The sequence below is a fragment of the Perna viridis genome, chromosome 11 (assembly GCF_037379345.1).
Source record: "Perna viridis isolate PV_CMFRI_1.1 ecotype Kerala chromosome 11, ASM3737934v1, whole genome shotgun sequence".
NCBI classification, from domain to species: Eukaryota; Metazoa; Mollusca; class Bivalvia; order Mytilida; family Mytilidae; genus Perna; species Perna viridis.
The window spans coordinates 17,318,203-17,390,291 of record NC_142455.1 but is presented as its reverse complement, the minus strand read 5'-3'; the positions used below and the strand labels follow the sequence as shown (position 1 = coordinate 17,390,291).

The 72,089-nt window shown below is 32.4% G+C and overlaps 2 protein-coding genes, 2 long non-coding RNA genes and 1 pseudogene across 7 annotated transcripts in view; 3 read left to right on the top strand and 2 right to left on the bottom strand.

Moving 5' to 3' along the window:
• LOC148603163 (uncharacterized) overlaps positions 1-3,613 on the top strand; it is a 7,736-nt gene extending 4,123 nt beyond the window's left edge. Inside the window, exon 3 of the long non-coding RNA XR_015916554.1 lies at positions 1-3,613. This exon is cut by the window's left edge and continues 2,125 nt beyond it. This is a non-coding gene — a long non-coding RNA (uncharacterized LOC148603163).
• A 14,512-nt stretch (positions 3,614-18,125) lies between these two features.
• Positions 18,126-21,686, top strand: LOC148603162 (uncharacterized; annotated as a pseudogene).
• A 411-nt stretch (positions 21,687-22,097) lies between these two features.
• LOC148603161 (uncharacterized) lies at positions 22,098-29,884 on the bottom strand. Of its 2 annotated transcripts, XR_015916755.1 has the most exons (5): positions 29,698-29,884; positions 28,856-28,890; positions 25,143-25,322; positions 23,768-24,013; positions 22,098-22,544 (listed from the first exon to the last, which is right to left on the bottom strand). It is a non-coding gene; the product is annotated as an uncharacterized LOC148603161 (long non-coding RNA). The 2 variants fall into 2 exon arrangements; XR_015916756.1 differs by lacking the exon at positions 28,856-28,890.
• An 11,022-nt stretch (positions 29,885-40,906) lies between these two features.
• On the top strand, positions 40,907-50,647 carry LOC148603160 (uncharacterized). Of its 3 annotated transcripts, XR_015916791.1 has the most exons (5): positions 40,907-41,369; positions 42,775-43,006; positions 43,446-43,494; positions 46,770-46,929; positions 50,348-50,647. XR_015916791.1 is itself a non-coding variant. In XM_088553353.1 (4 exons), exons 2-4 carry the CDS (start codon positions 42,781-42,783, stop codon positions 50,376-50,378), a joined length of 306 nt encoding a protein of 101 aa, XP_088409479.1. In that variant the 5' UTR covers positions 41,222-41,369; positions 42,775-42,780; the 3' UTR covers positions 50,379-50,647. The 3 variants fall into 3 exon arrangements, 2 of the variants coding, with proteins under 2 accessions (XP_088409479.1, XP_088409478.1); XM_088553353.1 differs by lacking the exon at positions 46,770-46,929 and having other exon boundaries at positions 41,222-41,369; XM_088553352.1 differs by lacking the exons at positions 46,770-46,929; positions 50,348-50,647 and having other exon boundaries at positions 41,227-41,369; positions 43,446-44,865.
• A 16,038-nt stretch (positions 50,648-66,685) lies between these two features.
• Positions 66,686-72,089, bottom strand: part of LOC148603159 (sodium-dependent glucose transporter 1A-like) — a 7,579-nt gene continuing 2,175 nt past the window's right edge. The window contains exon 3 of the mRNA XM_088553271.1: positions 66,686-69,539. Coding sequence (XP_088409397.1) covers positions 68,431-69,539 — 1,109 coding nt within the window. The 3' untranslated portion in view covers positions 66,686-68,430. The remainder of the gene's footprint in view (positions 69,540-72,089) is intronic.

Sequence of the window (72,089 nt, the reverse complement as noted above, 5' to 3'; positions counted from 1 at the left end):
CCTAAATACCAATTGTTTTTTGTACGTAGCAAACAAAAGGCAGGCTGCCAGCATTGATTAGTGAATCAAATAACTGTACAATTTGGGGGATAACCCCTTGATGTTGAGAAAAGAAGTGTGTTTTGGAAGATTTCTTCTGGGTAATAATATCAAATTTCACCTTTTTAACCATTAGATATTTATTATTCAGACACGATCAAATAATATTTTCAAAAATTGATTCAAAATAAATATTTCAAAATTCATCCAAGCTTCCTAGTTCCTCTAAATCAAATGGTCATCCCCTTATGTATGTTTATAATTTGGGAAAAAGTTAATTTAGATGGTCACAATGTCAATAGTTTTTTTAACAATGGCACCTGTGATGTCAGGGGTTCATCAGTTAGGACTACATTTTTGGGTCAATTTTTGTTATTTCTGGGGTTGTGAAAAGATATTTTTTTAGGAATGGGGGGAAAAAAGGTATTTTTGGGGGAACCTCCATATTGTAGTATTTTTAGGAAAGAATGTTTTTTCAAATTGGTATTTTTTTAGGGTATTTGATATGGATACAGATTTTGAGTACCTCCTTGGGTCAGAAACTATGTGTGGAAAGATAATTAGATAATTAAAAAAAATGGAGGTAAATTTTGATGTGTGTTGATGTTTGACAACAACTGGTTTCCTCGAAAGAATTGGGGCTTTTTGGTTCAAATTTAGTGAAGTAATACAGAGTTAGGTAGTAAGGTTCACCTAGAGGTCTGCCACAACTCATATTTTACCCTGGGATTACTAATAGCGGTTACGTAGTCACAGGGTCTGATGTGGGTCCGGTGTGGAAGATTCATTACTATCCTTTAACACTGTTTTACTTCACTATTTTAGAACCAAATTTTTCTTTTATCTTTTTTAAGTTTATTTTTGGTTTAATTTTGATATATTGTTTTAGTCTTCATGAAAATTTCTGCCAGCCAATCACATTTCAAACATCTCTTACATTTTCGAGTTATAAAGGTGATTACTTAGCATTGTTTCTTTAAGATTCTGCATGAAAATTCCTGCCAGCATTTTCAATCACATTTCAGATATCTTGCCATTTTAGTTATAAAGGAGCAAATATCACATTGAAAGTTGCTTAGCATCAGGCAGGGTCACAAGGAAGTGGTGTTGAAGGAAGACAGAAATCCAAAAACACTAGTCTTACTGCTGAGAATCCTTGGGGTACCAGAAAATCAGTGATAGTTTAGGTGTATGATCACCTGGTACACCAAGGCTTCTAGACTAGTGTTTTTAGATTTCTGTCTACCTTTGAAAGCATCTCCTTCTATCTTGCCTCGAGCAGACCCACTTTTAAGCCTTAACCAATAATATCCACCTACCAGAGTTTGAAAATAAAATTACTCCCCTTATCTTGAATTTTGAAAATAAATTAACACCTTCTTTAAAAAAAAAGAAGAAAAAAAAAAACAAATTCTACGCCCCCCCATTTATATATCATACTTTTGTTTATACCCGTTTTTGTTGGCAGGTATTTTTAATGAAAAAAATTGTTCAACAGTCCTTCATGTGAAAAAAAAACCAACCCTCCTTCTGAACTTGAATAAACTTTCATCCCCTCTTGCAATCTTATAATTGGAAAAAGTTTAAAAACCAGAATATATAATTAAAAGCCTGCCTTTTTGTGCCTGATTTATTTAGACCACTTCTGTCTTTTTGTTACCCAAAGTATCAAGACCCCACTTCCCCCTGAAAATAACTTGTCCCTAATGACAAGATTTCAACCTAAATGTACTGCAGGAAATCTTTCCATTGTTTTCTAATCCACTACTTTTTATAATTGATGACTGGAATTTGATGACATTTTCACAATTTTTAATCACATGGTGCCATTGTACACTTCCTGTTTACTTTTTCCATCTAAATTCTTGTGTTTTCTGTGACCTCTTTAGGGGGGAATTAGGGTATCACTAACTCAAAAGTTTTTTCACGTTTATATCTGGTTTAATTTTGATATTTTGTTTTAGTCTTCATGAAAATTTCTGCCAGCCAATCACATTTCAAACATCTCTTACATTTCGAGTTATAAAGGAGCAAATATCACTTTAAAGATTACTTAGCATTGTTTCTTTAAGATTCTGCATGAAAATTCCTGCCAGCATTTTCAATCACATTTCAGATATCTTGCCATTTTAGTTATAAAGGAGCAAATATCACATTAAAAGTTGCTTAGCATCAGGCAGGGTCACAAGGAAGTGGTGTTGAAGGAAGACGGAAATCAAAAAACACTAGTCTTACTGCTGAGAATCCTTGGGGTACCAGAAAATCAGTGATAGTTTAGGTGAATGATCACCTGGTACACCAAGGCTTCTAGACTAGTGTTTTTAGATTTCTGTTTACCTTTGAAAGCATCTCCTTCTATCTTGCCTCGAGCAGACCCACTTTTAAGCCTTAACCAATAATATCCACTCCCAGAGTTTGAAAATAAAATTACTCCCCTTATCTTGAATTTTGAAAAAAAATTAACACCTTCTTTAAAAAAAAAAGAAAACAAATTCTACGCCCCCTTTTATATATCATACTTTTATTTATACCCGTTTTTGTTGGCAGGTATTTTTAATGAAAAAAATTGTTCAACAGTCCTTCATGTGAAAAAAAAAAAACCAACCCTCCTTCTGAACTTGAATAAACTTTCATCCCCTCTTGCAATCTTATAATTGGAAAAAGTTTAAAAACCAGAATATATAATTAAAAGCCTGCCTTTTTGTGCCTGATTTATTTAGACCACTTCTGTCTTTTTGTTACCCAAAGTATCAAGACCCCACTTCCCCCTGAAAATAACTTGTCCCTAATGACAAGATTTCAACCTAAATGTACTGCAGGAAATCTTTCCATTGTTTTCTAATCCACTACTTTTTATAATTGATGACTGGAATTTGATGACATTTTCACAATTTTTAATCACATGGTGCCATTGTACACTTCCTGTTTACTTTTTCCATCTAAATTCTTGTGTTTTCTGTGACCTCTTTAGGGGGGAATTAGGGTATCACTAACTCAAAAGTTTTTTCACGTTTATATCTGGTTTAATTTTGATATTTTGTTTTAGTCTTCATGAAAATTTCTGCCAGCCAATCACATTTCAAACATCTCTTACATTTCGAGTTATAAAGGAGCAAATATCACTTTAAAGATTACTTAGCATTGTTTCTTTAAGATTCTGCATGAAAATTCCTGCCAGCATTTTCAATCACATTTCAGATATCTTGCCATTTTAGTTATAAAGGAGCAAATATCACATTAAAAGTTGCTTAGCATCAGGCAGGGTCACAAGGAAGTGGTGTTGAAGGAAGACAGAAATCAAAAAACACTAGTCTTACTGCTGAGAATCCTTGGGGTACCAGAAAATCAGTGATAGTTTAGGTGAATGATCACCTGGTACACCAAGGCTTCTAGACTAGTGTTTTTAGATTTCTGTTTACCTTTGAAAGCATCTCCTTCTATCTTGCCTCGAGCAGACCCACTTTTAAGCCTTAACCAATAATATCCACTCCCAGAGTTTGAAAATAAAATTACTCCCCTTATCTTGAATTTTGAAAAAAAATTAACACCTTCTTTAAAAAAAAAAGAAAACAAATTCTACGCCCCCTTTTATATATCATACTTTTATTTATACCCGTTTTTGTTGGCAGGTATTTTTAATGAAAAAAATTGTTCAACAGTCCTTCATGTGAAAAAAAAAACCAACCCTCCTTCTGAACTTGAATAAACTTTCATCCCCTCTTGCAATCTTATAATTGGAAAAAGTTTAAAAACCAGAATATATAATTAAAAGCCTGCCTTTTTGTGCCTGATTTTTTTAGACCACTTCAGTCTTTTTGTTACCCAAAGTATCAAGACCCCACTTCCCCCTGAAAATAACTTGTCCCTAATGACAAGATTTCAACCTAAATGTACTGCAGGAAATCTTTCCATTGTTTTCTAATCCACTACTTTTTATAACTGATGACTGGAATTTGATGACATTTTCACAATTTTTAATCACATGGTGCCATTGTACACTTCCTGTTTACTTTTTCCATCTAAATTCTTGTGTTTTCTGTGACCTCTTTAGGGGGGAATTAGGGTATCACTAACTCAAAAGTTTTTGCACGTTTATATTTGGTTTAATTTTGATATTTTGTTTTAGTCTTCATGAAAATTTCTGCCAGCCAATCACATTTCAAACATCTCTTACATTTTCGAGTTATAAAGGAGCAAATATCACCTTAAAGATTACTTAGCATTGTTTCTTTAAGATTCTGCATGAAAATTCCTGCCAGCATTTTCAATCACATTTCAGATATCTTGCCATTTTAGTTATAAAGGAGCAAATATCACATTAAAAGTTGCTTAGCATCAGGCAGGGTCACAAGGAAGTGGTGTTGAAGGAAGACAGAAATAAAAAAACACTAGTCTTACTGCTGAGAATCCTTGGGGTACCAGAAAATCAGTGATAGTTTAGGTTTATGATCACCTGGTACACCAAGTCTTCTAGACTAGTGTTTTTAGATTTCTGTCTACCTTTGAAAGCATCTCCTTCTATCTTGCCTCGAGCAGACCCACTTTTAAGCCTTAACCAATAATATCCACCTACCAGAGTTTGAAAATAAAATTACTCCCCTTATCTTGAATTTTGAAAAAAAATTAACACCTTCTTTAAAAAAAAAAAGAAAACAAATTCTACGCCCCCCTTTTGTATATCATACTTCTGTTTATACCCTTTTTTTGTTGGCAGGTATTTTTAATGAAAAAAAAATTGTTCAACAGTCCTCCATGTAAAAAAACAAACCCTCCTTCTGAACTTGAATAAACTTTCATCCCCTCTTGCAATCTTATAATTGGAAAAAGTTTAAAAACCAGAATATATAATTAAAAGCCTGCCTTTTTGTGCCTGATTTTTTTAGACCACTTCAGTCTTTTTGTTACCCAAAGTATCAAGACCCCACTTCCCCCTGAAAATAACTTGTCCCTAATGACAAGATTTCAACCTAAATGTACTGCAGGAAATCTTTCCATTGTTTTCTAATCCACTACTTTTTATAATTGATGACTGGAATTTGATGACATTTTCACAATTTTTAATCACATGGTGCCATTGTACACTTCCTGTTTACTTTTTCCATCTAAATTATTGTGTTTTCTGTGACCTCTTTAGACGGGAACTAGGGTATCACTAACTATTTGGTTTAATTTTGATATTTTGTTTTAGTCTTCATGAAAATTTCTGTCAGCCAATCACATTTCAAACATCTCTTACATTTTCGAGTTATAAAGGAGCAAATATCACCTTAAAGATTACTTAGCATTGTTTCTTTAAGATTCTGCATGAAAATTCCTGCCAGCATTTCAGATATCTAGCAATTTTAGTTAGAAAGGAGCAAATATCACATTAAAAGTTACTTAGCATCAGGCAAGGTCACAAGGAAGTGGTCTTGAAGGAAGACAGAAATCCAAAAACACTAGTCTTACTGCTGAGAATCCTTGGGGTACCAGAAAATCAGTGATAGTTTAGGTTTATGATCACCTGGTACACCAAGGCTTCTAGACTAGTGTTTTTAGATTTCTGTCTACCTTTAAAAGCATCTCCTTCTATCTTGCCTCGTGCAGATCCACTTCTAAGGATTAACCAATAAGACTCTCTTTCTAGAATTTGAAAAAAATACCCCCCTTGTACTCCTTGAAACATTTTAATACATTCTATAAAAATTAGAAAACGAAATTTTCTAAGCCCCTCTTTATATATATTTATACTTTTATTTTATAACCCCCTTTTAAGTTGGCAGGTTACTTTGATGTTTATTATTTTTTTCAATACCCCTCCATGTAAAAAGAAAATCAATGATGCCTTCCTTATATATGAACAAATTTGATATTTTATTTTTGTAACATGTCATCAGTGTCTTTTATGTTTGTACAAAGGATCTTTTTGTGCTGATGTTAAGGTGTGTTTAGTCTTATTTTATTTTTTTTCAGAGGGGTCAGATTTAAAAGGGGGAGGGTTGTAATCACATGAAAGAACTTAAACTGTAAGTCAGGAATTTTTTGCCTCTATGTATTGTTTCATTTTCTACATCAGTTTACTTATATGTTTCTTGAATACATGTATACATGTATAGGGAATGTATTTTTTCTCCTTATACTAATTTGGAATACTCATAGAATTTGCATAAACAGAAGACCAGATTGTTTTAAAAAGAAAATATTGTTATGTATATGCAAAGACATACGTAGGTTCATGATTTAAATGTAAAAAAAAATAAGTTGTAGTATACGAATAGGCATGCTGATAATATTGACTTTGTATAAGACAAAAAGAAGTATTTGGAATTGAAAATCAGTTTGAAAATCTAATTTGCCCCCACCCCCTAATGTGTAACCCAACCATGTCTTTACAATAACCTTGTTAGGTAGGATGGTTTGGTATCATATGTAGAAGGAGGACTCCAAAGAAGATATTATCCAATTTAGGGATTTTTCATAGTAAAACCTTGTAAGCACAACTTCCACTAAACCACTCAGTGATGTTGAAACTTTATAGGAGGAAATGTTTGGAATCATATGTAGATGTGCATAAAGGAAGAGGACTTCAAAGGGATTTTACATAGTAAACCCTTTAAAGCACAACTTCTACTCAACTACTGAAGGAATTTTAATGAAACTTTATAGGAAGGAAAGTTTGATATCATATGTAGATGAAGGAATGTAACTAGTGTCGGATAATCCTTCAGGTGTTTTACATTATTGTCCGTTTGAAGCAAGGGGTATTAATTTTGTTAACTTCCTCACAGTATTTCTATTTATTCATGAAATATTTTGCTTTAAAGTCTGGATTAATTTTACACTTGTTGCCTTTATGGCCTTTCTATTGTTTGTTGTTTTTTGTTTTTTGTATATACCTTTAAAATGAAACATTTTGATTTAGGGGTTCCATTCTTTAAATTCAGCATAACATGATATAATATGTAGAACAACAGGATGCAACCCCCTGGCTGTGAAAAGCCTTGAGATTGTAAGTCCCTGGCGTGGATGGAATAAGCCCGTAAACTCAGCCTGCTGTAACATATCAAGTCTTGCTTATGCTTTTTCTAGTTTGGCTTTGTCTTTGGGAAGGGATTGGGAAAAAAAATCAGGTTAAAATTTTAGATATATTATTAGTAAAAATATATTTAAAAAGTACTTTGAGGAGGTTTAATTCTTCCAGGACACCAGGACAATACAATTCAAATACTATTTCTGAATAGAAATGTTAGGTTCATTTGTAGATGTGCATAAAGTATAACTTCTATTGGAGGACTTCAAAGGGAGATAATCAAGCAACATTTTACGATCCATTAGTTCATGATGAAAAACTTCTTTAGTAATGACTTATAAATAATAAATTACAGCATTTAACCTTATTAACAACCAATACTTACAATCGGTGTGGATGCTGTATGCTGCAGTCTTTTGTGACAGTATTGCACAGCATATACTGACAGATCTTCTTTGTCATCTCTGAAATTGACTTCATTGACATAAACTGGGTCATCAAATGTACTCGTTCAATTTCTTCAAAGTTCTAATGTTTTCCATATACGCTACATGTACATGTAATACACATATAATCATAGAACACTTCTAATTTCTTTTTTATTGGGTTCCTTCTACATGTATTTCTCTGACAAATTAATTTTCTAATTTATCCAACATAGCGACAGTAGGGGTATATGAGCACATTTACTAACTTTCTTGAATAATGTGATTGCTGAAGATAAATTTTTGGAGGTGAACCTGTAATTTACTATTAACATATTTTGTGTTGGAATTATATTTTGGTATTGTATTTTACACAGGCCTTCAAGCAGTCTTATATATTGGCATGTCATGTTATTCTTGTATTTATGTAATAAAATAATTCTTGTTCAATTTAAAACAATCTCTTCTTTGGAGAGAGTGGTAGCAGTATAGGTCTTATCACTGCTATTATTTTCTACGTCTACCTCTGATAATGAACATTGGATATAAAACGTTTTGCAAACAAAAACAATGTTGTTTTTGGGCTTTGTCTGTTGGTACGACAACATATTTGTCATGTATAGTAGACAATATTTTTGCTACATCGAGGTCTTTGAAAATGATGTAGCCTTAGCACTCATTGACCTACTTAAAACTTTCATTCGTTTCAAAATTAAAGACCTCACGGCTTTTAACCACTCTGACAGACAATCAATGTCTTCTTGCTCTTGTTTTATTCATTTTTTTGCATAGTCCTCGACGGCAGCCATAAGAACTTTAAAGTTATAATTCCAATTTATGGAGCGTGGTTCACGGTACTTGGGATCTTTAGAAAGGATATTACGTAGAGATTCGTTTTCGATAATGGTTAAATCTCCCGTAACGACGTGACCAGAAGGACCATACTTGAATGGAGAGGTGTTGCAAGAACACTCAGGTAGTTTAGCCTTGAAGTCCTCAATTTCAAGGTTTTGCAATAGCCTTTTATAATTGAAAATTTTGGATGCAATGGGTGAAGTATAGGAATATGAAAAAATTGTTATGGATTTGTCTTTGAAATATGGGGGAATTTTGTTGGTAACGTTTTTGTGATGGAGGATGTTAGCCAAATTAATTGCATCTATACCTTTGTGCACAAACGGTAGTGGAAGAAATGATCGTTTTTCTTCGTCTTGACTTTTCACACAAACTGCTTTAAAGAATCTGTGGAAACCAATATCCAAAATGATGGCAACAAGTCTGTATAATGATGAGGTGGGGTCAGAAACAGGAGTGTCAAGACTTGTTTTGTAAAGGGAGTGTATTAGAGTGAGAGGTATAGAATAAAGTGTGGTTCTAATGTGATGAAGTCCAAGAGGTTTTCGTATGAAAGGAAGGAGACCATCTATGAAGATATCATGTAACTTAGGTGACGTATAGTGGCGATGGCCATGACTCCTTTCCCGTCTTGGATGTCTCATTCATATTCCTACAAAAAGAAACAAATAATACCTTTTGATTGCAATTACAATGGCTAGCATTTTTTATCCTTCCTCGTTTAAAACAAAGCACAAGACAAGAAAGAAAACATTATAGTGAATCAAAACTGACGAAAAAAAAATATCGGTGTGTTAATTGTTTGATACTATGTGAGTTCTTCTTGTTTGGTAATCATCAATAAAAAGTTGCATGGTTTATCAGTGATCAAAAGAAGGAACATGCACATGTACATCTATTTCAAAATATCCAAAACAACCAAAACAAAAACAAAACAAAAACAAAAACAAAATCAAAAAACAAAAAACAAACAAACAAACAAACCTAAGCATCAACAATTGAAATATACTAACAGCCAAGTACATGACATGAACGTGAAACCAAGAAAAAGACCGCCTCCATTCACAATGTGGCGAACTTTATAAAATAGATTGCATATGGGAAACAAGTTCTAACACAAAAAACTAAAGCATAGACAATATTACATCTCACAACAAACGAAGATATCAGGTGCTCGGAAAGGGTAAGCATTACCTACTCCGCCAGCAGCACATGTCATATCGCAAGTGGTGAGTATATTCCGATAACAATCTAATAAACAATACATCTCCCCGAAGTGTGTCACAAATGGGTCATATAAAAAAATCACACTGGAGCGATAACATTTAAATAAACAGTATTATGATATACAAAATGCAGAAATAGTAGAAGGTCATCACGTGAACACAATTTGGGTGGTGAGAATATTCGCAATTTTTTACAAAATAAAATAGTATAAGATAAAGAATCAATGTAAACAGCAATCAACTTGTATTTTGAAGACTTATCCGAGACATTTGTATTTCATTTATAATTCCGTGAAGGAGTTAGATCCATCTTTAATGATGATCGAAAAAGGAAGAGATGATCCATGGAAACAAGAGAATGCAGGAGTGATGTTGAGTTATCTTGATTACGTTATAAAGGTTCAATTGTCATAATGCTGCAAATACACTCCAAGACACTACTAATTTGTCAATGAGAACAATCAAGGAAACAAGAATTCAAAAGAGTATTATACACAGAAATAATAGACACTTGCAATAAGAACATGAAATAACAGAAAGATCGCATATAAAGAAACAACAGCAAATGGAGAACGTGGACTCCATTAAAAATTAGAAGCATATATTAGGTGCATTGAGAAACTACGCGTCCTCATCCTCATTTTTCGCTGAAACATCTGCCGAGTTCGTTATAATATGTCACCTCCTGGGTAAGCGAACGAGAACCGGAAAGCTATGACACGGTGAAATAAATCGGTTGATAGGTAATAGATTGGTAAATAGTGCCGATATTACATTGCATAACCTTTGTTGGTTGAAACTGTTATTATGTTCTGAAATGAAGAACCTTTTCTTTTTTTTTTTGTAATGAATATTTCTGACCTTCGCTTGCGCTTTTACAGATGCAAATGATGTTTTTTACAAATTTCGTATTGAACTAGTTTTTCTATCGACCAAAGCTTCATATTTGAACTGGTTTCAATACACATTTCACTTTTGATATATTATACTATATATTATTCGCTTCTATTTAAAATTTCAGTTTCAGCTACAAATAAAATGCATTTTGGAATAACATACATCCGTCATTTGCACTTGAGAATTGCATTATTATTAAATCTAAATTATATCATATAGAAGCCAGTTTTCGAAAGCTTCAGTTCTTTTCCGAAAATGATTCCATAGTCGCAGTGTAAATACAAGGATATATTGCACGGTCATTTTGAATTAATCGAGAAAATATGCATAATTAGACTTGTTTACCGTATCAATACAACAAGTTAAAATCTTATAGGCATTTTGTCCAATTTTAAAAAGAAAAAAATACTCTTAACAAAGTTTTCGCATGAAGGAATTTGTTTTATTTTGTTATTAATATATACATACACACTGTATCAATGCTCTCCTTACAAGCATAGAATTATGCTCAGTTATAGATCCTACGACTACATCGTGTGTTAGTGATTGCTGTTAATCGAGAAAACTTATGATTTTTTTTTCAACACAAATAAATTATCTTACAGGCATTATTAATGGAGATTTACATGATGGCAATTTGATTGTAAGATTTGTTGATGACAAACTGGTTGACATTTCAAGTTTGAACGAGTTTGACGAATATCAAAGTTTTCATAGAGATAACAATATATCAGCTGTACGGGATTTATTCGGAATCATCGACTTCGGCGAAACTTGTATCTCTTGGTATATAATAGAGGTGGGCCAAATTATTCGTGATTTTATGGTATCGACAAATCCAGACAATTCACACGCAATTGCCTTAAAACATCGATCTATAAATATTTATGAAGCTGACATCTTATTTCATACAATTATGACGGCATTATGTCAATACTATGTTGTCGGAGAATATGAGTTTTTGAAACAACCAGGCAATGTTTACACCAAATCAGGATCAGAGGAAGCATCAGACTTACTTATAAAGCATTATACTAATAAGGACGAGTTTTGGGCAAATGCATTAACGCGGGCTATTTCCTGTTTTTAATTATTGACCTCAAGTACGTAACCTGGACGCCTCTACACCCACCCTCTATACACGTGAACTGAATTGCATTTTAACCAATTTCGAGAAAATACATATATATGGTATAAAATTTATTTTGGATGAAAAGTAACTTCCAAGTGGTTAACATTTTTTTTATCATTATCGCAAAGACGGAAGTTTACAGTGCGATTGTGACGTCATATACCGCAGTTTGTCGATTGATCTGGTATATAATTATGGCTTTGCAAATTTAATGATAAGGGATGATTGTAATAATTTTCCATCTATTTAAACAACTTATTATGTATATAGTAAACACATAAACTGAAACAAAACAAAACAAAAACAAAACTAAAACACAAAAACAAAAAACAAAAAAAAAACAAAACAAACCAAAAAATTAACATGTGAGTAAAAAAATACATGTATGCACCACTCGATTTAGGTTATATCGTCATAGTTCCAGGAAATAGTAAAATCCTTAAAACTGAAAAGCTCAAGGATACAGTGGAATCAATTTATGTTCATACTGTAACTAACGGGCTGTTCTTATGTAACTCTGCCTAAAAATCATGCAAAATGTGAGTTATGGTTGGAAAAGCCTACATGATTTTTATTTTTGATATTTTGCTTGAAATGCCATTATAGTAAACAGGAATTAGCATGTGGCTTTTCATGTAACTCTTTTCTTAAGAGATAAAATTCATATATGATATGTACTGTAGAATTTAAAGTTAAGGGAGATAACTATGTACAGGTCATTACAGAACAATAAAACAACTGGATTTTCAATGTGTATTGTCTCCTAAGAACAGACAGAGTGGAATGAATAGTTATACATTTCATCATATAGACCTACAAAGCAACTTAATAACAATAATAAAAATGTGTAGCCTTTTTTGGTCGTCTCACATATAACAGAATTTGAATGATTCTCACAAAGACTATCACTTAACAAGAATACTTGCGTTTGAGTGAGGCATGCGTTGACCTTACACTTTCCCATTAACTCGATAATAAACCATCATTTCTACATAAACACATCGAGATTCTCAATATCATAGTAAATATAAAGCTAACTACAGCAAAAACATTGAAGACATCAACAAAAGTAAAGTCATCACAGTTATGATCATGTTTACTCAGGCGATAATTGTGGAATAATGAAAGGATGAAAGAGTGTTAGGACAATAAAGAGAGTTTTCTTTCCTTTGATCTGAAACGAAAAATAAAGCTGAACTTACGTAAGTATTTTGATATAATTTCAGTCCCCAAATACAACAATACAAAACACAATATTATGATGTTTGAAAGTTGATTTTTAGCTCAAGTAAGCAGTTCTATTTTTTCAATGGAAAATTTTCATAGAATGTTTGGTCATCAATCATCGATCAGTCATCGATCCATCGAACCGATCCTTTAAACCGGTGATCGCATCACGTGACCACAGAGCGGTCACTGTATTTTAACGTTTTTCGTTGTTTTCAATATCATTTTACACATATTTACATAACGCAATAAATTTAAACATATACTTTTATTTGACATTTCTTTATTGTAAACAGATCATCCGTCATTTTAAATAACACAACTGCGATCAGATCTGTCGACGGTCATCGGTTATCGATCCGTCAACGATCAATGAGTCAGCAGTCATCAGTCCAGTAAATCGTTGAGCGAATCGGTTCAAGGACTTAACCAAAATAGAACACAGGACAATTTATTTAATCAAAGTGTCATGCATGCCATACTTAAAACTGAAGCTCGAAAACCGCAATTATAAACGTTACAAAAAGATCTACAAATGATACAATTAAATACAGGAAAGTCACCTGTTAACACTGTAAAAAAGTAATAACAGTATAAAATTATAAGTATGCGTGGATAAAGGGAAATAACAAAATTATCGTACCAATAATGATTAGGCAATAGTGAAGAGATGAAGTCAAAAAGGGAAAGTCCGTGTAATGAATTTAAATTTAAACCGGACAGTTTGGCAACACCACAATGGTCCCGACATGGTTTTGGCACATCAAATGGAAATAGTGGGTGAAACCAGGTTTTTAAATGCGCTAAACATCCTGCTTCCATTAAGGTTAATTATTCCCCGTTTCCATTAACAATACAAACGGGCAGTATAAAATTGTCACCGAGCGAAATTGGAAAGACAGACTACTGAACCGTAGCAAAAAATAGTTGTCCATATAAACGCTTGTTAGATTGAGTGAGAGAACAAATGTCTACATCAACACTTTTTGCGTTGTGGTTGACAAAATTTGTCCACCTAAACACATAAAAACTTTGAGTTAGACATTTCGTATTCTATTCAACACTAAAGTTGCTTTGATGTTTTAAGTCAATGCATTTTTCTGTTGTGTTTTTAATGAACATTTTAAGTGTTGATATGGTCAAAATATGATTAGGTAAAACAAACATTATTTGTTTTCCTCGGTTATATTTTGACTTTGCATGGTCACTACAGTCATTTCTTCAGCAAGCAGTGAAAGGGAAAAGAAAACAGGAAATGGTTTTGTGCATTTCGGATAAAGGCATGTCTTTGCAGTGCACCTTCCTTTCCCTATTATACTTCAATAGAATCTATTGTGTGAATGGAATCTCTCAATCGCCATATTTAACTTAGTAAACACCTTTCTCTTTCAACATTTCACCAAGCATCTATTTCCCGCAAAAGGGGAATTTTGTAATTATGTTGGAGACTGTTGAATTCAGATTGTCGCCATTTATATCAGAAAAGTCTCTCCTGCAGGTTAAAATAAAGCATCCTCCAAATGAAAGTTCTCTCGGATACTCTTAATAGCCTTACAATATCAGATATTTCAAGCTCACTCTCCAATAAAGTGTCAAGGTCATGTATTTGATCTTCAGACTTCAAAAACAGACCGTTTTTATACTCGATGTCTGGTCTTTGTACATGGATTACATTCTTTAGATTTCCGGTAGAATATTGGTTCATTTGAGAACTCTTCCATTTAAAGTCTCATTTTATCTAATGAGTTTGTGATTCCTGATGATTCAAGGTTTTCTCAATGTTTTATTTTGAGTAAGCCATGTCTTTGAATATTCGTTTTATATTTTACAGGAAGTACATATGCATAAATATGTTGTAAACTAAACAAGTTGTTATTTCATACCAATCGTAATTTGTATTTTTACTTTGTGCATGTACATGTACATATTATAATTTGTCCAAAATACGCTTTGACAAATTATTATGTGTAAAAAAAATGGCCAAACATTACTTTCATATCTTTTATATGAACTAGAGTCAACTGTAGCTTCATAATACAAAAAAGTAATTTTATGACAATGGAAAACTTCAAAACAATATGTTCCTTTCCTCTTGCGTCTACCACGGACTTGACTTTTTGTGATCAACTAAGCAGTATAGAAAAGCAGAGGACGCTTACCCTAGCGGTGCACCTGCTCCATGCTCCCAGTTTTTAGTGGAGTCCGAGTTTCCCATTTGTTTTTGTTACTTTGTATGTATGTTTTAGTTATTTTATGTTCTTTGTTGTGTATGTCTGTTTTCCATGTCTGGTCTTTGTCCCTGGATTGCATTCTTTTGATTACTGCTATAACCTTGGTTCCCTTGATTACTCTTTCACGTTCACTTTGAAGTTCACGTGAGACTTATGATGGAGTCAATTTATTTGTCTGTGCCTTTCAATGAACCACGACAACATGTTTTAGAAATTATAACTTATAGGAGGATGTTGTAGTGTTAAACTATTACTTAATCATTGGGTATCTATCAATAACCATTGTATATGAGACATCAAACAAACAGTTCTTACCGTGTGCTGACGAAGTATCAGTTTCTGTAATTTTCACACTTGAATAAAATAATATTTCTTCATCAGGTGCTGACTTTGATCAGTCCTCTTATTAAAAAAAAATAATTTCATAAACTTTTGGATTAGGTCGTCAAGTTTAACTTGGGTGCATGTGTTGTATATTTTGCATTGATGTATTGTTTCTAGAGAAATCCAGTATTTCTTAGAAAACTTTATCCTGGTGGTCATCCATCAATATCGCAATATCAGTCCAAGCACAAAATAAATCCTCAGTTTTAACTCAATGACAAGTTTGTGAATGAAATGCATGTTCTTCACGTAAATATTAACAATAGTTAAAGACATGAGAAAGGTGTTAATAGCCATTCGATTACTCCCATGCAATATTAGACTATAGACATAATTCTGTTCAAGTTGAAAATGATCTTTTGGCGATTTTGAACAAATCATAATTTGTCTGTTTGATCTTTTGGCGATTTATCGTAGATTTAGCAATGTATAAATGTTGGTTGAGAAGTGTTTGTTTAGAAATCTATGAAAAGGATAAATTATTGAGTCGGATCGTATACCGAATGGATAGAATGCATATGATCTGGCTCTTTTAACCATGAAACTTAATTCTTGTCAGTTTCATGGTAAAAAGGCAACTTTAAAAATAAAATTAACACTGCAAAATGGGAGTATTTAGTTATCAACAAATATATCAACATAATATCTAATTCGTCGTAATTTCATCCCACATTATATTGTATTATTTCCCTTGTAACTTGAATGTTGTATGTATGCTCGAAATTGAGTGAGTATTAATCTTTTTGTCTTTACCACGATTCCCTCCATATGTTTGAACTACTAAACTAATATTGAACTTTTACACCCTACAGAGCAATGCAGAACGATGCGCTAAGACTTCATATTATGTTACATTAAACCTATTTTTTTTTTTGTACCGTTATATTTATAGAATATTTATAGAAAATTTGCTAGGAATTGCATAATGGCATTTATGACTATTGTCAAAATTCTGCATTAATGTAGTCTCATTAACAACCATTTTCGTTGATCAAACGAGGACAACATGACAAATTGACACAAGAACACTGAGTAAAGATGACCACCCGCATTTAAGGTGTAACTTATTCTCATATCATTAGGTGCATGTATACATAAAACAAAACTTTGTTTTAAAAGGCACCAGAACATTGATTATTGATTCGTACACATTTTTATGTTCTCTAACTTTATGTATATAGCCAGCGCAGCCCTGGATCAGAGAACTATAAAATTATCTTTATTTTATCTACGCCTTTGCCGTAATAAAATTTAGACGGAATTGAAAGTCTATTTTTCCAAATTATGCTGCAATACACAAGTATATTTCTATGAAAGTTAACTGACATACCAACTTAAACATACTACGTCAATTCCTCATCATATCTTATATTAACACCAAATCTACCATAAAACCATGCAAAAGCATAACAAATGGGTCCACAGGTCAATGGATTTTAGTTAAGTTTTGTTTATATGTTTATATGGATATGAGCATAAAATCCAGATTTTTATTTGTTTTCGTGCTGTTAGTACAGATGTTACAGCGTCATCTTCAGATTTCCCGTACTTTTTTTCTGCTTATTTTGTTAAAATATGATATATGTTGATCCCATAATTGTGTAAATAGAAATTGTATTTTCACTTGACATGTATTATTCTATACAAGAGTAGGAACTATTCTTCAATTTTTCAACCCAGAAAAAAAATCTATCTGATGGTCCTGTTCCCATAGCATCTGATTTAAAAATGGCTTTAATCGGCCTATTTTAAATAGTTTTTAAACTCTTATCCATTAAAAGCTTAAAAACTTCCAAGGAACCGTATTTTTTTAATCTTTGGGATAACGCTTTTAGAAAATAGGTTCTTTCATACCATTCAAACAAAATTTGAACTGAGCCTTTTATATATGTTACTATGGCAACCATATGAAAATTCCCAATTTTTAATATACATTTCAGTGGTTTCATATCTTTACCCTTAGGGAAACATATTATTTTGAGGCAATAATTATTCCGATCTTTTTCTTCATGAACAACTACCATCTTATTCTAATATAGTTGCATTATGACAATTGTTGATGCTGTTCATTTCTCTTTAAGTACCAAATTATTTGAAAAATGTCTAAAAAATCTACTTTCCACTCTCTAAACTAGTCTCAAATTTGCCCTAATTATGGTATATCATAAAGAAAATGCATATAGTTTGGTTCTGATCATATTCCTAATAAAATTTATTACTAATAAAATTAAACATTTTGTACCAGTATAAAAATTTTGCTGAAAATAAATACAAACTATGAAGGAGTTATTTCCCCTTGCGTAACTCTCCATATTTGTAACCATGAAAACAAGAACAACATTTGGACCAGACACACAGACAGAGGGATGATGAAGAACACATGGATATACATTTATCTAGCCATAACATATGTTAACAAGTGTATTCTAAGTATTCATGACAGTTATCCATGCAGTTTATCAACACACTATAATGAAAACAGATTTTTACATACGACTTAGTGATTGTAACAAAAGTGTTTATACACACCTCAGATCCACAAATGCATCAGAACAAAAACATAGCCAAATAACTCTTTTATAATCCTCTTTTATATTGGCTCGTGTTGGACTTCAACTAATTTGATTATTGATTCTATTGACACAACTAACTTTAAACATGCCAAAGTATTCATCGTGATAAATTTAGACTGTACTGGAAATGCCATACGTCAAAAGGCAAACACCCACTTCATGGGGAGTCCAACGAAAAGCTGACAGAGGGATATCCTACACCAAGGCAGTACAAATTTATTTGTACTGGAAATATACAGTTTCAGTTGGCGATGGTAAGATTATAATTAATGAAGCAACATTTAAGGGACAACCATTTGATTTGAGAGGTTGAAGGAAAAAGGGGAGGTAATTTTTTTTCTTGGCAGAAGAATAAGTCCAAAAATGGTCCTTTTTATTCATTATTAGGGGAAATGATCTTGATTTTCATAAAAAAAAATTAGGAACAATACCATTTAAAATAATGTTTCTCCCTACCCATATCACATTCGCCCCACCAGAAATATATTACAAGTATAGACAAAATTAGATTTGGGTTAACCCGCTCCTGCTGCAGAAAAACTTGTATATGGGTAATCAAATACAGCAAAAAAATTAATAAATAAAAATGATACTCCTCTCAAGGCTAAAATTGTATTAAACTCTTAAACTGATGTGACCATCAGGTGTCAAGGTCCTTATAACATTTGTAGATGCTTATGGTGCTGATGAAAATTGTATTCGAGGTAAAATCACTGACATGCCATTCAATCAATGTAAGTGATTTTTCATCTATCTATGACCTTTTTTGATGTGCAAAAGACGTGTGTTTTCACAGAATAAAAGTGGCAAGTCGTCTATAGCCTTACATAGTTATATCCACAAGATTCTTTTGTTATTTTCAAGGCAACCATTTTCATAATCTTATGGTACATTTTGTAGAATCAATATTCATGTTGAAAATAAAGATTTGCCTACTTTTTAAAATAGTGTTGTTTAGGAAACAAACTTAATTTCAAATTTGCCCCAAAATACATGTATTTGAAATACCTCTTCCTTTAAAGGTGGGTGTTACACAGTAATTAGGTGTTTGTTTGTCAGTCAGTTCGTAATATTTGATGGTGCCCATCTTTAATCCACAACTCCTGAACTACTGAATCAAATTTCATGAAACTTTGTTAGATAATGTAGATATGCACCTCTTTGATTTTGATTTGAATGATATACGGGGATTTCCATAGTAAAACATGAACTTTGCAATTATTTAGTAAGGATGGTTACCATCTTTTATCCAAAACTACCCCTAGTCTGCTGTATAGATGTTTTTGAATTTTTTTTTAAATTTCTGAATGAAATGTAGTGAAATTTTCACAGAATCTTTGTTACATAATTTAGATATGTGTACAAATGTACATAGAGATACATTAGCTAGGGCGGGCTAGGGGTTACCATCCTTTAGCTGTGACACCTTGACAACTGAATAAAATTTCATGAAACTTTAACATAATGTAAATGGTTACCTCTCTATTTTACATTTTTAGATAACATATAAGGGTTGTGGTATCATATATAGTGAGCTTTGCTCACAGACTCATAGTTTTGAAAATCTTTCAAGCCCCTTGCAAAGTCATTAAAACTTGCAGTCGTTGATATACAGACTTAAACAAAAACAACTACGTAAGTAATAACTTTCTCTGTAAAAATGCCACCGTTTTCTAATGTATAACCAAGTTTTCTTGTTACAAACTTGTTATTTTTTTTTAATTTAAAAGTCTTAACTTTGATAACTATTTTACAGGTATATGCAGATGTTGTAGAGAAGAACACAGCAAAGTTGCATCTAAGTTCAATGGAGAAAATGAGGATTTTAATACTGAGGATGGTATGTATGTATGTATGTATGTATGTATGTATGTATGTATGTATGTAAATAAGTGCACGTGAAACAATTCTTTTAATCAACGAAAATGAAACTATTCTATAGAGATAATTCATATATACTATACAAAATGTATGTTCATAACCATTGATATATGATAATAAAGAACACATGAAGATAAATAGTTGTAAAATTTGCCTCCTGCAAAAATAAATCTTAGCCATTTGACTTTGAGTAGAAGGCTTGGAAAATCATTTTTTATTCAGAAGCTTAACAGAGTTCGTGAGAGTGTTTTTTGTACATAGATCTCTCCTGGGTTTGTTCATTAGTACTGAATATACAATATGGTTTATGTTTGACTCCATATCTCAGCTAATTCTAGTCCATGATATTCATCTTCAGTAGGAACCATACTCCATACCGGTACTAAACATTATTATGTCTCTAAAGCAGTTGAGAGCATTTATACAATTTTAGGCTACATCACTCATTAGGCAGATAAAATCCTCCCTGATGTATGCATTAAACTAGCTATATTAAATTACATTCAGAAGGACTTATTGATTGATGAATCAATTGAAGCAATTATTCTGATATTCAAATACAAATATTATCAATTTTCGTAAATAAATATACAAAAGAGGAGCTGAAAAAAATCTGGTACCAGGTTAACCATTTCCAAACTTGATTGAGCAAGAAATCATGCAGCGTCCTGGTGACATTGTTAAAAAAAGAAGAGATTCACAGGGATAGATTGACAAGATCAAAGATAGCTCATTTTCTAGAATGTTTATCCTCACCTGCCTATTGCCAAATAGTTGGTTTTGGATCCAAAGTAATCAAATTGTCAAATGCTGCAGAAATCAAGATATCAAAAGTTGTAAGAACAGTTCCATTCGTCATTCCATTTGTCATTCAGCTCCACCTCAAAGTTTATCAATCAGTTGATTTTTCTTCATTGAAGAGGACATCCCTTTATAGAACCGTTAGGATGTGTGCTTCATCACAAAAGAATAGTCTGCAAGGTCTTGACAGCACAATTGCTGATGGCATGAAAGGAATCGATACTCTAGAGAAAATTGTAAGAAAATGTAACACTTTTGGACTTGATCCTACTTCAACAAAAGAAGTCACATTCTTTCTTTACCGGACAAGTCAACATTTAAAGTTTGACATCATGTATCCCTCCAATCAGATGTTGTTATCCATTATTCAACATATGCCCTTAGTGACAACAAGGAAAAAGATTTCTCTGCACATTGTCAGCATGACCATAGTAATTCTTGTTCAATTTGTTTTGCCGTTTTGCAGTCTAAGTCAAGAGTAACAAATCTGTATACAGAACTACAAGATACCATTCCATCTGAGCAACAAGAAGAAATTTAACATTCTGGTAGGCAAATCTGTGCTTGACATACTCACTGTATATGTTCTGTTCATCAAGATGCAGCGAAAGCAGGACATTTTGTCAAACTTAAAGCCGAATGAGGTTTTGATTATTATGGATTGGGCAATGAAGTTCATCCCTTTTCTTCATCGTGAAAAATTCCAAACTACCACTTACACGATTCATAGATATGGATGGTTTGAAGGTATGGTGGTTTCTCATTTCTCTGAGTTAACAATTATAATTGTATGTCCTTCTCCAGAAGGGGACATATTGTTTTGTGTGGATTTTTTTCGTCTTCTCTTTCTTCTCGTACAAAGCTTTTCCAGGAAATAACTTTATGTCTTTTGACATACATGTACATGTAGGCTTTGATAGTTGGTATGTACTTTCATGTGTAAGTAGATCATCTGAATACAACGTGTAGAGTACTAAAGTTGGTGACCTTTGACATTGACCTTTGATCTCAAAGGTCAAATAGTTGATATTTAATGCCACTTTCTGGTCCATGCCACATTTCTTTTTGTCTCCTCAGCTACAACTACCAGATCAATTAAAACCAAACTTGATATGATTGTTCCGTGGGGTATCTTTAGTATTTTTTTTTGTCGAAAAACATGGCCATTGTTACTAAAAATAAAACATGGAGGTCAAACAGTAACTTTCTGCACATATCTCAAAAACCATAAAGTTAAGACAAAATTGTGATAGGACAGTGCTTAGACATTATTGATTAAATTGTTATTTCTGAGAAAGGGAGGAATGTGTATTGACTTTAAAAATTAATATTGTTCATGTTAACTATAAATTGAATTATATGCATGTACAGGTATAAAACAAACAAAAAGGCTTACGGGTATAAAACAACCAAAATGGGGAAGTAAACGAACATGTTATGAAAAACAACAAGTAACAAGTAATAAGCAAGTCAAAAGAAATACCTGGAGGACAAAACATACTTGTACACAAATAAGAAATGGGCGGGTAAACTGGACACATAGGATGTTTATGTCCAGATTCACATTGATTGAAAAGTATATATGTTTGAACATGTTGTATATTCAGAGAGCTCGCTTTTACTCTGGTAATAAACGTTACAGTCAGTTTTACACGTCTCTGGAATTATTAATCCGTGCCAGACTCTACCACAAAATCTTACAGAGGGAAAACATGTTCAGCATGATGAGATGAATGGCTATCTGTTAGCCAAATTGGAAGCTTATTTGCAAGTTGTACATCTAGGTAACATTCAAGGCAGGACATCTCCCGTCTGGCAGAAGAAATTGACACTGTAAATGACCTCGAACTAAGAAATGTGTTGTCTGAAATAGAGAGAGTTTCGAAATACAGCATAACATATCTGACTTAACTGGTAAGATTTTGTGTACAGATCTTGACCAATTTTAGGTACCAGTAGATAATTGAAATGTCGCAATCACAAAAACATAATTGACTTGAATGGTATCATCAAACAATATTCATTTTTGCATTATTTAGGACCCCACACCAAGGATGCTGTGACATATAGTTTTCACCCTGTCTGTCTGTCAGTGTATTGGTATGTTGTTCTTGAATTTTTTTGTGTAGACAAAAATATTTCAAAACAACTAAACACAGTACAAATATGGATTTTTACACATACATGTATGTTAAGGATTTGCATTGTACATATTAATTTGTAATTTAGACAAAAAGGTTTGTTTTTACCAAAATGTAATAGGCTTCGTTTCTCCTCTTTCATTTGTGTATTTGTTTGCGAGTTTTAACTTAAATCCAACTACTAGTTACAATGAAGTTATTGATGTGTAATGGAACTTGTCACTCCATGATAACTTGATACCTGGCAGACCAAAACCGCCAACTTTGGTGTACGTGGGCAACCCATTTTTTTCTGCTATTATTTTAGTTTTATAATATTATGTTATATTAGGAAGAATATGTTAACATTATAATGAACACACTGGATATTAAAAAACAAGTGATGCGGCACTTGTACAAATTCCTTTACCATGCTTTAATTTTGGTCTCACTTGCAAGGAAAGTTGCAGAAGGCGAGACGCTTTTTTTTTTTTTGCTTTTTTTGGCAACTTTGACAACAGGGATGGCGTCACAAACTTTACATAAGTTTTCTGACAAGTTCATTTAAACATGAACCCCTTATGATAAGTTAACGATATTTTGTGATTTGTTTGATTTGTATTTTATGTTATGAAGAAATGATGTGTTTTTAGCGTTGTCTGAGAAACCCAAAACTTCATAATTTTCATGTCTGTGTTAGATATACAAGATCAACAGTGCCCACTTTTTTTATTCTTAAATTAGTTTGTACTATACCTTACCAAACCATGTGGGTTTATCTGCTGTCAACAATGGATGACATTTTATGATCTCTTAAAAATATGTAGTATTTGTAGCATTTTTCCCTCCAAAAAGGATATATGATTATCTCTCTTTCCTAAACTACTCCTTAAACTTTATTCTTCATTTTAATTATGTGTTATATCTATTCTACAATCAAACTACTAATAATAAAAGGTTTATGCACCTTATTTGTATCCTGTTCTCTATTTTTAAATTTCAATAATGTCAGTTCTGACTATTGTTCTCATTGTCGTTGTTGCAGCAAAGGTTGATGACGTTTCATCATTTCTAAGTGTGAAGTAAAGGGATAAAACTAAGACATATGTTGCAATCCCGAGAATTATACCAATAATGATGAATATAGTTGAACACTTGGCACTGCGATTTGCTCGTTCAAAATCAGCCTGTTTCCAGCTGCCTTTTCCTGAAACTAGATGTAATAATTCATACTTTCCATATTAAATATCTGTATTGTGACATTGTAATAAATTTAGCGGTTGCGAACATAATCAAAAAATGCATTAAGATTATTAAATAAACGACCATGATATTTGGTGGATGAGTGTCTCATTGACAATCATACAACATCTCTAATTTACATATTATAGAAATTTTACACTAGAATCATGCGAATTTTACTACTTATCTCGAATTTAACGTGAACTGATTTAGCCTGTGTATCGAGTTGTTAATTACTTTTTGACTTGTTTTCGGATTGTTAACATATTCTTTATAATTTTGATCGATATATTAAGTTTGAAATGTCATCTAAAATAATGTTTCTACTGTTTGTCTGATATCAGTATCATAACTTAATGCATATATGAAAGTACCAGTCCATATAAAATTCAGGTACTGCCAATGGTAAAGTGATTCATGGTGTAGAAAAACCCATTAAACAAACAATAGATTTTCGGTCTACAATTGCTATATTTTCACATAACACTTTTGTGAAATTCATACATTTATCTCCCACTAAAATCACCCAAATCAAACAAATTCAAGAAAGATGACCTAATTTCATGTACTGTCTATATACTATATATGTACAGACTGATTTGGTGGTCTGTAATTAATTCTGAATAGGAAATTAAAGAAAGACTGGTGGATTTTTGACATACATGAAGCACATCTTGTCTGATTTTTATATGGACTGATCCTTAATTATTTGAAACCAGTCTTAACTGAACTCCTTTATGACTATAAGAAATATTTACTTTAGACAAGTGTTCGTTTATCCATGTTCAAAATATATTTAAAACTGATAATAAGGGACTTCAAAAAATGTCTGTTTAATGAGGTAGACCTAGGGTAAGGGGCATCACTCATGAAAACAGTGATATGTTTGTATCATATTCAATTTCACCGAAGCCTATCAAGCTTTCGTTTGAAGCAAAAAAAAATGACAAGTTTATTTTATGCTTACATAAGATTGCTATTGCTGTAAAATGCTGAATACAAACGTTTAATGATTTTTAAGAGTTGTTTCCCCATTACCTAGGTCTACCTCCTTAAGGGGTTTTCGGTTTAGACAGGTTTTCCACAATATTAAAAGTAACCAGCAAAATATAAAGCAAAAAATCCACAAATAGGGTTGAAGAGTAATGTGACAATGAAAGCCGTGATGATTGAACGCATCCATGGCGGTTTCTGTCTTTCTTGTGTCCCAGGTATTGTGTTCTCGACTGGTTGAATTGTGTTGTTGTCAAAAGCGGGCATGCTGAAGTCTGTGAGTTGTTCTGTAATGAATTTGTGTATTACACTAATAACGTCTTTCATTTACAGTAATATCGTCAAATTCAAAATAACGTAATTTAATTAGCAGTAAAAAAAAAGATCATTCACAAAGGCAAATACATTTTACTAATTATTTAATCCACTTGATTTAGTGTTGAAAACGTTACAAATGAGCTTGTCATATTCGGAATATCTTTTTCTTTAACTGTGTCGTTGTCGATATCATTGTTTTTTTAGAACCCTTAATTGCATATAACAGAAGGAAACGTAAATATTTGACTTGTTCAAGAACACAAACATTATACCATTTCAGTTAATGAATGACTAAAAAACAAACGTAGTAACCGTTACCAATACTGTATTATTTCTGCCTTTGCAAGGGATTGGGAACAAGTCATTTTTATGCGGAAGAATATGGCGAATCAGACAGCTTGAATAAGAAATGTTTTCCAATTAACTAAAGTTAATAAAAAAAACCACAAAAATATGTACTCGTAAGGTCAGTTACAAAGACAAAACCATGAAATATTATCACCAAACAAACAAATAATTAAACAGTACAACAAATGAATTTGATGAAATAAAGTTAATTATTGTACAAACACTTAATGAATTCATCCCTGTTTTACAAAAAAAAAAAAATAAAACTTATAGTTACACAAAAAAATAAATCAATATCAATAAATTTGCAACCATTCACTATAAAACTTCTATAATTTCACCATAGTCTGCTATGAACAAAAAAATATGTTCAGCCAGAATATGTTAGGATAGAACAATTTTATAACCAAGAAAACAATGGATATTTTAGTATTACAATAAAATATTTTAGTATTACAATAAATAGGGTTGTCTGGATTACATGTATAGTCTGACATAAACTGTGATTCAAACTATGAAGTAAATTTTATATACATTTTAATCCGTTTCCATATATAGGTTTAGGTAGAAAATAATCATTTAAGAAAAAAACATAAGTTGTGAAGTGAATCAGAATAAATGTAAATAAGAACAATGAATAAGTGAACAATAGCCACTTTAAAAGTTAAAAAGGGCCAAAATTTTCGACTTGATGGCATTCGTCAGGGGCAAACATACCGACTCCAATCACAGAGACACACATTGTACCTGTGAAGGAGGTCGGCATTTTAGTTTTAAATTGTGTAAATTAATTTTAACAATCCATGGAACCTTAATTTTTGGTGGTCGATCTACGATAAATGAATCAATACCGATATGCATATAGTTATATATTAACCCCGGACCATTTATGAATGACAGAAATGTTTTTTTTTTAAATTAAACCAATAGAAGTTGTATATCATACACACAAGTTTTTCTGATAATAAAAGATATAAGCACTAGAGTTCGTAGATTTAAAATGGACATTTTTAGGTGCATTGTTTGGAAAAATACCTAAAACAACGTCTTTTGATTTACAAAAAAGTAAATAAATAGAATAAAATAAACCAAAGACATTTTGAAATTTTTTTTTCTTTAGTGTAGTGTACATTTAAAAATCTTTAACTCATCGGACTAAAAAGGGTAACACATCGGATAAAACTAGAACAAAATATTGCTTCAATGAAGAAAACCAAAACACAATGATAATTCCGTTTTGGTGCAGAACTTTGAAACTTTTTTTCTTTCATTTAAATACCGAAGTAATCATAAGCGAATCGTCAAATAAAATTTCATTATTTGGAAGATAACATAAAATACAAAACATCATCAGCGCAAAATGAGAATCATAAGACAGAAAACAGACCTTATCATAATACCAAAACGAAGAACAGACTGTGGTTGATAGTTCACATAATATCGTGTTATAAATATCTGTACTCATCTATTGGTTGTGATGCACGTGTATCTATGGCGTTTTTAATAAAATAGTATTGATTTTTTTAATTTCTATCTGCGTCATAAGTATTTCTAAAAAGAGTTCATTGAAACATGATCTAATCATCCTCTCACTGATGGAAACTGTAGTAAACATATTTTTGACAAAGACTGAAAATTCAACTATCCATTAAATCTAATCATGGGAATAAATTTCATTCTCAAATTTGAGGGTAGAAGAAAACATGTAATATTCCACTATGTGGATTTAAATCGCATAACCTTGAATCATTTTATTTGTATATGCTATATGCACAACTGAAATGATTTGACTACCGTTGTGGTAGGCTTGGGCACGAATGTGTCGACAAATGTATTCTCTACTTTTCACTCTTAGAATTCTTAATTTAAGTACAATGATGATCTGATTTACACGATGACACATGTGTTGATTATGGTGAGGCCTGAAATGTATTATACTCAAAATTTAAACAAATTATATGTCATTAGCAATAAAAAAAAGGAGCAATAAATATATTAGCAACTCAAGACAAGTTAGAAAGGAAATGCCAATAATCGAAACATTAAGTACAGTAGACGACTGTCACATTCCGTTCATTCCGTGTTTATTTCGACATTAACTGGAGTTAATAGGTGTAAGATTTGAGACATAGTAGTATGAGCCAAGGGAACAGAAATTTGATTTTATTACTTTTTTTTCAAACGATAAAGCACTTTATAGGAAGCATGTGAAATATTCTTTTTATATTTTCGGAAGAGTATTTAAACATAACTATAACATTCGTTTTTGCTTCTAACCCACAACCAATGGTTTTGTCTATTAGAAAATCGAAAACCAGTTTCAACAAGATTCGTCGTTAATTACGTATATGGAAGTCGTCTGTGAAGTAATATGCCGATCCGTCAATACACGTTGACAAATCCACCCATCAAATAGAATCGTTCATGTACTAAAACTGTAATATCGAATAACTTAAATTACGATTTGTACCTTCACGTGTTTTCAAATAACTGTTAACAAATCTCGTGGTTTTTTTTTTATTTGGTTATAATTTGGCTCCCAAAGTATTCGTACGACTCAATGATTAAACGTAACTTTATTTTGTAGAAAACCACACATTTCTGTTCCCTTCTTAATCAAACGAATTAAGTGTAAGTGTTTGTAAGGATCTGGCAAAATGGGATAAATCAGAAACATGCATGTCAAAACCCCACCGACCTGACCAGATAATATCACTCAAGGATGCTCTCTATTTGAAAAATCATTCGTTAATCGATTTGCTCAGAAACTTTTCAATAGAGCGGTAGGAAAAATTAGGTATTCGACAAAGTTATCTGCCCTTGAAATGTTCATTTTCAGTACACTTACATGCAATTATAACGCAATGCACCAACATGACATGGAACATCTTGTCCTTTTGTGATCATTACACTTTCAAAGGATGGCTTTTTCATAACATGTTTTTTACCCACTGCCTGGCTAATATGGAGAATGACACTTCCGAGCTAAAACTATTCCAAAGTGCCAATTCAATACTAATACTACGTTTGGCCCTGTTTGACATTTTTGTTTTTGGTTGTCTTTCTTTTATTCACCGTAGTGGTAATATATAACATTACAAGCACCGGAAGACTGATTTCGGTCTAAAGGGAAGTTACATCTAGTAGAACTTACCGAGCTTTGGTGCAGGCAAAACAACCGAATAATTCCTAATGAGAAAACAAATATTTGTATAGTACGGTAGTTTCCTACATGAAAATATGGAACAACTGGACACAAAAAAGGTCGTCATAAGTTTTATAGAAATGAATTGCCATCGATGAGGCTACTCTAGCTTCAAATTTCGTCCCCTTACATGACAAAACCGCCTCATAGTGTCAGTGCATGAGCATGAAAGTGCAATATCATGCTCTGTTAAGATCAAAGATTCATCGATAAAAATTTAATATTTTTTTTATTATACTGAATAACCGATATTCTAGCGAAATCAAAAGAATGTAATCCAGAGACAAAGACTATACAAAACAGAAAACAGACAAACACAACAAAGAACATAAAGTAACTAAAATAATACATACTAAGAAACAAAAGTAAATGAGCAACTCGGACTCAGGTGCACCGGTAGGGTAAGCGTCCTCTGTTTTTTCTAGAAACATCCACCGAGTTGCTCATAAAAAGTCAAGCCCGGGGTAGACGAAAGAGGAAAGGAAATAAGTAGATTAGTTTATCTGACATGCTTATGTGCTTGTATAGATACATGTACAAAACATTTCGTTGCAAATTCATATAAATTGAACTTCTTGTATGACATAAGCAACCGAAACTCCCTAAATAAGGCTAAATCGTTAGATGTGTTATAATATTCAAATTAATTTATCGTTTCAAAACTCCATATTTTTGTGTTGGTTAATAAAAGAAAGTAGTTCTCAGCAAACCCACCTCCTCCTAAAAATATAAAATTTGTTAAAAATATAAAAGGATTATAATTATTCATGTTTAAATAATACAAAACTTACTCAACACTACTTCGCTGTGAGACTTGTTCTGCTTGTTCTTCAATCTATCACTTTAATCCGTATGTCTATGTGTCAAGAACATGCTGATATTCTTGATACACATAACTGAGCATCAATACTAAAATATTATTAAGCTTCGCTGATTGCATTCAAAAAAGAAAGGTGTAGTGAGGTTGATTTTAATACTTAAAACATACACATTAGCTTTTAAAAAAAAGAATGACTTTGAAGAAATTAAGTTTACTATATATACATGTTATTGTCGTGAGAAACATTATATCAAATTGTTGTTGATGAATGATGTATTCAGATTTTGGGTGTTTTCCATAACATTTATCAGATGCATGAAAGATCACGGTTAATAGTACCTGTTTTGACAGAAACTTGTTTATCTTGACGGATATTGCCTGACCATTTTGTGTCCACTTTGAAACCTGAATGTTGTTTTTAGCATTAGTGTAATAAAATCCAGACTGTAAATCAAGGATGAAGATGTCGCCCTAAAGCTTCATCAGTTATTTTTGTTTTACTCAAGAAAAAATCTAACAATACAAATATCCTATATTGTTTTTGTTTCCAACAGGTAAATAAGGAGTTCCCGCAGGACTAACGGAGTCATCTTGTTAAAGCATATCTTTGTCCTATTTTCCACAATTTTCTCGCTAGTGCATTTGGGTGACGTAATGATTTTAGCTTAACATTTTCCAGTCATTTATTGCATATTCGAGGATTATTCAGACTACTGCTGGACTTAAACTGCACCCGTCAAATGCAGTTTTACAAAAAATGAATTTAATGTTTAGGACACATGGTCAGTAACAAAGGAATGCATAACGATCCAGACAAAATCGCCGTTATTACATCCTATTCCATTCCGAAAGGCTAAAAATACCAATGTGAAAAATACTTGAGTGCATTCCTTATAACATCTGGACTTTACTCTCTTTTTACCTTTTCATGACTATGCAAAAAAAGCGAGACCGCTAGAATTGACTAAGAAAGATGATGAATGGAACTGTCAGCGTACTTTTTCGTCATTAATAATGTTTGTTTGTTTGTATGTTTGTTGGGGTTTAACGTCCGAGCAGCAATATTTCAGCTATATTCAGACAATGAACATGAAATGGATGATAAAATGAAGATGAAATGAAAAAAAAGATGGGTCACAAGGATAATAGGGTCGACAAATTTTGATTGCCACTGGAAAAAGGGGGATGGGTAAGGTCGGGGAATTTAGCCTCCTGTGGCGGAGCGCAAAGGTTCCTACTCCTATCGAATACCACAGCAGGGTTCTTTAACGTGCGAGGAACGTGGCATCTTTCCAAACACGGGGCACCACTATGGTTTGTGGTCAGGTTTTCCGTATTATAGCCTGACAACCCCAGCATGTAACACGCCAGGGGTACTCCATTCCACCACCTGGGGCACACATCCCAGTTGCTCTGTGGGCAAAGCGCCTAGCCCCCGGCTAGATTTCTGAGCACTATTTAGTCGCCTTTTACGACAAGCTTAGCGCTGCTGTAGGCCTATTCTTTTAACACCCGGGCCTGCACGGGCCCCCCTCATTAATAAAAAAACTCAATAAGTTCACCACTTTTATTTGGCGTTACTCCGTTATGCAAGTAAACGTAATTTGTGAAATAGTGAATACAAATGTTACGCCTTATTTAGTCTATAAAATTAAACATTTTGACTTTTTTCTCAAACATAACATTTTATCATTTGATGCTTATTCAACTTTGAGATAGCTTCTTACTATGAATGAATCTGAAGGAAACTGTGCACGCTGGATTGCATTGATACATTTATATAATTTGAAATTAAATGCCGTCCAGGAAAAAAACCCAATATACTTGAAAATGATATTTTGTTTCATTTGTGTTCAGACAACAAGAAGAGAAAAAGAAATCTAAAAAAACGTATGCAAATATGTGTTCCGAAAGTACTTGTAAACAGTATTATAAGACATGACTCATTTTTGACGAGGAATCACATGGTCATTACTGAATACAAAATTGTGATACTACTGGCCGAGCTTATGCAGTCAAACAAATGAACTTCATATTAAAACGAGAGCAAAATTAATTCTTAAGCCAGTTCCATGCAAATCTTTTCAAGCAGTAAGCACTCTCATTCGTGGACCGTTCAGAGCTAAAAACGTAGTGGTAATTAATATGTGTTGGGATTTATTTGTTTAGAACCAATTATATAGAATTTATGTTAGTCCACAACATGTGTTTAAACCTTTGCCAATGCATTCATCAAGTAAGCTATTTGTCAAACATAATAAAATATGTAAATCTCTGCACTCCAATAGTGGAACAACCAATTACCTGTTCAAATAAGATAAACTACTTGACAATAGAAAACTTATGCAACAAGCTTCCATCCTAAATACAATTGACAAGGTATAGAATGAAGTCGACAATTTTAAGGATTAATGGAAAAAACGAATCGATGTTGATCAAGACAATAAAGATTGCTTTTTTCCAAACATCAGGTTTTATACAACAGCAGACCGTGCCTGGACAGCACACTCGATATTCGCCCTTTCTCAGGGGACATGAAAAGATGTCAGTTACAATAACATTGATATTCCACATCATTCAAGAGATCATGCTATTTCCTTGTCAGAATAAATCGAAAAGGCAAGAAAAACTGCTGTTGAAACTTTGTAAGGAATGTGTGTTTAGAAAATGAGAGGACCCTTAACCTACTGGTACACTTTATCCGTATTTTATTTTTAGTGCAGGTTGCTCCTTTACATGTTTTGTTGTACATGTTATTTTAGTTAATATACTATCTTTATAGTATGTGTCTATTTTCCCCTGTAGTCGTTATTCCTCGGTTTAATTCTCTTCAAACGCAACGACATTTCATTCGTAAAGTCAACTTTCTTTTTATCTGTGGCAATATCCCCTCAGCACCTGCGTGTGGAGTTTTCATTTCATAACTGATACATTATACCAAAACTTGCCGTAACTACGCAGACGTTTTACAATTAGACTTATGGAACAGGGTTATTTTGCTACAAGATTGAAGTCATCATGGTCAATTGTTTTTCTTTTCTCTTTCGTTGAGAACCTGAACTTGACTTTTTATGAACGATTCGGGGGCTGTTTCTAGAAAAAAATAAAGACGCTTACACTACCGGTGCACCTGGTGCACTTAACCTGATCCTCAATTCAGACTTGTATCATCTTAAAAAAAACACGATTCTCGGTGAAGAGAGAACAATCAAACGAAAGAGTATTTCCTAACCAAAAGAAAGTTTAAACGAACTCTGCAGAATGTTTAGAATCACGTACAAATTTTTTTTCAATATTTAAGTGTATCAATATTTGGACATACGGCAAAAAATATCGAAGCGTGAACGATACATTGCCAGAACGTCAAAAAACAGAAAATAAAGACGATCTAAGCAAATTATCAAAGAAAATTTGTGAAAATGTTCACGCAAATTTTAAAAAAGAAAGTTCTAAAATGAAATTAGGTTAAAACGAATTAAGTAAAAAAAAGATCAACACAAATAGTTTCCTTTATGCATGTTGTTAGGACACAATATAATGCAAATTATTATCATTTTATCAGAAGTCATACAACCTGTAGACCTAACGGGTGACTCTGGAGGTAATAAAATTCTTCGTGAAAACCTTACTCTAAAGATAAACATAAGTAAAGGGTAGATCACTCCAATGTTATAAAAATAGTTTGCTTTGTGCATGGTGTTAGAATAGATTATAATGCAAATGATTGACATTTTATCTCACCCTTTATGAACACCAAGTCATACAAGATGTAGACCTTTATGGTGAGTAAATGTAATAAAATTCTTCGTGAAAAAAGCGTAACCTTACTCTCAAGATCAACATAAAAAGGGTAGATCACTCCAATGTAGTAAATACTACATTTTCATTTCTTAAATGACTAGTATAATAAAAGTTAAAAAATGTGGTCAGATGCAACTTCAGAAGCTACAGAATCACCCTGCTAAGAAAACGCATTTGTCGTTACAGAGTTATTTCCCTTTCTTCAAAAAAAACTTCGCTCTTCTCCTCCTAGGTTTTACAAAATAGATCAAAACTATTTATGCTAATATAAGTTTATAACACTTCGTGGTTTGAGTGCCAGAATTTAAAAAAAAGTATGATTTGTGTAAGAAGAGTTATAGACCTAGAAACCGGAATTGAAAGTTCATACAAAAGTAAGTCAGAACATATCAATTTTACAGTAAAAAATAAAAGTAAATGGTCTTAAATTGAGTTCGGAAAATTCCTCTTTTTTCTTTCGTATATATCTTGAAAACGATAAGAGAAAGAGAAAAAAACAAATATTTAGTAAGATTATTTAACTTGAATTGCATTCCAAATAAATCTTTGAAACTTAAGTCGGTACTGAGTCACCATGCTAAGAAAAACATTATTCATTACGTAGTTATTCCCCTTTCTTTAAAAATGTTTGTGACTTCTACTCCTCCTAGGTTATTATTATTAGATTAAAACTTTTCATGTAGTCATGTTCTTGAACACAAAATGGTGCAAAATCCATACAGGCCAAAAATGGTATGAACATTTGTCAAGAGTAACTTCCAATTCGTCCACCTCGTGTTATAACTCGACTTTAACTGAAAATATGACTCATGAACAATTTACAACTTTGATCTAAATAGCGAAAAGGCGTTGTATTTGTAAAAGTTCTTTTGAGTTGAATATGATTTAAAATCATCCAACTTTTATTAAAATTTAACTTATATAGGAAACCCCTCGATCGAAAGTAGGTACTCTATTCGTATACAACGAATTTGCTTTTCCTTGCGTTTATTATTTTTTGTCAAATTTACTTCCCTCCATCTTATTTTTTTCTGTATTAACGCAAAACATTAGTATATGCCGTGATTAATCAATTCGTATATTTGACTGACTACAAATACTTTCTATTGTATGACGAATTTGCTATGTGACGTGTTCGTGACGTGTTTGTTACTCTGTTATTCATTTGTTGCTTCTATTGAAAATTATCGCGTTACACCAATTAATACTTTTTTCTTTTATAATTGATTAAAAACATATATACTCGCTTTGTGGTATGAATTTCTTTGTAATATGTCGTCAATATAACTGAACGGCCGAAGCGCCGTGACTCCAAATTTTAAATTGTTTGAATCCATTTCAATACGTATTATTGACAGAAAATCGGAAAAAAAACTATTCAATTTCCAAAAAAAAAATTCTCTGACTTTTGACACTGATAGATACATGTATTGTTTTGCACAGAAAGGATTATTTAATTTGAAATTATTTCTTCTGTTGCAGTGACTACTCTTTGTTACTTTTTTGTTACCTCCCTTCCCTGTGTCGAAGTTTAGGAACAATTGTATTATTTATCTACAATAATGAATCATTTCGATAGATATAATCTTATAAAATATTTTACTAATGAAAGTAAGTAGAATAGGGACAATTTTTCGGAAGATTATCATTGATTTCTTACATTTTCCGTGATTTTGAACTTTACCTTTTTAAATGTAAGCATGTGATTACTCGAAAGTTGATGTCGATTTTCATGTTACAAAACATAAATGTAAGCATGTGATTACTCGAAAGTTGATGTCGATTTTCATGTTACAAAACATTTCAGACATATAGTTATTAACCTACTACGTACCAGAAACGATGTAATAGCAGCTATTGATTTCCCAAATTTAAGAATTTATGGGTTTCCCTTATAATAGTGATGTATTGTACAAGATCAGAAATCATAGTGGGGGATAATTGTACTTTTCTAAACGTTTACCTAATACAGATGAGCTTGAAATTGATAATCGGATCTTATATTTTTTTGTTATACACTTGATCTTTAACCTTATAATGTGAACTGTAAGTTTTGTCGTAATTTGCAGTCTCCAAACATTTTTTTGTTGACTCAATGTAACCTTGTTTGCTTCTAGTCAATATAAAATTAGTACGATTATTATAAGTACACGCTTCATTATTCTCGATGATCTTTTACACTGCTGGATATGTCATATGTCATTAAGAATAAAAGATTGGTTCAGTGTTTTAAGGAGAATTTTCATATTTTATATCATGTTTGACCTTTGAAATGAGTACGTATTACTTCGTGGTTTTAGGAAATTGTTAGAAAATACCTTAACAATTGTTTTGCAACAATTGTCCTTTAATTTTTTTTATTTTTTATTTTTGTTTTCCTACAAACAGGATATATACAAAATCGAGTGCTATCAGGTGCCTAAGATTTTTCCTCTTCAATCAAGAAAGACGTGAAATACAATCGGATATATTTTGCCGTATCCGAGTTGGAAACTTCATATTGGTTGATCAATTTGTTTTGAGAATCATTCTTTAGTGATAGTGCCAATAAAGACTGGTGTCTTCGATACTTTCTTTGCAGAAAGTCGTTTTGTCGATTACATTTCAACAGAAACAGACCAATTATGGAAGGGCAAGGGCTATTGATATATTGTTAGTATGAAAAATAAGTTTACAATTGGAGTGTCACACTGCTTGTCATGAAGTTTCTTTTTCAACCATCCTTGTTCATCTTTTTTGCAAGTAAGATTCATTTGTTTTTAATTTACAATCTTGTCCAGTACACATTTCATTCAACAAAACAATTCTAGCTCTAGTTACTAAGTTTGATCTAAATATGATAACTCATACAAAACAAGTTGGCATTGCTAGATAATTAATCCTGAAACATACTTTTAGAAAACCCATCAAGAATATTTCATTTATGGTTAAACTACTCAAAGTGGAAAATTGTTATACAATAGTCCTTTTTCATATTTATGGAATGCAGTCCATTTCATAAAAAAATAAAGGGACGTAACCAACCATTAAACGACAACCCGGTTGTCTAACATTGAAAGGAAAAAGAAAACATTTCACTTTTGAACTTAAATCTATTTTTACTTTGGTTACTTCCTTGATGGTTTGAAATAAGTTATTTTTAAGTATCCTAAGACTAACCACAGCTCCAATAAATAAAGTGTTTGAATTTGAAGTCTCCTGCTTTCTATTGCTCTCATTGGACAGTAAATTAGTCTGACCGGTTGGAGAGTTACTTCACGTTTTTTTTTAAATTAAAAAAATGAGGAATATGAAAGGACTATTGAATGATTTCTAAAATCAAGACGTCGCTATTTAACAAATATAAAAGCAAAACACTAAAAAGTAAAACCAGCGATACAAAATTGATGCACATAAAAACAAATATAATGAAGGTTTTCCGGTAATCTTTATCCGTTGATAGCCGAAGCAACAGTCGTTGAATAAAATTGGTCATATCCACTTAATATTTTTGTGTTATGTTAAACCTTCAATAAGTACACTTAAATTCGGAGCTCATATTATTATGTGCATAATGTATATAGTACATAAAGATCCTTGTCAAAAGCAAATATTCATTTCTGACTACTTTTTCGTTGAGTACTCACACATTGCATAATAATGCAATTGATCTATAAATATGCATTTCAATTTAAAAGAAGCCAAGTTCATATATCACAGAAAACGTTTCGAAGTATCTTATCAAGGTTGATGTTAAAATATCCTTATTCCTAAAAGTTTCAGCTTCTTTTAACCTCATTTGTTGGCATTTGTATTGGTTGTTGACATTGTGACACTTTGACAATAGATATATGTAGTATAATATAGTATATATATAGTATGTGATAGGGCATTATACATATATCCAGTTTATCATTGAAGTTCATTTGTGTATTTGATGTTCAGTTCATTTAGATTATGTTAGCAGCGCATTATCTAGGTTACACTCCTTTAAACGTTTAGGTTTTCCTCATGCACGATACCTAAACGCATGCTTAACGCTCAACAAACGCAGCACGATAAACGAACAATTCTATCGTGCATTTAATCGAACGCTCCTATCGTGCGTTTACACGAACGCTTATATCGAGCATTTAAACGAACATTCTTAGCAAAACGATATGTAAACGCACGATAAACGATGCACGAACGCTATAATGGGAAACGTGAACGTTTCAAGGAGTGTGTATATATATGACTTACCTTTGAAACTGAATAGAAACAATTCACACTTACTCCTTTCTTTCGTTATGCATCCACCTCAATACTTTGACTATCTTCTTTATTTTTTTTTTCATTTTTTTAAATTCTGTTCAACGATGACCTATTTTCAAAACATACGTGCAATATGATAAAACTTAAATTTAATACAGATAAGACACATTGAAATGTTTCCGATGTTGAATATTCGTCGCACTTTAGTTTTATATGAAGTATTTCATGTCTTTTAAATGGTTTGTATCTTGCAAAGAGTAATCAAGGGAACCAAAGTTATAGCGGTAAAGACCAGACATGCAAAACAGACATACACAAATAACATAAAGTAACTAAAATCATATATACAAAGTAACAAAAGCAAATGAGCAGCTTGGACTCCAATAAAAACTGGTAGCATGGACCAGATGCACCGGTAGGGTAAGCGTCCTCTGCTTTTCTAGAAACACCCACCGAGTTGCTCATAAAAAGTCAAGTCCGGGGTAGTCAAACGAGGAAAGGAAAATTATGACCTGTTGAATAAATCAGTTTTCATGGTGCAGATGGATACACCATAACGATCCACGAGTTCATGATGACGACCATAAAACTTCTGTAGTGATGACTTCAATCTTGTAGCAACATAATCCTGTTCCAGAAGCCTATTTGTTGGAGTTCTAGCGCGATACAAAACGTCTGCGTAGTTTCGGCAAGCTCTGGCATAACGTATGAGTTGTGATATGAACACTCCATACGCAGGTGCCGAAGGGGTGTTGCCACAGATGAAAGGAAAGTTGACAACTCTGAATGAGAAGTCATCACGTTTGTCGTAAAGTTTGGTCAATAGTTTTCCTTTACCATCGATTTCTAAGTGTAGGTCAAGATATGAGGCTGACTTCACAGTGTCTGTAGTATCCTTTATCTAAAGTCCTTTTGGGTAGATGCGATGTATCAAATCCCCGAACTCAGACTTGTTTAAAGATAATACGTCATCAAGAAGCAAGAACAGTTCTTCCAATAGGAGTACATGAGTGCTTTTCTGATGTTCCTTATAGGTTTTACTTATTTTGTGTTCTACGATTCAAAAGCCGTATATTATTCTTCCGGTGACCCAGCTGGCATTGATTTTACTACTGATTCTCTCTTTTTTGTATCCCATGCATTTTTAGAAACACCCAATGGTTTCAATATCTCAAATCAGAACAGAAATGTACTGTTTTGGAAGAATGTATTTTAAATATTTGGCGACAATTATTGAACTTACTGGGGATTGAAAAAAAAATCTTCAGGTCATTTTATTTTCAAGGTGTACTGAAACCTTCGTTTCACGTATTAGTCGACCATGTTTGTTTAAATAACACGATGACTAAAGAGGTTAACATGATATCGTTAGTTATCCAGGTCTTAAAAGAAACTATATCTCATCCAATACAAGGTTAAATAGGTAAAGTTGATGTTTTCTATTTAACTTTAATCGTGTCGGTTTCTGTGTGTAAATAAAAAGTATAATTTTGAAACCGAACGGATTCAAATCTTGTGTAAGATTCAAACATGACCATACAAGTATATAGATTGTTCAAAATGACAATATAAGAAAAATGAATTTGAAATAAATCACAGAAACTCCATTTAATTATTGTTTTACCACGGGCTGGCCATTTATGTCGTTATTTAACCCCTCCCTATTGCTCAGAATATAACAATGCGACATAAATGGCCAGCCCGGGATAAAACAATGATTAAATGGAGTTTTCTTATTTTATACAGTTGATTATTGCTTTTCAATAAGGCTATTAAACAGTTGTATTAATTAGCTCTCTCCAAACTCTTGACTTCTCAATTCTCTACACTACGTTTCCACATGATTAATTGTAATCTGGTTTGAAAAGACGTATTCGTAAATATTTTGCTGTTTCAAAAAATAATGTTGTTCTTGGTTGCAAATCCACAAATACATCGCAGAAGATCAAAGCTACACAGAAAAACAGATTTGCGATATGCTTGATTTCCTCATTGATAACATATTTAACACATTTGGTGGAGCTATTATTTTTTCAACAAGTTTGCATTCCAATGGGCATTATCTGTGCTTATCTCCAAGCCGATTTGTTTTTACATTCAAATGAGACTGAATTGCTTCAGAACCTCTTCAAGAATAAAAAATTAAAGATGCTAAAACCTTTAACTTTACATACAGATATATTGATGATGAATTGTCCATCAACAACTATTCGTTTGGTAAATGGTTATCGTCAATATATCCAACAGAGCTCGAGATAAAAGAGACTACAGAAACAGCCTGCTCTGCATCTTTTTGGACCTACCTCTCGAATTTGACAACAGTGGTCATCTCAGCACTATGATTTATGATAAAATTACTTTAAATTTAATATCGTATATTTTCCTTACCTGTGCAGCAATATCATTAAATTCGTTGCACGACAAGTTTATTTTCGAATTAAGAAGACTGTAACGGAATTTTAGATTAATTAATTTGGTTTTGTTTTAATTGCCATTTGATCTTAATTTTTAAGGTGGAGGGGTAACCATGCTATCCCTGTGACATCATGAAACTTGAAAGGCTGAAGGAGAATAAAGCAGGTAAAAAAAATTGCATGAAAACAGTTTCCCGAAACCATCAAGAATTAGTTTGTGTGTTTTATGTAATATTCCTTCACCTGCATATGGTGTTTATATTTAACAATTGCTCCTCTGCACTAGAGCAAGTACTAACTTCTCTGAATTCCTTAAGCACCATATATATCTACGTACTAGACTCCTAAATCAGGAGTATTAGGAAATGCGTCTTCAAAGGTCACTTACAAAATTCGTTTTTAGATATCAGTCTTTAGTTAAAAATACTCAATTTCTTCTAAAACAGTGAGTAATTATTATTATTATTACTATTATTTGGTAAAATGTTCTTTGTGCTGATGTGACCGCTGTTTTATCGATTATGACAATAGCATACAAATGCTTTTTAACCACCACTGGTATAGTCATGCCGCAATGGAAGAGAGAGATTTAACGCGCTGTAAAACCTATATTTAACCCACCATTTCGTCTGAAGAACTTGTACCAAGTCAGGACCATTGCGGTACCAACTGCTCCGGTTTTATAATATCTGTTTTATTAGATATATTGTGGACTTGGCGTGATTATAAATCGGATTAGTGTACGGTACTTTTGTTGTTACCCTTTTTGGAGTCAAAACGTTCATCGTCAAACTCTTTAAGCAGGGTATAAAATACTTACCCCCCAGTGTTTTATTTCTTTTTAATTAAATCAACATTTTTTTATTCTATTTTTTTCTTTCTTATTCTTTTTTTTATATCACTTTTTATGTATAAAAATTAAAATGTCAAGTAGCTTGTATGAAATGTCGTTTTAGATAAAGATTGATTGATTCGTAAGGTTGTTAAAATGATCTCTTCCTGTTGCTAAACAGACGATAAAATAAGTGCAGTTATATAAATAAATGCCCATATTAGAACTTCTTGCCTCATTAATTCAAAATTTTTACATATCTATACATGTAATAAGTTTACGTGACGATATTAAGTGGTACATTTTGTATAGCTTAGGTGCATAGCATATGAACAATTAAAGGATCACACATTGTCTTTACGGGTAAGTCAAACGCATTTGCAATATAATCAACTGTTATGATTTCAAACATGATATTTTCGGAATGTTTTAATAGGATTTGTTTTAGCGAAATTTGGATAATGCATTCATCAAATGTTAGTTATCCAAATTTTGCTATGATATGCCAGAAACTCATAACGTTGGCTCGTATATGCTATTTTTACAAATGTAGAATGAAAGACCAGAACTACGATTGACTAAAAATACTCTAACGGAAATTAAGAAATTTGTCAACATGGAAGTAGATTGCGGATGCACTATTTTGTCGAAAATACGAAACTGAGCTCCATCCATTATAGGCCCAGACCATATCAGAACATTTTGCTGCTTCAGGGATAGTATAGTGAATCCTCGTTTTACCAAACTGTATTTGGAATATTTTTTTCAGTTTAATTTAGATGGGTTCACGACTGATACGATTACATAAATGGACATAGCTGGTTTGGACAGTTTTCCTGTTTTATTTTGGTTCATTTGAAGCAGTTTTCACTGTATAAATGTCAAATATGTTTTTTTTTATTTGCTACCTGCATTTCAGAAAAATATTTCAAAACTTGCATAGAATTTGTTTTCTATATTTGAAACAAAGTAAAGTTTTAATATAGTATAATAAAGCCAGTTTAAAGGGATTTTGATAGTTTGATATATATATTTTTTATTAAATCCATGTTTTACCATTATCACGAATTTTAAACTGTATTAGAATTCAACCACATGTATTTTTGAGAATTAGGGGTTACGAATTGTTAGCAGAGGGTTAGATTTTGTAATATGTAATGAAATCCTACTGTACCTTTATACAAATACATTTCCCAAAGTCAGAATACGTCCCGTGGTTCTTTTTATCATGTATATTACTGCTTGAATGATGAAATTGAATTTCTCAAGCCTGAACTTTACATCAACGATCGTTCGGAGAAATACTTAAATCTTCAAACAAGGTAGCAAGTAATACCTTGCAAGTAATACGATGCAATAATTTCATTAATGGCGTACTTTTTAAAGTAAAACTATCATATGATTTGGGGTTTATATATAAAGGACAGAGCTATTCGAACTCAAATTACATTTAACTTCATAATATACCGTTATGCTCTTTCTATTTCCGACGCAGTCGGTATAGTTTCACTTTTCACTCTTTGACCTTAAGGACGCTCTTCTATGGAAACCCAAGTCAACTTATCGCAATTCTGTTTCCCGATTGGCAAAATACTTTGTGGCGTTAAAAATGTATCGAAAATATGTAATTGCGTGTCATGTGTTATTTCCCTTAAAGAAATGTAGAAACTTAGAAATAAAAAGAAGAAAATTTACTGCGTCGGCTTTTTAAAAAAAAAAGAAAGATAGTACTTGTTTGCTATTAATGCTGAATACAATGTTTTTCCAGATAACAATGCCAGGTAATAATAATGTAACTCCACCAACACCCTCTTCGCCAGGTATGTCTGGCAGAGGGTACAAGAATACCAGAGTAAAACCATTAAAGAAATCCATTGAACAGAAATCAGAAAGTCCAGTCTCGACGTCTCAAGCTAACCAACATTGTAGTCTTGTACTGTCCTTCATTGTCACAGTTCTGTTTAATCATATATGTGGATTTTTTGCGTTGTATTTTACAGGTAAAATTTTGTAAGACTGAATCAAAACGATAAAAATTACGACAATTCTCACCCGACACATCAATTAACTATAACATGAAATTTGCTTTTATTGATTGGCAATGGAAACAGAGAACAAATATATGTTACACATCTGGTTATGAAAACTGGTGAGGCATACAAGAATGAATGGCGTCGTTAGATCTCTTTAAATGAATAGGTTATCGGTCTCGCTAGTGCAGAAAAATACTCTTCATTCATTTGTAAAATGTTTCTAGTGGTTTTTGGATATCAAAGTATCTGCGGTGTTTCGGTTCTTTTTTATTATACTGTGCACATTATTGATATTCCAGTTTTGTTGTATTTTAACATTGTGAAAAAAAAATCAAATTGAATAAATATTGTCATAGTGAAAAATTGATTATTTGTCCAATAAGTGTAATCGAAGATATCTCTTTAGTTTCAGCTAGAATAAGTTTTATGGAGAAAAATGCAGAGAAAGCACAAAGGTATGCAAGATATTCAACTACATGTATAGTCTTTGGTATAATTCTAGGAGTTGCAACTTATATATTAGCATTTTCGCTGTATTTCTCGCTTGCAAAAGACGAAAACAGTCCTTCAAACTCAACAGTAAGAACTACTATCAAGCCAACATCACAGTGGAGTGAATGGTGAAATCAGTGTTGTTCTGTTATCTACAACAACTGTTTATATTTAAATTGCTTAAACCATTTTCAAATACGACTCATCAGATTTCACATCGATTTTAGAATACAACGTTCTATAAACCAGCATTGAAATAACGGATTAATATTGCCAATTTTCCTGTTTTTGGTTGCCTAGCACAAAAGTTATAATATAATTTTATCTGTTTTCTTCAAATCAGTGTTATCATCCGTTAAAACTTTAGAGGGCGTAAAAATCGAACAGTATGCTATGCATTTGGGGAAGAAAATATTTTTTTACCAAAAACCAAAAATAAATATATCAGAAAGTTTAGTTAAAACGTTGTAATCAGGACTACTGCTACTGAGCTGTGATATGCACATGCAAAGAACAAAATAATATTTTGGACGAAAAGATAGATATTTGGCGCACAAAATCAGTACATTGTGCACACACAATAACTGTATTGTGCAATCAACATAATCATATTGTGTGCTCAATATATATTTTTTGCCTACAAAATATATTTTTATTTTTCTTTGTATCATAGCTATTTAGAATACAATTGAAATGCAGTGAAAATGGTTAGTTTATATAATGATACCGTTGGGGTTATTTGTTGGGAATGTTGACATCTGGTTAAACGTACAAAAAGTGGTTTCAATCCGATGTTTAAATAAAAATTTTGTTTTGACTTCTATAAACATTTCAGATTGTAATTGTACAAAAAATAGTAAATTCATTATTTACGCCTGTAATATATGTTAAATAAATTTAAGTTCATTTTACATGTTTGTGTGGGTGTTTTACAGTTTACTTATTATAAGAACTGTATTAAATGTTTAACGTTTTACCTCCCACTTTTAACATCCTATATATTATTTTGAAATACACTTTACATGGTTTAAATCTACGACAAGGAAAGGAAAAGGGCTTATTTGAAATTCATACACAATTAAAACATTAAAGAATTTTGAAGGCACGCATGAAGAAATTATATACGTTATTTTCCTATTGATAAGCGGTTTAGTTTGGGTACTTTATCTATATTTGACGTGTTATATGTGGAATATGATTAAATACACTTTGATTATTCAATCAAGCGAAGTAAATAGATGTATATATTTATTGTACATACTAAAAAAAGGAGAAATGGTAATCGGTTTTAGATTTTTCAGAAAAAAACTGAGTTGACGACATATGATTTCGTTTGTCTACCCCGGACTTGACTTTTTATGAGCAACTCGGCGGGTGTTTCTAGAAAAGCAGAGGACGCTTACCCTACCGGTGCACCTGGTCCATGCTCCCAGTTTTTAGTGGAGTCCGAGTTGCTCATTTACTTTTGTTACTTTGTATGTATGATGTTAGTTAAATTATGTTCGTTGTTGTGTATGTCTGTTTTCCATGTCTGGTCTTTGTCCCTGGATTACATTCTTTTGATTACCGCTATAACCTTGGTTCCCTTGATTACTCTTTCAAGAAAGAAGGAAGCTATGACATTATGAATAAATTTTTTCTCACGATGCACTTACCAGAAAATAAAGAGTGTTCGTATCATCCTTTAAACTTTTGATGCAATGACTTCAGATTTGTTGCAAATTTTCCTTATTCAAGTAGCAATTTGTTTATGAATTTAGCATGGTAAAATAACCGTAAGATTTGACATTCTGTGGATTGATGCAGCAGTAGCTATTTACACAATACAATACGCAGGCCTGAAGATAAGTTGAAGACAAGTTGCAATAACAAATTTTAAATTGTCATTTATTGATGAAAGGTTAAAATCATCCATGAAAGTGAGGCATCAGTTTTCTCTTTTGTTGATCTCTAACAATAGGTAAAAAAATAATCAAGGAAATCAAGATTCTTGCGGAAATAAAAAATATATTTTCCAAGTATAAAGACTAAATAGGGAAAACAGACTAACACAACAAATGACATGAAATAACTAAAACAATACGTAAAGAGAAACAATGTAAATAAGCAACCCGGACGACACTACAAAGTTGGGGCATGGAACAGGTGTGCCGATAAAGTAAGCTTTCGGTAGACCTCTTAATGGTTTTTTAAATATATGTAAACTAAAATACAAATTCAGGAGTATTAATCAAATGATTAAACACAATCTAAGTCGCGGGAACTTAGGTATAGGAACCGTGATATCATTCCCTTTGGTGAACAAACTGTCAATTAGAAGTATGTCCAACACACTGTATATATTTGTTTTCAAAACGTTTCAAAATCTTGACATCTTCTTTACGGTATATCGAAGATGATTAAGGCTCAATATTAACATTAACAAAAGAAAACAAACAATGTATACTGTTTCTAAAACTACTGTTTCAAAAATAATCATGCGAAATGTAACAATGATTAGACGTACAGAGCGAACAGAGAAAAACTAAATGACAGACCAAATTGTGCTGTAAGATGCTGTACATTCATACATAATATAAACACATTGGCATTTTCAATACAGTGTTTCATCTAATGTATTGCCAGGTTGTTGAAATATTCCAGTTTGTCGTTGGGGACGTTTATTGGAATGTGGTTCTTGTAGAATTCAGTATAAATATGTTTATGTTGTTTACCGTTAGAAAAACCAATGCACTTTCAGGCGCGGATCCAAGGACCGGCGTACCGGGTGTACGCCCCCCTTAAATCGATAAAAAAAAAATATTTTCACCACAAGTTTCACCCTATAATATTTTGTTTGCCTTGCTTTGCACGGCATTTAATTTAATGCACTTGAACTTGGATTTCAAACGCATTTTGTTCGTTTGCGACTTCAACAAGTAAATAATTCATTGTCATTTTTACATGTAACAGTTTGTGTTATATCTTTAATAGCAATATTGCTGTTAATTATTTGTTTTTCATCCATATTATAGTTGTGAATGTGACTTTAAACATTAATGTGAATATATATATATATATATATATATATATATATATATATATATATATATATATATATATATATATATATATATATATATATATATATATATATATATATATGTTATGTATAAAATTATCATTTATTTTATTGAACAACATGTGATATCTGTTTGAGACATCAAAATATTATTGGTAAATTTCAAGAGTGTTCTAGGCTGCAGATATGCCCGCAAACAAAGTTAACAATACAATACAGCAATCGACGAATGAGATACCTGATCGGGAGCCGCCATGGCCCTATTTAATTATTACTTCCATCATTGTCACGATTTTCTTCAATTTCGTTTTTGGAATATTGGCCTTTTATTTCGCAGGTAATGTTTATTACAGCACTTGTATGTAGTAAATTAAAAATATATTTTACAATTGAATACAAAAAAGAGAATTTCGGAAAACTGTTTATGTTTATCATGCTTAGATGTATAATTTTGCATTGTATACATTGATTGGAATTTAATCTTTTTAGAAAAGTTTATATTCTGACTCTGACTGAAAGAGTAATCAAGGGAACCAAGGTTATAGCGGTAATCAAAAGAATGTAATCCAGGGACAAAGACCAGACATGGAAAACAGACATACACAACAAAGAACATAAAGTAACTAAAATCATACATACAAAGTAACAAAAGTGAATGAGCAACTCGGACTCCACTAAAAACTGGGAGCATGGACAAGGTGCACCGGTAGGGTAAGCGTCCTCTGAAGTAGGAGTATCAAACTGATTTATTCAATGTGCCATATATTTCCTGTTCTCTTTCGTCTAACCTGGACTTGACTTTTTATCAGCAACTCGGTGAGTGTTTCTAGAAAAAGCAGACGAAGCTTACACTACCGGTGGAACTGGTCCATGTTGCAACTTTTAGTAGATTCTGAGTTGCTTGTTTACATTTCTTACTTTGTATGTATTTTTGTTATTTTATGTTCTTTTTGTTTTCACGTCTGATCTTTGTCTCTGGATTACACTCTTTTGATTCTTGCTAAATCTTGGTTTCCATGGTAACTCACAGCTTAATTTTTCGCGTGAGAATAACAGTTTGCAGTAAAACAAGCAAAGAGTACGAAACTAAGTTCAATTTGAGATTTGGTTAATGTCCAAGTAACCACTTACATTTAGGATGCTCCCAGCTCAATTTAAGGAGTTCAAAAGGTGGTGAAATCTTTTAAGCTCTTTCATGCTAGAACAATATAAGAAGAACACATAGATGGGTCCGAGTACTTGTTTTGGAGATATAAGCATATATATTTTGGCAGGAAAAGGATTTCTCTTGATTTTCCATAGGTGTTCCCTTAGTAGGTGATGCGTATTACCCCCCCCCCCAAAAAAAAAAAAAAAAAAAAAAAAAAACAACAAAAAAAAAACCAAAAAAAAAACAATTTTACAAATGATATTTTCATGTTTAATGAAACTAAAGAAAGATGGAAGTCACTGGGCAAAAACTAGTAATGCTATGAAATTAATAAACTAGAGGGGTTCTGGGTGTTAGTTTATATATATACATATATATGCTTCGAACATTTGACAGTTCTGACTTCGTTGGGATTTTTTCAGACCCTTCTGTGTATACGTTATCTATATAGGTTCCGCTGTTCGGGTCATTCCTGTTTGTAGGATGAATCTAGAGTTGAAACTTAGTACACGATGTATTGTAGTGCAAGACAGCTCATCTAAGTGTTATTATGTAGAATAAAGGATCAAATTAACGATACATGTCACAACAAATCAATATTATGCAAACATCTACGAATGTGACGACTGTATTCACTACACTGCTCCATCGGATCAAATTGATACAGGGAGGATCGAGTATGCATAGAAGGGTCTGAAATATTTGCAACGACGTTAGAACTTACAAATTTGCGATGACTTGTGTCCTTATGTTTAAATTCAAATTTATATTCTGGCAGAATGGTAAATGCATAAGTTCTTAATAATGATTCTTATAATCATTTCATTAACAAGAATACATAAACTATTCATTTATACGTACATTTTTGGAGTACCACTAAAAACACTGCTGAATAAAATGTTTGTATGTTTTATTTGAAAGTGAGAATACTTTCTTAGATTCGGTTTTTTATAATATCATTCTCTATTTCAACTTTGTATTTTTACATGATAATATTATTCAATGCGATTTAAAAAAAAGTTTTTGTAATTTCAAATAACACATAATTTGAAATTCAAACGTTTTGAAATGCTTTCTCAATGACAACAATCGTTTTCTATTTATCAAGACACGTATAAAGCGTACGAAATTTGCAATATACATGTAGATAATTTGTACACATGTACGCTTCCGTAATTCTGTATTAAATCATTACTGTGTAATATATTCTCTGACAAATGATGATTAAGTTCATATGATATTTTAGAGTAATTAAGGGAACCAAGGTTATAGCGGTAATCAAAAGAATGCAATCTGGGGACAACGACCAGACATGGAAAACAGACATGTACAATATAGAACATAAAATAACTATTCTCATACATACAAAGTAAAAAAAGCAAATGAGCACCTCGGACTCCACTAAAAACTGGGAGCATGGACCAGGTGCATCGGCAGAGTAAGCGTCCTCTGCTTTTCTAGAAACACCCACCGAGGTGCTCATAAAAAAGTCAAATCCGGGGTAGACAAACGAGGAAAGGAAAACCATGACCCGTTGAATAAATCAGTTTTCATCGTGCAGATGGATACACCATAACGATCCACGAGTTCATGATGACGACCATAAAACTTCTGTAGTGATAACTTCAATCTTGTAGCAACATAACACTGTTCCAGAAGCCTATTGGTTAGAGTTCTAGCGTGATACAAAAAGTCTGCGTAGTTTTGGCAAGCTCTGGCATAACGTATGAGTTGTGATATGAACACTCCATACACAGGTGCTAAAGGGATGAAAGGAAAGTTGACAATTTTGAATGAAAAGTTATCACGTTTGTCGTAAAGTTTGGTCAATAGTTTTCCTTTACCGCCGATTTCTAAGTGTTGGTCAAGATATGAGGCTGACTTCGCCGTGTCTGTATTATCCTTTATCTCAAGTTCTTTGGGGTAGATGCGATGTATCAAATTCCCGAAATTAGGATTGTTTAAAGATAATACGTCATCTATATAGCGGAAATTGAGATTAAAGGATTTAGTCAAACGATATTCTTTCTTTCGGATCAGATCGACTATAACGTCAGCTTCATAAGAGTGAAGGAATAAGTCAAGAGCACGTCTTATTATGTCGATATCACGTCTTAGTATATCGAGTGCATGACTTAACATGTAGACATTTTCAATTAAAAATTTCGAGATCACCACCTGTTATGTCCATTTCATTGTTTTTTTTTGTCAATATTATGACATATTATGCCGAAATATCGATTTACATCGAGAACAAGACTTAGTTTTTTCAAGAGCAAGATTTATCGATCGAGATCGCGAATGATCAATTGAAATGAACATTGTCATCATGTTTTTTTGACAAAACAAGAAATAATTCCATTACTGTTCATATCATGCATAAAAACACCTACATGTAAATGGAATTTTTTTAATTTATTTTAATATTTTGATATTCTTGGTCGATCTTTCATATACTAGTTTATTTTTATCTATTTAGTTTTTATTTATATCAACGCGCTATCACAGGGATACAATTATATTGTAAATTGGACTGTTTTTAGAGGAAATACTTCTACAAATAAAAATAATGCTTAATTTCCAACAACTGTATTTCTATTTTTAGTATCGGCAAAAGAAAAATGGACTCGGCGTAATACAAAACAAGCTAAAGGCTACGTGAGATATGCCATAACATTTATTATAACTGGAATAATATTTGGAATTGTGTCATATACAATAATCGTCTCTATATACTTTACACTGGAACAGGAAGTACCAACTGTGGATTCAGCAACGGTGAACGCACCTACTGATGAAATTTCATAGTTGTCTTTTTGATTTGTACCTTTCTAATATTGTTGTCGCATTTATGAAAAAAAATCAAAATGTCTTGTTTAAAGAAAAATGTATTTTATACCATTGCTTTATATTGAAATGTGTAATCACAATATAAAATATAATAACTTATCATAGAAAATATATGCAGTACACGTAAATGAGAAGAGCAGTACCTTTGGATATGGGTGCACCTATATGTAAATACTAAACATCGTAATTTGAAATATTAGAAACAACTTAATAATTAATAGAAAAATTAATAGAAAAAAGATACAAATCTTGTCATACATTTTAATACAACATTGGACTGAACGTGCATATTGGTTATCTTTCTAACTGCTTCTTATTGTTACCTCTCTCTCTCTCTCTCTCTCTCTCTCTCTCTCTCTCTCTCTCAAAATTACATCTTTAATTAATGTTGTTTTTAATTTGGAAGCAAATGTGTGGGTGTGCAGAAAATAGGAGAATGTATTGGTCTTAAGAATGTTGGATTGAAAATTGTGATAAACTTTACAGTTATTGTGTTTGCCTTTGTCAATTGGGTCACAAAAAACATATCTTAACCTAGATAAGCTCCAATGTAAATGCATTTGATTTGTGTGGGTCTGTGTTCATGGGATTTTGAATAAATATCGGTTCATTGATTAAAAACATTACTTGACCTAATGAATGACTCTATCTCTTTACATGTAAGTGATTATCGTATATCGTGTCGAAAGAAACACGCAATCATACTGAGTTATATACATTATTTTTCGTTGATCTTGGGGAATACTTTTCTCTCACAAAACAACCCTTTAACTTGCAAAATGACCGTTTGCGATATTATCAAAAAAAGGAGGAAGTATTCCCTGTAGATGTTGTTGAAAAGTAGCATATGATACACTGCATAAATGCCATGTAGACTTTTCCGGCGCAGTTTTGCCTTTTACCCTTCGATCTTAAAGACGCTTTTCCATGGGAACGCAAATGGCCAAATACTGATACCTTAGTGGCCAGTTTACGGATCAAAAACATTTCTTCAAAGTTGTTGATATTTAAAGATCTTTTGAAGAAAACAAGCAGCAATATACTTGGCAGCGCAAAGATGAAACACAAGCAAAATGAATAGACTTACAATAAATTGGAAATAATTTTCGGTCTTCGATACAATGTTGCAAAATGAAGCTAGCAATATTAAGATCTACGGATCATCAAGACCTATTCACGATAATTCATACACGCCGGGCTAAAAATGGAGTGTTATTCGAAATCTCAATATTTGATGAAAGAAATTATGAAACTTTGATTGCAAATAAAATATTTGATCCATTGACTATTGTAAATACAATGCATGAAACACTAATGCAAAATTACAGAATTTAGAAAAAAAAGGGCATATCGGAAATGTAGGAAAAAAAAGCAAATGAAGCACAGTTGCGATCAATGAAAAAAGGGTTAAACTTGGAGAACAAAACAGCTCTTAGTTTTAAGGACTTGAAAAACAAAAGCAGGTTAAATAGTCAATTAACAAACTAGAGATATCAAAATGTGATATCATAATGGAACAGGGACAAATAAAATTTGTTTTTATGAAAACCTTTACACTTCATCCCCAGCAGATAATGATTTAGTCGATGAATATGTATCAAATACAATATTAGATAAAAAGGCATCAGGTGAAGACATATCCAAATGCAATGGTAAAACTATAAAATTCTGGAATGTGCAGGAACAATTATGAAACTTAACCGCGTACCAAAAGTAGACGGACTTAAGGTTGAATTCTACAGAAAATGGTAGCATCAATTACAGCAAATTTTTGTAGGATTTTTGAATAAGGGATTCGAAAATAATCATCTTTCTTTCTCACAACGAACAACTGTATTAACATTGTTATATTAAAAAGAGCTCATTTATCATAACAAAATCACTTTTAGATATGGACTTAAAAATTTATTTTGTTTTTGTTTTTTTTTTCTCCGTTTTGGTGTTTGTTTACCCATGAAAATCATTTAACAACGTTAAGGAAACAATAAAGTCATCAAGGAAAAGGTATCAAAAATTATAGTAAAGATCGTACAATCAAAATTTTACAACTACCAGATGATACAACTTTGTTCTGCAGTTCTAAAGATGAGGTTTTCTCAGCGATGAATGAGATTGAAATATTTGGAGAACATATTCTGGGATAAAATTAAACAGAACATGGGTTGGAAAATTGAAGTCTCGTAAATAAAAGATCGCAGATATTAAATGGAGCGACGAACTGATGGGAGTATTAGGTATATATTTTAGATTTAATAAACCTGAAAAAAGTAGAAAAAGTAACACAATCATCGGAAAAGAGAACGCTTAAAATATTAGGTAAAATATTAATTGTCAAAACGTTATTCCTATCAATTTTTTTTGATTCATGACGTGTAACCCCAGGAAAATATCGTAAAACTTACTTATGTAGTAGTTATGTCCACAAATTTTCGTGAAATGGGCATCAGTTGTAAGGAAGTGTAATCGCTGTGTTGATTTTCTGGATGTAAATATTTTCTGTAGATTTGCAGTTTTGAAAGATATTGAATACAACAATAACAATTTAAAATTGCATTGTTTTTATGTAAATTATTTCAGAAGTAAAACAAATTAACTAATTTTATTTGAAATTGAGAACGGAAACAGGAAAAGTCAAGTAAAAATACAACGTGAAAGTAGTCAGAACAAACTAACAAATACACAAAAAAAAAAAAAACAAAACCAAAAAAACAAAGAAGATATAGAAATATTTTTGAACATGTTTACATCCAGAACTGACTACAATGTATTTATTGTTTTAGTTATTCCAAATCCAATCACATACTTTTTGTATTCATAAAAACAATCATTAAAACACTATCACAGCCACATTTAATTACAATAAGGTGACTGCGTCATTGAGCTTGCTTTTTGTTATTTTGTCCAAAGTCTTCAAGAATAACTGTTCGAGACTTGCAAATTAAATAACCTTTTACTGACTAAACTTCTTTATTCCAAAATTTGTAATGTAATTGGCTTATCAACGCGCGTTTACACACACAAGCTGAGTATATCCAATATTTCAATCAAAAGAAACTTATTATTACCAAATTCCATTTAAACGTAAGTGCATTTGTTATGATGTTAGACAAAAGGTCAAGGTAAAAACAAAACAAAAAAGAAAGATAAGCCACACACTAAAAAGCACGCCATCCAAAAATCCAATATGGCACTCGACTGATACTCAACAAACTTGCTATTTGAGAAATTTTGACTAGATACGCCATTCTTATTTTCAAAGCATTTTCAGTTAGTTTCAAAATCTAGTTCTTTTCTGTAAATCCAACAGGATGCGATACCTGGAATTTTGGCGTATAAATAATATCACGTTTTCGCTGCCAGATTATAAACAAAATAATATTATATAATTCTTTCACGCTTTGTCAAATGAAAAATTGCTTCAAGTTCTACGTCACCTTGTTCGCCTTGTGTACAATGTCATTAAATTCTTTTCGTGTCACCACTTTTATCTGTTTAGTTATACAATGATATTATATAGTAGAACTTTCAATCTAGTCAATGATTGTTCTGTATATGTATAAACTCGTTATTGTGTGGAAAGCTTAAGAGATCGTTATGGTGTATCCATCAGCATCATGAAAACTGATTTATTCAACGGGTCATAGTTTTCCTTTCCTCGTTTGTCTACCCCGGACTTGACTTTTTATGAGCAACTCGGCGGGTGTTTCTAGAAAAGCAGAGGACGCTTACCCTACCGGTACACCTGGTCCATGCTCCCAGTTTTTAGTGGAGTTCGAGTTGCTCATTTACTTTTGTTACTTTGTATAATTTTAGTTACTTTATGTTCTTTGTTGTGTATGTCTGTTTTCCATGTCTGGTCTTTGTCCCTGGATTACATTCTTTTGATTACCGCTATAACCTTGGTTCCCTTGATTACTCTTTTAAACAAAATCATATTTATACATGGTTCCTTAAACAAATAATTAAACGGATAAATGTGCATTTTGTTTATTACCTGTTTATTCTTATTTTGGAGAATGAATTTAAAAAAAAATGTTATTAAAGTATCAAATACATTTACCAGTTGTCGTATACAAAGGTTGTATATATAATTCGAATTCGATCATTTCATTACTGAATTTACATATGATGATACTATGACTAAAGTTTTTGAAACTTTTTTGGCCGTTCCATATGGTACAATAAGCAAAAGTAGTATATAGAAAAAAGGTTTAGTTGAAAGAAACGGACAACTATACTCTCTGCTATGTTTGCGATTTCAAAACGTTGGGTACTTACGGCAATCTGTGACAATGTGTTCAATGCAGAATTCAGTTGCATTTATCCATGTCAGATTTATCTTATAAAAAGCAATTCATTACTCGCGAACATGGGAGTCGTACTAAGCTGAAAAGTCGAGCATGCTGTATTACAGTACCAGAATGAAGTAAAGATCCCTCTAAATGGAGAGCTCAATGAGCCTAATAAAATTCGGTAAAAATAAGTGAATACATTTGTTATATGCTGCCATGGCAACGAAAACTGAAAATTTCATGGATAAAAAAATCCATTCTTTTCCCACGGCCATAAGTCTTTGTTTAGTATAATGAAACAATATTAACAGTATTAAATAAATATTATGTATTATTGATTATTATTACGTTTATGGCCATGTTGACCAAGAATAAACAAAAAAAAAAAAGAATACGGAAAATATGGCATTGGGAATGGGGAAGTTTAGAATGCGAAAATGAAAACTTCACTCAATAGAATAACTGTAATGTTGCCATGGTGATATGACGCAAACATAACGAAACAGACAACGAAAGAAGGCTACATATATATCCGGCAAAGAATCAAATGAAAAAAATGTTTTTTTAAGGATACAAAGCTCAAAGCGTAAGTTAACACATATCACTTATCATTGTTGTATAAACATGCATTTGAAAGGGCAAGAAATGACTATATTACATATCTTGATATCGCGTTGATTTCTTCGATTTGAGTCAACATGTCTCTGTCAGGTTACTTGGATAACAATATATTTTGAAATTATCATTCAAGGTGCATTATAATTTAGTAGCATACAATACCTAGTGATGAAGATAAACAGTAATTAAGAAGTGTTTTGTGCTTATATATATATATATATATAAGCACAAAACACTTCTTAATTACTGTTTATCTTCATCACTAGGTATTTTATGCTACTAAATTATAATGTACCTTGAATGATATGTGACATCTATGGCAACACCGCCTGCAAAAAGTCCAGCGCCCTAGACCACTCGGCCAGCTAGGCTGTATATAAATATAGCTTTCGCTGGCCGAATCATTCCTCCTAGTAGGATTACTCTAGGGCTGTAACTTAGTACACGATAACTAAAGATGCTTCGTTCTGTATTGTATGTAGAAGGAACGTTCTTTGGCATGTGAAAAATTGCATCAATTGTGTTATCAAAGTAAGGATTGTCCATCTAAATTTCTATTTCTATATCATCAAACACCCCTTGAGACGTTTAGGTTTCCCGCACGCACGATACTTAAACGAACGCTAAACGCTCACCAAACGCACGATAAACGAACACTTTTATCATGCGTTTAGACGACGAACGATGATAAATAATAATAATAACAAATAATGACGGAAGAAGAAATAGAAAATTAAATTAATATAAATATAAAGATTAATAATAGCAAAAAAATATAAATTGATTATTTATACTTTTAGAACGTTTCAACGAGTATATAATCTTGGTTCTCTTGATTACTCTTTCGTGTACTTATAACATGTTGATTATTTATACTTTTAGAAAATATACAAATCTTTTATCTAAGGCCACCTATTTGACACAATATACACGCCTTGAGAGGGCTATGTTTCCCGCACGCACGATACCCAAACGCACGATCAACGAACGCTTCTATCGTGTGTATAAATCAACGCTCGTATCCTGGGTTTAAACGAACGCAAAACGATGTGTTAACGCACTATAAAATTTATACGAACGCTAAGAAGGGAAACGTGAACGTCTCAAGGAGTGTATAACTTGTATATACTTCTAAGAATCCAAAAACTAAATTCGTAAAAAAGTTGCATACAAAATCTAATTCAGGTTAAATAATGCAAAGGAATAGAATTTGATATGTGACTAAAAATATATTAAACCTCGCTGTAAAATAAATGCATCAACCCTGAAATCAAGACTATGTATAGATGAGTTTCAAATATAATTATAATACATGCATAATCTTTTGACCGTTTCTAAATGTAGTTTACAGATTGTTAAGTAATCTGTTCAGCATACATTTAAATGTGTAATATTATACCTGCATCAGAGATCGAACATCCAATGCCGAGCAAGACAAACATGCAGACAGTAATAACATAATCTGTACACCATGGTATGACCGCCAGCACTATTACTGACCAAATATTACCAATAGCAATATGTATAAATTTGTCAATCATGTAGTAGGTCTTTCCAACAATAACTGAGGATGCACCATAACCAACAGACATGGCCGAAAAAAATAATGATATTTCTTTGACCGAGCTGTTTGTTGTAATTTGTAGATCTAATAAAGTTGGTCCTATTTGTGCAATATTCCAGCCCTCTACAATTTATGTAGAATGAATGTTAATGATTAGGAAAGTAGCCTTAAAGAAACTTGTCAGTGCTAATTATTTTGGTTGTCTGAACTGCATTGCGTGAAACAATACTGATCGTATTGCTTCACGCAAAGAGAAATGTTTACTGTCTTGCCTTTCTCCAATGAGGCCGCCAACCAAGATGTCGTGTGTTTGTGGGTAATGTCACTTTGAAAAAAACATCTTGCTTACGTGTTAGTGTTTGTAAGAATCAGACAATATGGGAAAAATCACAAAATAGAAATGTCAAAACCCCACCGATCTGAAGGATCTCTCAAGGATATTTACTCTATCAACAAAGGCCATTATTTGATCTCTGCATCATTGACTTTGCGCAGAAATTCGTCAATAGAATCTTAGAAAAATGAGGTTTTTCAAAGAGTTATCTTCCCGTGAAATGTTCATTTTCAGTGCATTTCAGGGAAATTGTAACTGAATGGTCCAGCATGATATAGAAAATCTTGTCTCTTTTTCTTGATTCTGATGCCGCAGATAGTCAAATTACACTATCAAAATGATTTTTTTTTATACCATGTTTCACCTACTGCCTGATTCTTACTAAGACTGATACTCAAATGGCTTGCATTTCTTAAATATGAAAAACCACTATTTTCATATTACGATTATGACCAAAACGTAATGTTCAACAAGAGTCATGTAAATATCAGAATAACATGCACATGGTAGATGGATTTCGGAATAAAATTACCTCGTACGACATAATGTGTTTTAATTGTCCTATTGATTTGACGGATTTGATTTGTTGTCTAGTATTTTTAAACTAGAAGTAATGCGTCGTAAATATGACTCATAGACGCAACGCGATATATGTACATTTTGAGAGGTTGTACTAATAACTATTCCATAATATTAAAATGGACCTGTTTTCTAATGTACCAATGAATTAATTAATCCATTTGCAAAAACTAACAAAGAGCAAGAAACTATGATTAATAATAATTAATTATGACCTCTATGTCATAATTTAGAAGTGTATTATAATTTAATAACATACTCACCAGCGAAACAAAGTTGAAGGACATAAATATGAATATATGAGCATTTTACGGAAATGTTCATCATTTGATAATCTTTAAAAAAAGAAATTTAATGTTACCGCTCATAGTCCACAGCGTTGTGTTATCAATGAATTCGGATTACAATTCAATATGTAAATTATATCTATCATGTATTTGTTTATACACGAAATGAACGACGCTTTACATTAATAAGGTTTAGTCATATTTCTTTTTCTAATGCAATACAAATATGTTATTAGAAAATGACCACTGTATGGATAAAACAATTATTATTAAAACCTGTTTTCACTAAAACATTCACGTTGAATGAAATAACTGCACTAAGAATACCTGCATTAAGTAGATTCAGATGATAAGTCTCCCTTTCTTTGATTTTTTAAAACATATTTTTTTTGCGGATTAATGATAATATTTTAACATGAACTATTCGGTTATTTTTACTACAATTAATTAATACGTTAATTAAATTCCGCTAGTTGTAACTTCATGCCAGAATGACATCAGGCTCTTGGAGACAAAAGTTATATCTTGAATTCTTGTATACTATCGATATAAGGACTTTTTTCTCTATCGTGTTATTGACCTTTATGTAATTTTCCACCGTGTTGCAGGCGTCATTATCAAATTTGGTAGATTTAGTTTTATCAAATTCATATAAAAATTGCAAGAACTCATAGCAATTTTTTGTTTTTTTTTTGTTTTGATGTCTTGAAAATGACTATAAACACATGCTGCATGCACAAAAAAATAGTATGCCATGTGAGTTATTCAGCTAGTATCATGTCTGTATTATCATTTCTTTATGAAGCAAGCATACATAACATCCATCCACCAGGAGAAATAATTACTCTTGAAGTGCAGCTCTGCCTTAAAACCAGACACACTCATATAATTAGTGGTTAATGCATTTCTTAATTCCAAATATTTTTTATAAGAAATAAAGAAATCTCAAAGAAACTGTATTCAAAAATTAAAGTGAAAATGAAAGTTTTGTTACAATTTATGAAAGAAAAGTACGGGAAAATTTGCCGCCGGAAATGTTACACTTTAACCTGTAACAAAATATTTCACTGTTATTGCAGATCCGAAGAAATGAGCAAAGGAACAGTTGTTTTAAGTTGGTAACAATTGTATTTGAATAACTTCATAAATAATTTTGAGATATGATGAATCCTCCCTGTCTTGTTTTCAAATCGAACAACACTTAATTTCTTTCTACAGGACATGTAAGGATTTACAAGGTTTTTGTTTGTACATATAGCTGTATTTCGAATGGATGTTTATTTATGCTAGACAAAAGGCCTATATCCAGTTTGTTAGATGGAATGCGAGTTTCTTACGTGACATTCATTTTAATCATTCAAGTTCGATACAACTTATTACATGTATATTTGGGAATAGACAGAAGTTCACAGTGTTTAAATTGCTTTGTTTATTCGTCAAAGAATATATTAGCATTCAAATCAGTTATGTCATTTGTACAGCGTAAAATATTCCCTGGAAACCTACATTTTTTTTACTGATTGTACATCTAAGGGTAATTGCATTAATACATTTTTACATTTAAGGGTTATTGCATTAATACATTTTTACATTTAAGGGTTATTGCATTAATACATTTTTTTGGTAATTTTTTTGGCATGATAAGATTACTACAATGTTTTCTCAAATTTTATAGCAAATAACAAAAAGTTTTTGAAAGTTGTTGGAAACTTTTTGAATAGGATTTGATTTTATTACGTCTATATTTTTTGTATTCAATATCATTGTCCGAAACCGTTTGGTGTAAAGAAAATGGAAACCCGTCAATTTTTTTGTCATCTTCTACTTTCGGAATGCTGTACATAGTTCCCTTCATATGTTCTCTTAAAAACAGCTTCTCCTCATTTGCAGTTAAACAACACCATCTTTTAAGAGTCGTGTACAAAATTTTGTGGTTTGGCATACCCACGAAAACCACGAAAATCAGTACCTTACGAACAATAGTACTTTCACAGTATATCAACAACTATTTTGCTGCTTTATATAGTTACACAGCTCCCTTTACTTCCTTTTGAAATACCCTTTATTGCAAACTGGCACTTTTACAATTCTTAAAATGGAGTGAAGTGTCTTTCTTTCCTACAATGCTTTATATTCTAAAAAAATATCGTTTTATTTATAATATATAACATATGTCTCCATCAACTTGCACACGATTTTCTGTTCCCACCTCATCTCTATCCACATACGACATAAACTAATTTCGAATTTTATTTTGCTCGATCAATTAAGATCTTAATCACGAAACTATGTTGAAAACGAAAAGAAGATTACCATTGATATGGATACTGAAAACCTTAAACCACGAATTCAAGAAACCACGAACTTACATTTAGGCTGATGGAACAGGGTAATGTTGCTACAAGATTAAAGTCATCACGACAGAAGTTTTATGGTCGTCATCATGCAGTCGTGGATCGTTACGGTATACCTATCTGCACAATGGAAACACATTGGTTCAACGTGTCATAAATTTCCTTTCCTATTTTGTCTAACCCGGACTTGACTTTTTTATGAGAAACTCGACGGGTGTTTCTAGAAAAACAGAGAACGCTGACCCTACCGGTGCATGCTTCAAGTTTTCGAATTGCTCGTTTACTTTTGTTACCTAGTATGCATTATTTTAGTTACTTTTGTTTGTTTTTGTTGTTGTGTTTGCCTGTTTCCATTTCTGTTATCTTGTATTTCTGTTTAAATACAAGATTAGATAAAAAGGCATCAGACATCTCCGAATGTAATGTTTAAAATACATCCAGGAATGTGCAGATGCTATTATGAAACTTAACCGCCCACCAAAACTAAACGGACTTTTGGTTGAATTCTGCAGAAAATTATTGAATACATTATAGCATAGTGTTGTCTAATTATTGAATAAGGGATTCAAAATATTTTTATATAAAATGTGATCCTGTAACATTAAAAAAAATCAGTTATAAATATAGACTTGTCACATTTTTTAGCAAAAAGACTAAAACAAATTCTTCCGAAACTTATTTATGAAGTTTATGTGGTAAAAAATAGATTTATAGGTTTCCACCGGCGATAAATACAGGATATTATTGATTACTGCAATTCATATAAAGTCGAAGGAGCTATGGTATTCGTGGAGGTCCCAAAGACATTTGACTCCAACAAATGTTTGTTTATGTTTCATTTACTTAAAACATGGGTTTAACGAATCATTTATGAAATGAGTCAAAGTACATGATACAGATATTCAGACATGTATTAAAAATAATAGCTTGATTTCCAAAATTTTCAGAAACACGAGAGACATAAAGCAATGCTGTCTTTTTTTCTCTTTACTATTTGTTTTATCCATTAAATCAAGAAGCAATAAAGTTTTCAACGGTATAAGTACAAAAATGAAGTTCACAACTGGTATATGATACAACTTTGTTATACAGTTCGAAAGATGAGGTTATGAATGAGATCGAAATATTTGGGACATTTTTAGGTTTAAAATTAAACATAAACAAAACAAAGGACATATTAGTTTGAAAATTGAAGTCTTGTAAAGAAAAGATCATATATATTAAATGTAGCGAGTTTTAGGTATATACTTTTTAACTAATATTTTTTTTTTTAAAAAGTAGCAAAATGAACACAGTCCTGGGAAAAGAGAAAACTTACAATATTAGGTAAACTATTTATTGTCAAAACGTTAATCCCACCAATCTTTACATTTTTGGGAGCATGATGTGTAGTCCTAGAAAAATATTGCAAAGATCACTTACGGCAGTAGTTCTGCCTACAACTTGTCATGGATTGGGCATCAGGTGGAAAGAAATGTAATCGCTGTTTTTGCTTTCTGCATGTAAGTATTTTCTGTGGATTTGCAGTTTTGAAAGATATTGAATACAATAATAACAATGTAATATTGCGTTGTTTCCTCAAATTTCATGTCAATTATTTCAGTAGTAAAATAAATCAACTGATGTTATTTGAAATTCAGAACAGAAACAGGGAAGAGTTAAGTAGAAAGACAGTAGGAGTATTGGAAGTCTAGTGAAAAGTTAAAGTGATTAGAACAAACAACACAAAAAACCTGATGGTATCCAATATTTCATTCACCAGAACTTGTCATTGCAAAATCACATTTCAATGTATGTGAATTTGTTATGATTATTAGATAAAAGGTCAAAATAAAAACAAAAAGACAAGCTATACACTAAAAAGCCATCGAAAAATCCAATTTATTATACTTAATGAATTACTTAACTCAATTTTCTAAACTTTGGTTGGTTCAATACGAGGTTTTGCGTTTGACGGAGAAGTCCACATCATTTACTGATAAAAGAATTAAATCGATTAACATTTATTACTGCATTGTCGAATTAAAAAGTGACTCACTGAGTTTGGAGCTGGAGATAAGGGTAACAACAAAATTACCGAACACTAATTTGATTCATAATCAAGTTCAGTCAAAAATAAATATTTCAAAATAGATATTACACCACTGGAGCAGCAACCGGTAATTCAGCGGTAAAAATAAAAAGTAAAATAAATAACATATAGCTAAGAGGGTGATTGAGGGTTTGTTACTCCTTGAAAAAAAATGGCACTTTCGGCTACACCTCAGGGTGACAACGATATCCTATTTACATAATGGTACTCTGCTGATACACAAACTTGTAATAAAAGAAATGTTAACTAGACACGCGATTCTTATCTTCAAAGTATTTTCAGTCATAGTTTCAAAATCTAATTTTTTGGTGAGTCCAACAGGATGCGATACGTATAATTTTGATATATAAAAAATATCACGTTTTCGTTGCCAAATTAGGAACAAAATAATGTAATATAGTTCTTTCACGTTTTGTCAAATGAAAAATTGCTTCCGTTTCTACTTCACCTTGTTCGCCTTGTGTACAATGTCATTAAATTCTTCACGTGTTCCGGTTATGTTATGATTCTACGTTTGTAGATATAAATTTGGTTTATATCATATCCTTTTGATTCTTGTGATTTTTTATTTAATTAACAATATACTAACGTATCTCATTGACCTAATTGGTTAGACATTTCGTGTTACCACTTTTACAATTTGAGGTATACGACGATATCATAAAGCAGAGGTATCCCGCCTTTAAACATTATCCATTAAAACATTATGCATTGTCGTTTCTCCAAAAGAGATGGTACACCTAAATACAAATTTATAGTTCTTGGTAGAGATTCCTCATACTTTGTAAAAACTAATTCTAAATCATCTTCCAAATATATCCCTTAAGTAAACCATTTTACTCGATCGCTGTAAAACTGTGTGCGGATGACAGATTAAGATGAAAAATGTTAGTTAAAGGTTTTTACACCTGTCATGCCATATTTTTTTTTTGTTTTGTTTTCAAGAAAATGTCGTGATTTTCGTTTTTAAAACGGTTAATCTCGACATTCTTGCATTTTTTAAATAAATTTTATTTAAGGTGACTTGTGAAATCTAGTTTACGTTGTGAGACCGGATGAACAAACATTCAGGAAAAAAATACGCTTACCAAATCATCTTCCAAATATAAAGAAGATGTTTTCAAATTGCTGGAATTATTTATCGACAACATATTTGTCCAGTGTGGCGGACGAGTTTTTCAACAAACGGTCGGCATTCCAAAGGGAACAGATTGTGCTCCACTACTTGCTGAGAGGAAATATCGTTTGGTTAGACCCTTTAATCTCTGTTTCCGCTATATAGATGAAATATTATCGTAAAACAATCCTAAGGATTTGATACATCGCATCTACCACAAAGAACGTGAGATAAAGGATACTATAGATACTAAGAAGTCAGCTTCATATCTCGACCTGCACTTAGAGATCTATGGTAGAGGAAAACTATTGACCAAACTTTATGACAAACGTGATGAATTTTCGCCTAGATTGGTCACCTTATCTGTGGCAACATCCCTTCAGCACCTTCGTATGGAGTTTTTATATCACAAATCATACGTTATGCAAGAGCTTGCCGAATCTACCCAGACAATTTGTATGGCGCTAGACTTCTTACAACTAGACTTCTAGAACAAAGTTATGTTGCTGCATGATTGAAGTTATCACTACAGACGTTTTGTGGTCGTCATAATGAACTCGTGGATCATTATGGTGTATCTATCTGCACCATGAAAACTAATTGTTCAACGTGTCATAGTTCTTTTTTCGTCTACCCTGACTTGACTTTTTATGAGCATCTCGGCGGGTGTTTCTAGAAAAGCAGAGGGCGCTTACCCTGGTCCATGCCCCCCGTTTTAGTGGAGTCCGAGTTGCTCATTTACTTTTGCTACTTAGTATGTATTATTTTAGTAACTTTATGGTTTTTTTTTTGTGTATGTCTGTTTTCCATGACTGGTCTTTCTATTGATTTCGACTAGAATCTTGGTTCCTTTGATTACTCTTATGGACCTATTTAGTGTAAAATGTTTGAGAGTCTTATAAACAAAATTACATTTTTTTACATATTTCCGTAAACAAACAATTAAAACTGTCAAATTTGCATTTTGTTTATTACCTGTTTATTTTTATTTTGATGAGTCAATTAAAACAAGATATAATTAAAGTTCAAATCAAATACTATTACAAGTTCTTGCATACAAAGCTTGTTTGCATAAATTGAATTCGACTATTCCATTACTGAATTCATATATGATGACACTATGACTAGTGTGTTTGAAAGGACAACGACAGAATTATTCTGTGTGTTTATATCTGTTGCTGCAGTAACATTGAACGTTTTTTTTGCCGTGCCATATGGTACATAAAGCAATTAGGAGAATTTCAAAAAGGGTTTAGTTGAAAGAAAAGGACAACTATACCATCTGCTATGTTTGCGTTTTCGAATAGTTGAGTACTTACGGCAGTTTATGACAATGTTTTAAATGTAGAATTCAGTTGAATTTATCCATGTCAGATTTATCGTATAAAAGGTAATTCATTACTCGCAAACATAGGAGTCGTACTAAGTTGAAAAGTCGTAGGTGCTGTATTACAATACCTGAATCAAGTAAAGATCTTTTTTAATGGAAACCTAAATGAGCCTATTAAAATCAGGTAGAAATAAGTGAATGTATTTGTTGCATGTTGCCATGACAACAAAACAACTGAATATTTCATGGATAACAAAATACACTTTTGCCACGGCCTTCAATTGTTTTACTTATAAAACAATTTTAATGAAATTCGCCAATATAATACGTCTCTGTCGGGTCTCAGATCTAAAAAAAATTCTGCAAAAGCCCCGCAACTTTCAAATCTTTCTAGTCTTGGTAAACCGAATACCCTCTAAATCTGATCTTTCGTCAAAAAGGTTCAGTTGAGACAGATTACACAGTATTAAATAAATATTATGTATACTTTATTATTATTACGTTTATGGCCATGTTGACCAAGAATGAAAAACATAGAAATAATTGGGCATTGAGAATGGGGAAACAATGCGAAAACTAAACTTTATTCAATAGAATGAAGTTACCAAAGTTATATGACTCAAATATAACGAAACTAAAAATGAAAGACTACATTTATGGCCGGCGAAGAATCAAATGAAAAATTGTTTCTTTGAAGGACACAAAGTGCATAAGTTAATGAATATCACTCATCATTGCCGTATAAACATGAATTTGCAAAGGCAAAAAATGACTATATTACATATCTTGAATCTACATTGCGTTGATTTCTTATATGTGAGTCAACATGTCTCTGTAAGGTTACTTTGATGACAATATATTTTGAAATTATCATTCAGGGTACATTATGATTTAATAGCATAAAATAACTAGTGATAAAGATAAACAGTAATAAAAAAGTTTTGTTTGTTTGTTGGGGTTTAACGTCCGAGCAGCAATATTTCAGCTATATTAAGACGATGAACATGAAATGACTGATAAAATGAACATGAAATGAAAAATGGGATGGGACACTAGGATGATAGGGTCAAGAAATTTTGATTGCCACAACACAAAAGGGAGGGATGGGTAGGGCCGGGCAATTTAGCCTCCTGTGGCGGAGCGCAAAGGTTCCTACTCTTATCGAATACCACAGCCGGGTTCTTTAACGTGCGAGGAACGTGGCATCTTTCCCAACACGGTGCACCACTATGGTTTGCAGTCAGGTTTTACGTATTATAGCCTGACAATCCCAGCATGTAATACGCCAGGGGTACCCCATTCCACCACCTGGGGCACACATCCCAGTTGCTCTGTGGGCAGAGAGCCGTAGCCCCCGGCTAGGTTTCTGAGCACTATTTAGTCGCCTTTTACGACAAGCTTAGCACTGCTGCAGGCCTATTCTTTTAACACCCGGAACTGCACGGGGTAGTCATAAAAAGGTGTTTTGTGCTTGGAAATATATATACATATATCAAAACAACACATAGATTCATCAAAAGCGCATTTATTATCGTTACGTTGTTACATGAAATCCGTATTATAAAAATGTGATCTTTTTTAACAAATTGATATTAAATGATGCATCTGTATATTTAAGAACTCGGTGTTTAGTATACATGCGTTAGTGTCAGCATAGTAGTAAAATGAAATTCAATCATTCTTTTTATAAAGCTTAGAGCAAAATCGGATAGGTCCTCTGGGGAAGCGTCACTGGTCATGCGGCGGATTTTGTCGGGCTTTCGCCGGGGAAGCTTTTCTGATCGAGTAGCGGACTCTGTCGGGTTATCGAAGGGGAAACTTCTCTGGTTGAGCATCCATTCAGATACAATTTGCTTATAAACATAGTCTCTGCAGTATTTTAAATGCATGAATTAAACAAAACCTTTTTAAGAGGATGTTAATAAAATAGCAAGGCAGTGATAAATTCTTTTTTTTTTTTAAATCTTATATAAAAAATCCATTATTTCTTAAAGTTTAATGTTTTGTTTTGATTAACTGCAAAATGGAAGAAAAATTAATTACATAAAAATCATTAAAAAAATGAAAGATGTTTTTTCTCTGGGCTAAATTTTGTTGCTTTGTCAGAAATTTCTTTAATTATTTCTTGCGCTGTTCATTGTCGATCTAAACCACATAAACATACGAAATATCCATTAGATTTGAACAAAAAAAATCAGAGGAATAAAGTTAATTCCATATAATGTACTACACATATTATGGGATCTGACTGAGTTTTACATGGACAACCTCTTAACATTTTAATTCTAAAAGAGGTAACCATGCCGAAATATCAGCTTGTGGGATGTATGTGTTGTGTACAAGTTAAAAAGAAACATGTAAAAATATATGTACATGTTATAACTTGTAAGAACCAAAAATACAAGTCGTAACAAGTACAAAGTGTACATGTACATGTTATAATTCCAAAACTTATTTTAACTTGAACAATATTGAAACGAATCTTTAAATATATGAAATATTGTCAAATGAAATAGAATTGTGTTGAATACTTATTAATGATAGAAATGAAAGAACTATTTTATAGTATTAGAAAAAAGACACACATAAAGAGTGATTCTTATGTGTATTGACTGGTTGTTAAATACACCCTGAAGGGTAACTCCTAAGTACCTAACTTTCCCTGACCCAAATTTCACTTGCCCCGTGTAACGGGAAATAGGAATTCTAGAACGAACACTGGCCGGGACTTATTTTTTGCTGTAATTCTAGAAATGACTGGACAAAATTCTTCTGCGAATGGCACTATGTTTACGAAGGAAAGTTTTTTTAAAAAGTGTGTTAAAAAAGTCAAGGTCGAATCCAAATGGTACACAACAAACTCTATTTAAGCTGTATGGGATATTTACGATTGGAGAAGTGGAGAAAATAATTTCAAAAAAATAAAGAAAGCCAGTGCATAGTCGGATCCAGGAGTAGGTATGTGAGTCGAAACCAATTTGAAGGTCTTCCTGATGTACACTTTGAGTGTCTGATGTTTCTATGAATGAATGTAGTGTTAAAGAGATTAAAATACGTTATTATTGAGTGGAGGACAGGGGCACCTTCATTGTAATTTTGAAAAAAAAACTTAAAGGGTGGAAGGTGTAAGTGCAGACAAAATGAAAGTGATGTACAATTTCAGGTTTCAAATGTCAACAACTTGTAGCAATAAATAAATCATTCATGTATGCGTTTTGGAAATATAACATGTACTAAAGGTATCCGGATTTTTAGAATAAATCATTTAACTTTACAATTTAGTCTTTACATAAGCCATGTTAACTACAGAATTGTGTGAAATATTGCTATCACTTTCTAAAGATTGCGATTTTCCGTCTGTTTTCATCTGATTATCAAGTTCCGTTTGTCGTTGCTTACGGTTTGTGACTCTAGATAGCAAGGCTCCTATGCAAAAGAGCACAAAAAGGAAAAGACTCCCACCTAATTCTATATAACAAAACAATAAAGGAGACTTGTCAATAAATTGTCCGACTATAAGAGGAACTATCGCAGCTCCTGAACTTCCAGCTATCATATATAATGAGGTTATACGCGCTGTCACATGTACAAAATCTTCTTCCGTCCAGACAAATATTAACGGGTACATTACTGCATCAAACATGCCTACCATTACAGCCGCCAACCAAATACCAAAGTCATTCATTGTTGTTGATGTTATTAGCATGATCGTGTACGATACCACTATCATAAAACTGTAAAACGTTAAAAAAATTGCCAAACTTACTTTAAGTGATACGAAAATTCCGAATACACTGCCGACTGAAAAGGCGGCCCAGTACAAAGAAGTGGCATATGCAGCATTATCTTTGGACCAACCGTAATGCTTAACTGCAAATGTTGCTAAGTAACTTGACATTGAAGTTTCAATAGCAGCAAAAAGAAACATTATCATGCCTAACACCAGTAGAGAAGGTACTTTTATTCTTAGTGGCAGATACTCTGTACTTTGCGATTTATCAATGTCTTTCGGAGAGTTTTCAGTAGAATTTTGGGGAATTTTGTTAAATGTGAAATACATTACTACAATAGGTATTGCAACGACAAAAGCAATTGCTGCAGAAATTGTATACGCCTTATATACATCTGTTGTGAATTGTCCATTACTTTCTGAATCTGTTATCAAAACACTGTTGTTATTCGTTCCATTTCCTGCCCATCTGACTGATATGCGTGAAGAATTTTCTAGTTCAGATTTATACTTGTTGTCTTTATCTAAGGTCAAAAACGGGGCAGCAACAACAGGGGAAAGTAGGCTACCTATTGTCAACACACTATTTAATATTTGCATGTATGCACTACATTTCATTCCATAGAGTTCGATGAGAAAAGTCTGAATGACTGCAAAAAATATAAACACAAATAAAGTTCGTTTTTTTTTCTGCAAAACCACATCTGTAATTTTCGTATAATAAACTAATAATACATTAAAAACTTTATACATCACGGTAGGTGTTTTTTTTTTCTGAATAAGTTTTGTTTCGAACTTACAACGTAAAATTTATTTTACCTAAAATACAATTTAATAGAAAATGCTTGATTGCCGAGAACAAACGATTTAAAACGAGAATTATGACATTTTACTCAATAGCAAAAAAAAAAAAAAACGTGTTAAAAACAAGCAAATAATTTGGCTTGTCATAAAGAAGCAAATTCTTTGGCTATTACATTGGCTGAAATGTAGGTTTACATGTACATACTTATCATACCCCATGCAATCAGGGGACCCAAGGTTCTAGCGATAATCAAAAGTCTGTTATCCAGTGATAAATACCAGACATGGAAAACAGACGTACAAAACAAAGTAACAAAAATAAAATATACAAAACAGAGTAACAAAACAAATGACCAACATGGACCAGGTGCACCGATAGGGTAAGCGTCCTCTACTTTTCTAGAAACACCCGTCGAGTTGCTCATTAAAAGTTCGGGGTAGACGAAAGAGGGAAGGAACACTATGACACGTTGAACAAATCAGTTTTAAAATGGATACCGTAACGATCCACGAGTTCATCGATTTCTACGTCTAGGTCAAGATATCAAGATATGAAGCTGACTTCACAGTGTCTGTAGTATCCTTTATCTCTTTTTGGTAGATGAGATGAATCAAATCCCTGAAATTAGGATTGTTAAAAGGTAGTACGTCATCTATATAGCGGAAACTGAAATTAAAGGACCTAGTTTCACGACATTCTTAAATTTCGGATCAAATCAGCTATAAAGTCAGCCTCATAAGTGGATGGAAAGGTCAATAAGTAGAAGAGCACAATTTCGTCCCATTGGAATACCGACCATTTGTTGAAAAAAGGCGTCCATCACACCGGACAAACATTTTGGCGATTAAAAATTCCTGCATCTTCTTCTGTATATTTGCAAGATGATTTGGAATTATTTCTTTCAAAGTATTCGGAATCTCTACCAAGAACTATATATTTGTATAGAGGTGTACTATCTTTTTTTGGAAAAACAACGATGTATAATGTTTTTCAAGCGGGATTTCAACTGAGTATGGGGAATAGAAGTATACAGTGTTGAAAAATCATAGTTTTTAATGATATAATATTGTGATAATAGTTTTGAACTGATGGTCTACAGAAGATCTTTCGAATTTTTTATTCAGATTGAATAAATACCACTACTGGAGTAACAAGTGTTGTGGTAGGGCTGCAGACCCCCTTTGACAGCTGTGAGTACATAAGTTAAGAGTTTTGAAAGAGATGGAACATTTTGCAGATCTAGCTATGTAACGTTGTTTGTATGGATTCTTGTGGAGTTTAAAAATCTAGTACATAGACGGTAAATCACAATTATCGTCTTTGGTAGAGAGACCAAAGGAGGATAGCGCAGATTTCTTGTTTTCCACAATCTCTTCTTTGAAGAGTGAGAGGCTTGAAACGGTATTACCTGCTTTATTCAATTCAATTTTTGCATTACATATTCAAAAGAACAATTTTAAAATAATATAGTTATCAGGAGCCAGTAAATACATTAAATATTGAAACTGACAACCATATCAGGTTGTCGGTTTTAATCTCAGTTGCCGCTATATAAATAACGTATTATCTTTAAACAACCCTAGTTTCGGGGATTTGATACATCACATCTACCCCATAGAACTAAAGATAAAGGATACAACAGATACTGAAAAGTCAGCCTCATATCTTGACCTACACTTAGAGATCGATGATAAAGGGAAACTATTAACTAAACTTTACGACAAACATGATGACTTTTCATTCAGAATTGTCAACTTTTCTTTCATTTATGGCAACATCCTTTCAGTGCCTACGCATGGAGTGTTCATATCACAAGGCATACGCTATGCCAGATCTTGCCGTAACTACGCAGACTTTTATACAATTTGACTTTTGGAACAGGAATATGTTGCTACAAGATTGAAGTCATCTTTACAGAAGTTTTATGGTCGTCATCATGAACTCGTGGGTCGTTACAGTGTATCCATTTGCACCATGGAAAATATTTGTTCATTTCATAGTTTTCCTTTCCCCTTTCGTGTAGTCCGGAGTTAACTTTTTATGAGCAACTCGGCGAGTGTTTTCAGAAAAGCAGAGGACGCTTACCCTACCGGTGCACTGGGTCCATGCTCCCAGGTTTTAGTGGAGTCCGAGTTGCTCATTTACTTTTTTTACTTTGTATGTACTATTTTAGTTACTTTATGTTCTTTCTTTTGTTTGACTGTTTTCCACGTCTGGTCTTTGTCCCTGGATTACATTATTTTGGTCGATAGGAGTAGGAACCTTTGCGCTCCGCCACAGGAGGCTGCATTGCCCGACCTTACCCATCCCCCCTTTTTCCAGTGGCAATCAAAATTTGTCGACCCTATTATACTTGTGACCCATCCTTTCTTTTTTCCATTTCATGTTCATTGTC

What these genes read in the sequence shown, in the direction of transcription:
- LOC148603160 (XM_088553352.1), top strand. Translation starts at nt 42,781, where the DNA reads ATGCCAGGTAATAATAATGTAACTCCACCAACACCCTCTTCGCCAGGT. An exon ending in TTTTGCGTTGTATTTTACAG is followed by an intron (nt 43,007 to 43,445) that starts GTAAAATTTTGT and finishes ATATCTCTTTAG; the next exon opens with TTTCAGCTAGAATAAGTTTT.